Genomic DNA, 72,089 nt, shown 5'->3' on the forward strand with positions numbered 1-72,089 from the left:
GTTAGGTGACACCAGAGCAGTGATCTCTGAAGGGTGAGTTATTCCCCCACTACTGAGGCAAGACCCTGTGTATGACCCCATGTTCATGTGTCCTGAAGCTCTTCAATATAATTGCTGGGAACAGACACTATTCAAAGTCCTGCATGAATACCAAATATTCTGACCTAAAACCTGTTTGAGTGTATTTTCCTTAATATGCTGATCAGTAGGCAGCTAAATACTCATGGGGGAACTCTCCAATTTTCTGAAATTATTTTCTCTGGACTGTTCTCTCTTCTGTAGTCTTTTTTTGTGATCACAAGCCATCTTGGTTTTTCCATATACCCAACTCTGTCTCCACAAATCAGGGAGTACGTTGGAGTCTGTTTGGTTTCAGGCTCCTTGGACCAAACCTATAAACCATTTTGGCCTATATGTTTGAATGGCCACAGAGGCTTATCTTATTTGTTTCTTATCTCTCAAGGATTATTAAATTTACCTAAAGACCAGTGGCTTTAAAACTATTATTTCATATTGCCTGTCCTTGTTGTTGCTTTAAGCAGAAAGTAAATCTGACCCCATTTATTTCATCTTAAAGAGAAGTAGAACTACTACCTATAGGTTTTTGACCTTTGCAATTCTCGAAATCAGAGAGTATTAGAAACGATGGCATTTCTCTCATCTCCTCAACATTCAGCTATTATCTGTTCTAATGCATTTTGAACCATGACTTACATTTCCAAAGGACATATTTAATCCCAGTAGGATGGGTAAAAGTGATAGTTCACAGTCCTTAAGTTAACAGGTTCTTTTCCAAATATATAATTTTCATTATTAATTATTACTAATTATTATCAATGCGACTGTAATGACAGCATCATCCATCTCATTAGGCATGTCTGTAGCTGGGTCATCACTGACAACTCTTTTCCATCATCTTTATTCATTGATTACCAAGTTCAGTCAACTTACATCATAATTTTTTTTTAAATCTTTTGACTCAATATCTACAACCAAAATCTGGCATCATCTGTAGGCTGGATTGTAATATTTGTCCTCTTATCCATTCTTGTTCTTCTACCATCTGTTCCTCAGGCTATAATTAAAGGCAAATTTTTGACACAAATAATTAATCATATTAGCACCTTGTTTTAAAAATATTATTGATTTCTTATACTCAGGAAAATATTAAAATTCTCAATAAGACCCATAAAACTCTTATTTTTAAAATTAATTTAATTTTAATTTTAGTATAAAGACTCAATTAATTAACATGATATAGTCTCCTTATTATCCTTATTACTAATCACAACTGTAATTTTACATTACTTTGATTATTTGATTAATGTTTATCTTCTCCACAGTCTTATAAACAAAACATTTGTTTATATTCCAATTCCTGAAACTTATCATGGTGCTTGACACATTTTAATAATAACTAAAGATGTGTTGATTGAATTCTATAACTTACTATACTTATGCAATTATAATATAAATGTACTATTAATATAATAATAGAGCTATTTTAAATATTTCACATGCTACTGTGTTAAATATTTTACATAGATCATCTCATTTGATACTTAAATTTGCTCAGTGAACTATTTTATATATATATATAGTATATATATATAAAGAAGAAAAAGCTTCAGAGATGTTAAGGAACTTGCTCAAATAGCCAGCAGAAAGCAAGGTGGAATTTAAATGAAGAATTATCTGGTTCAAAGATGTTCAGACTCTGTTACTATACTGTATTGTCCATTTCTCCTGTAAAAAATCTGAGTAAACTAACAACAGCTTTTGCAATTAAAACATGAATCATTTACCATAGACCTCTAGCTCATTTCTGGGCAAAGTTCTTAAGTGCATTTATTCTGCTTTCATCCTGTAGGTGACAATCCACCTCATTGAAAGATGTTTAGGAATCATGCAATGTGACATTTCTGACAGTTTTCCCAAAGCACAACAAATCAGAGTATAATGAGGGAATGATGAGAACGGGGTATTTGATTAACAATTCAAAGCCAGTGCCCAGCTTCAACTATATGCGGACCTCCAGAATTTTAAATAGAAGTAAAAAGCAACTTGAAATTACTCAGTGTCAGTGTGGTATAAGGCTAAGGGATGCTATGACATGGTTCTTCCAGGTATGTCATTTATTAAATGAATGACCTTTATAGTGACAGAGGTAGTATTGCCTCTCCTCATCCACTCACAAGGTTGGGTGTATCAAATGGTAAATAAAATAATCTTTAGAAAATGTTCTACAGTTGCTGTTGTGTTCTAATTTTTATTGGAACACCCTTAGGGAAAATAGACATCCATTTCAGAAACACAGAGTAAGGTCATGTAAGAAAGAAAAAATCTCTAAAGGGCTACATCCTAATTTACTAATAATCCTAGTACCTTGCAGAAGTTTCTTCCTGCAAGTTTTTCTGATAAACGGAAGGATTTCTTTAGCTTGCCCATAATATACTGTTTCTGCCAGGATGACCATAATCTAAGTGTACTCTTGAGGTCCAAATCTGCTACTGTTAACTTCAGGAAATTCTAATTCAAGACATTGTTTGCCAACTATGTTTGTATTTTGGCTTGCTAGTGAACTTCCATGTTGCCAAAACATACTGCTAAAACCTTGACAACTCATGGATCCGAGGCTCTGCCTGCCTTCCTGCTCCTGCTCTGGGAGAAAACTCCGCTGTAACTGCCATTAATGCAGAATATTATGAAAGCTGTAACAGGTTTGTGGTGCCACTTAATTCTCCTCTGGTCTCCTTCCCACACAGGATATGCAACCAAAGAAAATAGTGAAATGGAAAATATCATGTTAACAAATGAGCAAGCTTCTGATTTCCCAGTAGAAAGATAGAGTATAATAAAAGCTAGATTAGAAAACATGGCTTCGACTTGATATTAAAGTGGGACCTCCTGCTTCTTATTTTAAAAAGAGTAATGGATTTGGATTCATTTGCTCAGATGTGCATATATATTGTGAGATAAGACTGGCTCTGCTGGGGACACCTGGGTGGCTCAGTTGGTTAAAAGTCTGCCTTCAGCTCAGGTCATGATCTCAGGATCCAGTTCTGAATCGGGCTCCCTGCTCAATGAGGAGTCTGCTTCTTCCCCTCCCTCTGCCACTCCCTTCTGCTCATGTTCTCTCTCCCTCTCAAATAAATAAATAAAATAAATAAAATCTTTGTTTGTTTGTTTGTTTGTTTGTTTGTTTTAAAAGAGAAGACAGGCTCTGCCGGGCATACCCCCAGACTGGCCAGCTGCGTGGATGACATTACTCACCTTACTTCAGAAGGGAGAGAAAGTACTTGGAGGAACAAAAGCTGACAAAATAAGTTATGCCAGGTGTGCTTTGCCACATGGAAGTAAAGAAGTTAAGGTCGGTAAAAGCATATTTTATGCATTAGCTTTACTACATATTGATAGAATTCTCACCGTTAGTGAAAGGAAGTAGAGTTGGGCTTTCATCAATAACACTAGCAACCCACATAACAGGAGGGACAAATGAGAAGATTAAAACAAGGATTACCCTCCAAATCTTATTTATGGTTAAAATGTCATCCATAGGCCAGGACTACAACATGAGGATATTGAGAGGGACACAGACATTCCCCACTACGCTATTACAGAGTTGAGTACTTGAGGATTAGGAGAAGAAATTCCTTCTCTTTGACTATACTCAATAAGGGATATTTCATTGTAAAACTTCCTGGGGAATATAAAGGTTTATAGTAAGAGGAAAACAACTCTTTGAATTCCCACACACATATACATGCAGTTGGGCTGGATATGGTTCTAGAGTCAGGTATATGTTTGCCAGAAATGGTTACTTTATTTGATAATTTGAGACCCAATGCTAGATTGAAAGCAATATAGCGTCTAGACTACCCCATCTCCTAAATAACTACTAACTCAAGTACACTTATTTTTAAATGCTTCATGAATCTATTTTTATAATCTGTCTTGCACAGGTGTGTGGGGAGATTGTGAAGTGATATGATCATTATCAAGATCTTATACATTTGCTCTCAAGCTGGAACATTCATCTTCTCCTGCTCATAGACACTGGTACACCATTGGACTCAGATTGAAATTTGTAACATTGGTTCCCATGGTTCTCAGACTTTCAGGTTTAGACTGGAACTACACTTCACTAACTTTCTTGGGCCCCCAGCTTATAGACAGTAAATCATGGGACTTCTCAGCCTTCATAATTGTGGGAATGAATCTCTCACAGTAAATATTTATCTATCATCTTTCTAACTATCATCTATCTATGTATCATCTATCGGTCTCTATATCTCTATATAACTAGGTATCTATATTATTGTTTCTGTTTCTCTAGAGAACCCTAGCTAACACATTTGGAAAACTAAAGCTTAGAGAAAAAAAAAAAAAGACTTGGCTAAAATAATATAACTAATGAGTCATCAACTCAGAACTGAAACTCTAGACCCAAGGACAATAGACACTATTTACCTTTATCAGGACATTGAAGTCTTAACTGGGCATGACAAAACCAATTCCACTTACCAACAATCTCTAATTCTAAATTTCTTTTTAACAGTTTTTAAAAAGGTCTTTTATAGTTACAACACTGTAAAATAATCATATTATATGTATGTAACACAGAGCCAGTTATAAGGACACATGTATTACTTTGAGCACTCAGGATTATGGCTGATAAGAAATATCTTTTTTTTTTTTTTTTCCATTCAAAACCTGTGTTTGGCTTTCAAGCAATGGAAGATTATACATGCCTGTTATTCTTGCTTTAGACCTGGAACTAATTTCAAGGATGTGACAAATGGATCTCACAGCTTGAAAGTTGCTATGTCTGGCATTAGACATAAAAATTTTGAAGAGAATTTATTGTCCAAGAAAATAGGAAAATTTGGACTATTGCAAACTAAGTAGAGATGTTAGGAGTAGCAGTAAATTCTCTTATTTAAAAAAGAAGAAGCAGTGGTATATTAGGACCTTATTGGTGTTATTTTTATTTTAAATATTTTATTTGGGGTTTGAGTCATATCATACTGCCTGGTACTTTTCCTTAAATGAAACATAGGTAAACACTTAGGGGCAAGTTTGGATACTGTGTATAAAGCAATAAACAAATTTTTTTCAATGGTGCAGTTGACTGTTACAGAGAACTGTAATATGTCAAACAGAAGAGAGCCTCCATTCTAAATTAAAATGTTGTCTAAGGGCGCCTGGGTGGCTCAGTCAGTTAAGCATCCAACCGTCGATTTTGGTTCAAGTCATGATCTCAGGTCATGAGACTGAGCCTTGCATCAGACTCTGTACTGAGTGTGGAGTCTGCTTAAGATTCTTTCTCTCCTTCCTCTGCCCTTCCCCCACTCAGGTGTGCTCTTTCTTTCTCCCTCTTCAAAAAAAAAAAAAAAAAATTATTAGTCAATATGTGTGGCCACTCCAGTAACTCACAAAACTATCTATGGCTATACTAGGTAACATTGATTAGTGATCAGTTTACTATAAAAGCCCTAGGAATTAGCATAGAATTAAGAAGTTTGAAGATTTAATAAGGGTGTGGCTTTACTTATATGCCTTATTGAGTGCTGGGTACTATACTAAGCACCATCTGAATTAATTCATGCAAAACTCTGGTGCCACAAAGTTTGCATATTGCATATTTGTGCTAAAAATGTGACTAATCTACTAATACCTTTCTTTGATATGAAAGCTCTTTGTCAGTAGTGAGCAAACTGAAATGGCTGTATGGGAGGCTTAGAAACAGCTGAGTGAAGGCTGCAAGTTAGTTTGTAGCAGAAAAAACCACCAATGTTAAAGTCAGAATTTCAATAGACAGACTGAGGCATAAACCTTAGCCTTTGTTTTCTTATTTCAGTACATGCTCTGCCCAACCAGCTATGGGAATTGACACTTTAATTCCAGCTAGAAGAAATACCAGGACCAAGGTGAATGCATTTATCCACATGATGAATTGCAGATATTGTTTCAAGAAACTAAGCAGAAGACACGACCGATGTAACTTGAGACAGAGAGAGAATCTTGTGAGTGGTCCTGTAGAGATTATGAATTAACAGTACTTAGAAATTAAGATTTCTGCTAAAGAATGATCATTAAACCTGCCTGAGATAAGAATTGGCTCTGGTAGACTAACACTTAGATTACTTAAAATTTTAAATGGCCCTTTTCCTCCATAAAAATCTTTAAACATATAACTTCTTTCTTGTTAATATCAATGATGTTATCCCTGAAAAAGAAAACTAGAACAATGGCTCTTAACTAAGGACAATTTCTCTCCCAAAGGACATTTGGCAATGTCTGGAGATATTTTTGGTTGTCACGCCTGAGGAGTGGGTGCTGCTGGCATCTAGTGGGTGAAGAACAAGGTTGGTGCTAAACATTCTATAGTAGACAGTACAAATCCCCCATGAAAGGATTATTTAGCCCCAGATGCCAATATTACCTAGGCACTAAAGTCAAATGTATAGTATTTACATGTCATTACTGCCATGTTCCACTTTATTTTTAAGTATCTACTGGCAGCTTTTAGGTAGATTAATAGCTAAATTGATAAAACAAGCTGCTTTGTAAACATTTTAAAAATGTTTTGTGTAAATGTTTTAATCTCTTTCTTTATACACACACATAGACACATACACACACTTCCATTCAGCAGAGTTGGAATTTGTGTTTGAATATTCATTTTATGTTCTATCAAGCCCATTAAACTATAAGCTCTTAAAAGTTTGAGCTGTCTTGTTCATATTCTCAAGTCTTAACAAAAGTCTTTTTTTCCCAAGATTAAATATGGATAAAATAGATAAATTACAAGGGTTTATGTTTTGTGGATGTTGTGTTCAGATGGAAATAAACTGATAGGAGGCTAATGAAATAAGTAATATAGCATGATGGTTTAGCTCATGATTTATACTTCCTTGGTTTAATCATATTTCCTCTACCCAACCAGCTGTGTGAGATGTTGGCCAATTTGCAAAATGCCTCTATGGCTCAGTTTGCTCACACAGAAATGAAGATAATAGTTCCTATTATCAAGGTCAATATAAGAATTAACTGAGTAATACATTTCAAAAACTCGTAACTCTACCTGGGCACATAAATTTATTTGTTGCTATCTGCTTTCATTTTTCTCCCCAAATTCTTTTACAGGGTGATAAAATTTGGCAGAGTCCAGAACATTTGTCTGAACTCAGTGTTTCTCCCTATATCTAAAAGAAAGAAAAAACATGGAACTTTATTTTTCTTTGTACGGATTGTAAATCAGAGTTCATGGTCATTGTATATTTCTTCCAGATCTGAGGCAAATAATGAAGAGATCAAGATTTCCTGAAGGTTGAGCAGGAGACGCTAGTAAATCCTCTTAGAAAGGGGCTAGGTATGTATAATTTAGCTGGGGGTTATTGTGGAAGGACCTACTAGATCCAGCTAGCTGACTAAAAGTGACATATAGATAAACTGCTCTTATAAGTTGATTTTCATTATTCTTACTGCTTGGAGAACTAAGGAATCTTGGGATGTGAAATTCTTCCAAGTATATCAGAAATGGAATAATTCTCTACCAAGCATTCTACCAGTTCCCAGAAAGGAATCCATCACATATTCTACTTATCACTTATTTGCCACTGAGAAAGGAATCATAAAATAATGCACTGAGCCTCACTGAACTCAAAAATTATGATCAGGAAGAGAAAATAATTACAGTTCATTAAGTGAAGATGTTAACATGAACAATGAAGACAAATGTTCAAGGCAGACATTCAGAACAAGTCTCTCCCTGAAGCACATTAAATTATAAAGACAAGATTCAATTGCAAGAAAATTAACAACAAACAACAAAAAAATAATGAAAAAGCTAAAAAATATTCACAAAGTTTCTCTGAAACAAAATTTTAAGGTCAGTAGATCAACTGAAAAACAGGATTTTTCCTATTAAGAACAGCAATGTTATTGAGGAAGATTAAATAAATATATATTAACAGTGTTTTTTCTTTCTGTCTGTAATATATATGGAAATGAAATTCATGAGGGAAAAATAAAAGATAAGGAGAACAGGTGAAGGAAATCTCATATGCAAATAACTGAGATGATAATTGAACATATGAGAATTGCCCTAAGCTTAAAAAATACTTTATTTTTGAAAAATTCAATAACTTCTAGAAAACTTAATTGTAAAGACTTACGCTTAGACATAATAGCAATATCCCTACTTTTCAGGGTAAATAGATATCTTAACCAAACTTCAGGCCCAAAGAAAACTTTACTTACAGATATTTTATCTACTACTCCAGAAGCCAATGACAGGAAGAATATCTACAGACTACTGAGAGAAAATGATATCAATGCCAGAATCCTCTACTAAGTCACTACATCTATGGACTATCACCATCAAAGTGCTACATATTTAGACATACAAGAATTCAGAAACTATCTATTCCTGTGTACTCCAACCAAATATCAGTTGAATCATCATAGATATCTCAAGATATGGAAAATACATTAGGTGAACAGTTGTCAGCAAAAGTCTTAAAACTACTTATGCTTAAATGAAATAAGGCAATTAATTAAGTAATAGGTAGGAGGGACAAGATGGCAGAGAAGAGAACCTGTTTCAACTGGTCCCCTAAAGTGAGCTAAATATCTACTAGAACACTGCACACCCATGAAATCAGCCTGAGATATAAGATTATACACTTCTGGATCTCAAGGGGGGCAAAAGGCAGTGGAGAGGTAAAGCAGAGTGGCAACGATCGGACTCATATCGGAGGATAAAAAGAAGGGGGTGGGAGCCACCAGAAGTGACCCATTGGAAAGTAATGCCCCAATATGAAAGTGCCCTGTGATTGGGGACCAGCAATAACTTGGAGACTGGTTAAAAACACTCAAAAAGAGCCAAGATCTTAAGGGGCAACTGGTGGAATTGGGTGGTCATGGACATGGACCTAAGCCCACAGTCGCAGGACAGATATTGCTGGTGACCACCCCGGCCAGAGAGAGCCCAGTGGAGCCTCCCGTCCGTGGTCCCTGAGCCCACGGCTTTCTGCTGCTTGCACCACCGCTCAGGCTGGGCACATCCCTGTCAGAGCCTGAAATGGCCAGGTGTGGGCACTGGCCCGAAGTCTCTGGGTGCACAGACTTCCACAACCTGCACAGTGGCAGAGTCTGAGTGCATCCAGCCCACACCTGAGAGAAACCAGTGTAGTCTCAGATCAGGGTCCCTTGGCCCACAGCCTTACATGACCTGCACCTCCACCAGGAGCAAATACATGGTGTGTGGGCATGGACCCTAGACAGCAGTCCCGGCAATGGCAGTCATCTGGGTTTGGGCTCACCCAGACCAGTAGAGCGATACTGGTTTAGTCACCAGTTTAGTCATGGGGGTGCAGAGATAAGCAAGGGCCTCAGGGGACCACTGGGACAGTGGCTGAGGGTGCGCACCACCTGTGGGAGGCTGTGGTCTTCAGTGGAGTTTGCAGAGGCAGAGTCTGTGTGTTCTGGACCACCCAGAGGGGAGTAGACTGAGGCTTCTCTCTGAGGTGAAGGTCTGGGTACAGACAGTTTGCTTTCCACTAAACCCCTGAAAAGGCTGCAAAAAGTTGCTAAAGAACAAAATTCTCCAGAGAACAATAGCCTGAAAAACCAGTTTCCACAGAACCAAGCTCCTTGATACAAGGCAGGGCAATTCAGCACAAGCAGCACTGACTGAAAAACAATGAGGCAGGCCCCTCCCCCAGAAGAAAACCCAAAAGAACAAGAGGACAACCACCACAGGTTTTACAGAAATGTAAAACCATAACATCAGGGGAAAACAATATATTAAGCTCCTGTATTACCCCCAAACTATATATTTCATAGATACAACTTTTCCTTCTATTTTTTTTTTAAATTCATTCTCATGATTCTTGTTCAACCTACTTACCATTATAACTAGAAGTTTAATACAACATATTCCATAATAACTTTGTAACTTGAACTTTTTTCATACATATAGCTGTTTCTTTTTCTTTTCTTTTCTTCTTCTTTTTTTTTTTAATACATATAAATATAAGCTTCAAGGTAATCCTTTTTCCCTATTCAATACTACCTCATATATAAACCAGTTTTAATTTCCCTGTATCTCTGGAAAGTTGAATCATTTAATAAAGATAACAAGATTCACCCAGGAAGAACTGAGATAAGCTTCCTCACCCCCATCAAGGGTTTATAACCATCTTCCCATCTTATTTTCTCTTAGTGTTTCTGTGTTTGTTTGTTTGTTTGTTTGTTTTGTTTTGTTTTTGTTTTTGTACTATATAAATCTTACTCATGGGGTTCATTTTTGCTGGGCTTTTCTTTTTCTTTCTTTTTTTTTTTTTCTTGTCTTTTACTTTTGTTGGTCTTTTTGTTTGTTCGTTTTTGTTTATGTACCTTATAAATCTTACTTTTGGGGCTCATTTTGGCTGGATTTTCTCTCTCTCTCCCTTTCTCTTTCTCTCTCTCTCTCTCTCTTTCTTTCTTTCTTTCTGGTAGTGACTTCTGATTGCTCCAAAACTTTCCAGGGTGCACCTTGCTAGATCATGGTTAATATATTCAGCTATACATCCCCTCAACCACCTCTTACCAAGATGACTAGGAGGAGGAACACCCAATAGAGGAAAAATTCAGAGACTGTACACTTTGCCACAGAACTATTGCCACTGAACTAATGGATATGAACATAAGCAGTATGTTCAAAAGGGAATTCAGGGTAACAATTATCCAGGCAACAGCTAGGTTGAAGAAGACCATTAGTGGCAACATAGAAACTCTAAGGGCAGAAGTGAGGGCTGGTCTGGCACTCCTAAAAAATGCTATCAGTGAAATCCAATCTAATTTAAATACTCTAACAGCTAGGGCAACTGAGACAGAAGATCAAATTAATGACTTAGAAGACAAACTGATAGAAAAGAAGTATCAGGAGGAGGCCTGGAACAAACAGCTTAGAAGCCATGAAAATAGAATTAAGGAAATAAATGATACTATGAAATGTTCCAATGTCAGAATTATTAGGATCCCTGAGGGGATGGAGAAAGAGAGAAGACTAGAAGATAGAGTTGAAAAAATTCTGCATGAAAATTTCTCTAGTCTGGGGAATGGAACAAGTAGTCATGTCCTAGAGGCAGAAAGGACATCCCCCAAGATCAATGAATCTAAAAAGACCTCCAGACACTTAATTGTGAAATTCATGAATCATAATTTTAGACAAGAGGTCCTAAGGACAGCTAGGAGGAAGAGATTCCTTACATACAGAAGAAGGTCAATCAGAATAACATCAGACCTGTCCACAGAAACCTGGCAGCCAGAAAGGGCTGGCAAGACATATTCAGGGCACTAAATGAGAAGACCATGTAGCCAAGAATACTTTATCCAGCAAGGCTGACATTCAAAATGGATGAAGAGATAAAGAGCTTCCAAGACTGGCAAAGTTTAAAAGAGTATGGGATCACAAAGCTGGCACTACAAGAAATATTAAGGGGAGTTCTGTAAAAGAAGATAGAATCCAAGAGTGACATAAAACAGAGATTTACAGAGACAATTTATAGAAACAAGGACTTCTCAGATAACATGATGCCAATAAAACTTATCTTTCAATAATCACTCAATATGCATGGCCTAAATGTTCCCATAAAAAGGCACAGGGTTGCAGGCTGGATAAAATGATAGGACCTGTCCATATGCTGTCTACAGGAGACAAATTTGGAACCTAAAAATACATCCAGACTGAAAGTGAAGGGATGGAGAAGCATTTTTCATGTCAACAGGCCTCAAAATAAAGCTGGGCTAGTGATTCTCATATCAGATAAATTAGATTTTAAGCTAAAGACTGTAGTTGGAGATAGAAAAGGACACTATATGATTCTTAAAGGGTCTATCCACCAAGAAGATCTAACAATTATAAATATTTATGTCCCCGACATGGGAGCAGCCAACTACATAAGCCAACTATTAATCAAAATAAAGAGTCATATTGACATGAACACATTAATTGGAGGGGATCTTAACAAGCCACTCTCAGCAATAGACAGATCACCCAAGCAGAAAATCAATAAGGAAACAAGAGCTTTGAATGAGCATTGGACCAGATGGACCTCATAGGTATATACAGAACATTCCACCTTAAAACAACAGAATACTCATTCTTCTCAAGTGCACAAGGAACTTTCTCCAGAATAGACCATATACTGGGTCATAAATCACAGCTCAACTGGTACCAAAATATTGAGATTATTCTCTGCATATTCTCAGACCACAATGCGTTGAAACTGGAACTCAACCACAAGAAAAAGTTTGGAAAGAATATAAACACTTGGAAGCTAAAGATCACCCTGCTCAGAATGTTTGGATCAACCAGGAAATCAAAGAATAACTTAAACAATTCATGGAAACCAATGAGAATGAAGACAATTCCATCCAAAACCTATGGGATAAGGCAAAGGCAGTCGTAAGGGGGAAATACATAGCCATCCAAGACTCACTAAAAAAAATGGAAAAATCCAGAATACACCAACTCTCTTTACACCTTAAAGAACTTAAAAATCAACAACAAATTAAGCCAACCCCATGCACAAGAAGGGAAATAATCAAGATTAGAATAGAGATCAATGAGATAGAAACTAGAGATACAGGGGCACCTGGGTGGCTCAGTGGGTTAAAGCCTCTGCTTTCAGCTCAGGTCATGATCCCAGGGTCCTGGGATTGAGCCCCGCATTGGGCTCTTTGCTGAGCAGGGAGCCTGCTTCCCCCCTCTCTCTGACTGTCTCTCTGCCTACTTGTGATCTCTGTCAAATAAATAAATAAAATCTTTTTAAAAAAAAGTAACTAGAGATACAGTAGAACACATCAATGAAACTAGAAGTTGGTTCTTTGAAACAATCAATAAGATCGATAAACCATTGGCCAAATTAATCCAAAAGAAAAGAGAGAAGATCCAAATTAATAAAATTATGAATGAAAAGGGAGAGATCATGACTAACACCAAGGAAATAGAAACAATCATCAGAAATTATTATCAAAAGTTATATGCCAATAAGCTAAGCAACCTAGAAGAAATGGATGCATTCCTGGAAATCTATAAACTTCCAAAACTGAATCAGGAAGAAATTGACAACCTGGATAAACCAGTATCTAGCAGCGAGATTGAAGCAGTGATCTAAAACCTTCCCCCCCAAAACAGGAGCCCAGGACCTGACAGATTTCTTGGAGAATTCTACCAAACATTCAAAGAAGAAATAATACCTATCCTCCTGAAGCTGTTTCAAAAAATAGAAACAGAAGGAAAACTTCCAGACTCTTTTTATGAAGCAGGCATTGCCCTGATCCCCAAACCAGGCAAAGACCTCACCAAAAAGGAGAATTTCAGACCAATATCCCTGATGAATATGGATGCCAAGATTCTCAACAAGATCCTAGCTAATAGAATCCAACAGTACACTAAAAAGATTATCCACCATGATGGTGGGATTTATCCCTGGGATGCAAGGGTGGTTCAACATTCCAAGTCAATCAATGTGATAGAAAAATCAGTAAGAGAAGAAAGAAGAACCACTTGACCCTCTCAATTGATGCAGAAGAAGCATTTGACAAGATACAGCATCCATTCCTGATTAAAACAATTCAAAGTATAGGGATTGAGGGAACATTCCTCAACTTCATAAAATCGATCCATGAAAAACCCACAGTGGATATCATCCTCAATGGGAAAAAACTGACAGCCCCCCCTTTGAAATCAGGAACACTTCAAGGATGCTCTCTCTTTCAACTGTTGTTCAACATAGTACTAGAAGTCCTAGCAACAGCAATCAGACAACAAAAGTAACTAAAATGTATTCTAATTGGCAAAGAAGAAGTCAAACTCTCCCTGTGCAGATGATATGATACTTTATATGGAAAACCCAAAAGACTCCACCCCCAGACTACTAGAACTCATACAGCATTTCATTTATGTGGCAGGATACAAAATCAATGCCCAGAAATCAGTTGTTTTCTTATACACTAACAGTGAAAATATAGAAAGGGACATAGAGAATTGATTCCATTTACTATAGCACCAAGAGCCATAAGATATCTGGGACTAAACCTAACCAAAGAGGTAAAGGATCTGTACTCGAGGAACTACAGAACACGCATGGAAGAAATTGAAGAAGACACAAAAAGATGGAAAAACTTTCCATGCTCATGGATTGGAAGAAAGAACATTGTTAAAATGTCTATGCTGCCCAGAGTAATCTACACTTTCAATGTCATCCTGATCAAAATTACACTGGCATTTTTCAAGGTGCTGGAACAAACAATCCTAAAATTTGTATGGAACCAGAAGAGATCCTGAGTTACTAAGGAAATATTGAAAGAGAAAAGCAAAGCTTGGGGCATCATGTTGTCTGATTTCAAGCTTTCCTACAACTCTGTGATCACCAAGACAGCATGGTACTGGCACAAAAACAGGCACATACACCAATGGAACAGAGTAGAGAATCCAGTTATGGACCCACAACTCTATGGTAACTAATCTTTGACAAGAAGGAAAAAATATCCAGTGGAAAAAAGACAGTCTCTTCAATTAATGGTGCTGGGAAAATTGGACAGCTATGTATAGAAGAATGAAACTTGACCATTCTCTTACAACACACATAAAGATGAACTCCAAATGGATAAAAGACCTCAACATAAGGCAGGAATCTATCAAAATCCTAGAGGAGAACATAGGCAGTAACCTCTTCAACATGAGCCACATCAACTTCTTTCAGGAGATTTGTCCAAATGCAAAGGAAACAAAAGCAAAAATGAACTTTTGGGACTTCATCAAGTTCAAAATCTTCTGCATGGCAAAGGAAACAGTCAACAAATCAAAGAGGCAACCCATGGAGTGGGAGAAGATATTTGCAAATGACACTACAGATAAATGGCTGATATCTAAGATCTATAAAGAACTCCTCAAGATCAACACCTCAAAAACAGATAATCACGTCAAAAAATGGACAGAAGACATGAACAGACACGTCTCCGAAGAAGATATACAAATGACTAACAGACACATGAAAAAATGTTCATCATCATTAGTCATCAGGGAGATTTAAAAATCACACTGAGATACCACCTTACATCACTTAGAATGGCCAAAATTAACGGGACAGTAAAAACAAATGTTGGAGAGGATGTGGAGAAAGGGAACCCTCTTACACTGTTGGTGAGAATGCAAGTTGGTGCAGCCACTATGGAAAACAGTGTGGAGATTCCTTAAGAAATTAAAGTAGAGCTATCCTATGACCCTGCAATTGCACTACTGGGTAAAAAGAAGGGCCATCTGTACCACAAAGTTCATAGTAGCAATGGCCAGAATTGCCAAACAGTGGAAAGAGCCAAGATGTCCTTCACAGATGAATGGATAAAGAAGATATGGTTCATATATACAATGGTGTATTATACTTCCACCAGAAAAGATGAATATTCAACTTTTGTATCAACATGGATGGGACTGGAGGAGATTATGCTGAGTGAAATAAGTCAGAGAGAGTCAATTATCATATGGTTTCACTTACTTGTGGAGCATAAGGAATAATATGGAGGACATTAGGAGAAGGAAAGGAAAAGTGAATTCGGGGAAATCGGAGGGGGAGACGAAGCATGAAAGACTGTGGACTCTGAGAAAAAAACTGAGGGTATTGGAAGGGAGGGGTTTGGGGGGGAATGGGTGAGCTTGGTGGTAGGTATTAAGGAGGGGAGGTATTGCATGGAGCACTGGGTGTGCTGCATAAACAATCAGTCTTAGAACACTGAAAAAATAAAATTAAATTTAAAAAAACTAATGATATGCTATATGTTGGCTAGTCGAACTTAATAAAGTCACCTGTAAAAATTAAGTAATACTTACTGAAACAAAAGATGAAATATTTACGAAAAATACATAATAACCCTAAAGTAAGGCGTTTTATATTTTGAAGATAAAATCAGGGAAGTAAAAGCAATCTAAATAAAGATTTCATGTTGGAAAAGGATAAAACAGGAAAGTATTTAAAATGTTTCATTCTGATGGGAATGCTATTGGTGAATAAATCATTTGGGTAAGAGTATAATTTGAAAGACTGAAGTCATATGGCTTGATTTATTATTGATAAGGAAGGGAAGGATCAGGCAAAATTGAAAAGCAGAATAGAACTTAAGGACTAGGAAAGATATAACATGAATTTGCTGAAATGTAATCAGGCTGTAGATATAACTGAGAATTTCAAAATCAAATGTCAGCTCTTATACTAAATGTGGATAGGCTAAATGCCTTGACAATATGTAGACATTGTGGATGGGTAACTGGGTGATGAACTGGAGGGCATGTGATGTAATGACCACTGGGTATTATATATAAGACTGATAACTCACACTGACTTTTACATGTGAAACCAGTAATATATGTAAATTAATTGAATGTACATTTAAAAAAAAAGTTAAAAAAAAAAAAAAAAAGCGGACATTGTTAGATTGGGTGTCCTGGGTAGTGTGCCATTTGCCTTTGTGGCCCCTGAGCAAAATTTTAAAGAGCCACAGTGAGGCAAGTCCTGATTAGAATGTGAACAGACTCCTTTTCCAGGGAGTTTCTAACTTTGTATAAGACTGCAGTCACCAGCCTATTCCTGAATTATTTGACGCCTAAAGGCCTAAAGGAAACTGGCTACTGGAACTTGATTATATCATAATATATCAGCTTGAATTTAGTCCTTGATGCCCTTTCTGAAATATAAGAAAGAACATAATTCCCTTGGCGATTTATTGGATTAAGTAAATTATGAGCCTGTGCTTAAACCCCCTGAGGGATGAATATTTAACTGCACTCGATTTTTAGCTATGGGATTTCTCCTGCCATTGGCTTTCAGGATGGTGGAAAATGGTTTCTTCATTTTTGGTTCATATTTTGTGAACGAGAGTTTCCGCAAAAAACAAAACAAAACAAATGAAAAAACTATTTGAGTCCAAACTCTAGAATTATAAAATCAGCCCATTATAAGATTGGTTTATTGAAAAAAATACAATCAGCTAAATATCATTTATAAGAAACTAAAAAACAAAAGCAAACTAAAACCATGAAACCTAAGGCTTAAACATATATATGCCAACCAAATGAAAATAAATACATTATGCACATCAATATAAATATCAGATAAATTAGAGCTAAGAGCCAAATGCATTACATGAGAGAATGAAGGACACATACACACTAATTAATTTCAAAATCCACAAAGACATTAAAGATATATGATTCAATCACAAGAAGCCACATAGATTAATAAAAAAATAGTTCCAATTGCAAAAACAACTTCAAAAAAGAAGAAATGCAGTAGCTGATTTAATATATCCTCTTTGGGACACCTTGGTGGCTCAGTCAGTTAAGCAGCTGCCTGTAGCTCAGGTAAGGAACCCAGGGTCATGGGATGGAGACCTGAATTGTGCTCCCTCCTGAGCAGGGAGTCTGCTCCTCCCTCTCCCTCTGCCCTCCAGCTCACCCCTCACCTCATGCTTGTGCTCTCTTTCTCTCTCTCTTGCTCATGCACATGCAGGAACATGCTATCTCTCTCATATAAATAAATAATATCTTCAAAAAATATATAGATACCCTTTTCACAGTGGGTCTAGGAAACAAGCCAAATATACAGAACCAAATATATAGCAATAATAGATGATTTAAACACTGTGTCATCAAAAAGCTTAAATGTTTATTTACAATCATTAGATATATGTAATTTTGTTATCTATAGAGAATTCAAATTTTTTTTCTTTAACCATACATTACTTACATAAACCTATATACTTTATTACAAAGATAATCTTATACACTTCCAAAAGGGTAGATATTTTATAAGTTTACTTAAATGAAAACTAAACAGCAATAGTAGAAACATGCTCAAAGAAAATATATGTATTCAAGAATTAATTATTCTCTGAAATAACCACAGGATACCAGAAAGTATCACAAATGGAAAGTAATTCCAAATCAACAGAATATAATGAAAAACAGAACTATTTAGTAAGCCTATGGAACTCAAAAATGCATTTAGAGAAATAGTTACCACTGTAAAACTTATTATACAATCTGATGAAAATTAGGTAAATTAAATATTTAAATCAACAAATTCAATCACAAACTATAAATAAAGGATTAGAAAATTAAGTTATTATTGATGAAATATGAAAAAAATAAAAAGGACAATGATAAAATCAAATTCATTTTTTAAAATTATTTATTTATTTATTTATTTGACAGACAGAGATCACAAGTAGGCAGAGAGGCAGGCAAAAAGAGGGAGGAGGAAGCAGACTCTCCGCGGAGCAGAGTGCCCCATGCGGGGCTCGATCCCAGGATCCCAGGATCATGACCTGAGCCAAAGGCAGAGGTTTAACCCACTGAGCCACCCAGGCGCCCCCAAATCCATTTTTTAAAAGACCAATATATCTTTGGCATGTTGTTTTGTTGTTTAAGGCTCTGTTAATTTTCTATCCACAGTCATTCTGCTCATTTTTGTTACTTACAAAATTTCATTTTTTTTTTTTTTTTTTTTACTGTCCTCTAAGTGATCAAGGTATTTAGGAGCTGGTGAAAGTTGATGAATCTAAACAAACACTAATAAACAAACTCAATCATCTTGTAAAGACCTTGGTTAGTTATGGACACAGGGCAACATTCTAGGAAATAAGTGAGGAAAAGTCAACTTTGTAGCTTTTGAAAAAAAAATTGTTTCTAACACAAGTCACTGGTTAGGGATATTTTATCTTCTGCCTAAGGATATTGTAATCCATATGAAATACCAGAAAATTTTCCAGCCATTTGGAGGATCGCATGGGAAGTCAGTGAGCTCAAAACCATCAGCATCACCTAGAAACAAGTTGGGACTACAAAATCTTGTGCTCACTCCAGTCCAGAGCTACTAAAGCAGACACTCTGTGGTGTCACAAACCCTCCAAGTGGATCTGATAAAGGTTAAAGTTTCGAATCACTGCCTTAAGAGGAAAAGCATTGTTCTAATGAGGGCTGAGGGCACATACTGAAAGAAATGGAGTCTTGATGATGTTGAACTGCTGATTTAAGGAGACCTAAGCCTTGACATCATCATTCCAGAATTTTCCTTCCTTTCTCTCTCTTCTTTTTTTTCCCCAGTAAAATGAGGTTTAATACTTTGTATGACAATGAAATTCTAAAAGCCATGATTGGTAAGACAAATATAACTTTATAAAGTGTTTTGTTTTTGTTAATCTCATAGTTATCCCTTTGAGAGTCCACTACCAAGAAAACTGCTTGACCTCAAAAGATCCAAACAAGAAAATGTTTCATAATAAGATCCTAGAGCCACAGTGATCTGTGCATGATTACTTAGCTTTTACACATCATTTATTTTTCTACTCATCTTTTCTTCTGTGTCTTCCATTTTGTAGAAAATTTTATCGCATCCATAAAGTTTTTTCACAACAATTCATAGTAAAATTCTAAGTAAAACAGGAAGAGAGGAAGAATAAACAGTGAGTAAACAAGATAAGATTAATTTTTAAAGCAAAGTAGAAAATATCAGACAACATGATGAAATATTGCAGTCCTTTACATTAAATTCAGGAATAAAATAGGAAAGCTTTTGCTCAACTACTATTATGATCAGGGAAATTTTTTACACATTTTGGAAAGAAGTACCAAGAGCATGCATTTTTTGAAGAAGATAGGATTACACACTTAAGAAAAAAAAGCAAGAGACTTTAGTTAAAAATAGTTAAATAAGAGAATTTGTAAAGATAATTGACTATAAGATAAATACAAAATAGTTTTTTTCTAACTCAAGCAAAGGCTATATATGGATGGAGATAAAGACAAACACACATGTAAATATATATTCAAAATAATGGTCAAAGATATAAGAACCCAAGGAATAAAGGTAATAAGAAATTTGTAATATTTATGGAAAGGGAACACCAATTTTTAAGGACATTGAAACTACAAGAAAAAGGGGATAGTTTTATTCTAATTCTCAATGAGAAGATTTAATTTTAATTAAATTTATTTCAAGAAGAAAATAATCCTTCAAAAATAATATATAAATGTAATGAAATTCCATTGATAATCCCTGAGGATAGTTTTCTAGATTCTAATATTAAATAAGGAAGTCTGTAATTACATAAACAATAAAATATGAAAAGAAAGAATCATGAAGGACTGATTTGACAAGATATTGAATTTTTCTATAAAACCACTGTAATTATAACATGATATTGTCACAGGAATAGTGAATTAGATCAATGTAACAGAATACATACTCCATAAAATTTAATATAAAAATGTTTGCGTTTCAATTCAGTGAGGAAAGGGGTTATAATGATCTCATCTTAATTGATAATCCATCTGAAAGAAAACACACATTTTCTGTTTTTTATTCTACTGCTATAAATGGGCAATTCCCAGTATACCAAAGATTTAAATACTAAGTAAATACATAAATTAATCAATAACAAAAATTTTAGAGAAAATATTCTAATACTTGAAAAAACATGGGATGTTGATCACCCCCCACATCAGAGAGGAACCCCATGGTAATAGAGGAAAGGTATGCATATTCAGTAGTAGAAAAAAATGTACAAGTACAACAAAATATACATTATGCTGATTCAAAAGGAAAATGTACAAGTACAACAAAATATACATTATGCTGATTCAAAAGGAAAATGAATGTTCCAAATATTTGCAACTATCTGAAGTAAAGTTACAAATTCTTGCTTTTATTATACCCTAAGAAATAACTGAGGAAAAATACAGTCTGGAGAAAAATTCGAAAAATCAAAAATAAGAAATTTACTAGGAAATTTGAGAGAAGGTTTTCATCTTTTGTATCTGTAAGGAAAATATAAATTAAAGTAACAGGTAAGACAGACAATAGGAACTTCTTACATTGTGTGGGCACTCTCATATGTTGCCATGAAGTTCTTTTTTAAAGATTTGTTTATTTATTTTAGGGAGAGAGAGTGCATGCTCGCACACGTGCTTGCACGCAGTGGAGAGCCAGAGAAAGCGGACTCTAGGCTCAGGGTAGAACCTAACTCTGGGCTTGATCTCGTGACCTGACCTGAAACCAAAAGTACGATGTTTAAGCAACTGCGCCACCCAGGCACCCCTGTTGCTGAGCAGTTCTTAACTACCATATCATACTTGGAAAATTAAAAAAATAAGCATAACGTTAGCTTATAAAAATAAAATCACTATATTGTTCGTATACACACACACATAAATATATCATACAGGACTGTTTCTGTTGGCCAACAATTGAAAATATTTACTTTCTTGAATAATAAATAATTATCTTGATGTTTTCATGCTATATTATATAGGATTGTTTCATCTTTGTTGCATAACATTTAATAGTTCTTAATTTATTCAGTTTACCACTCTTCCAAACTACTGTCATTTCAGTGTCTTCCAGCGCAGTAATACTGCAAATTTGATTACTGTGTTAATCATTACATCTTTATGACTAATAAAATTAAAGTACAATGTCTTCCCTTTCGGCAAGATGAAAATGGAATATAGCCACATTATAGTTCATCTTTAAGATGAAATATACCTTTTCATATATCACTTGAAATTCCTCCCATAATGTTGGTGCCCAAGTTGTTTCTTAGTTGAATTAGTGAATATTTTTACTGTGAATATATTTTAACAACTAATGTATATTGAGGTTATGTTTCAGCATGCTTTAAAAATTATATTAAGATTAATAAGTTATATATTGGAGGCAATATAATTATTTTGTGATTTAAATTTTAGCTATGTATTTTATAAGGAGATTAGTACAAATTAACTTTATAAATTAGTTTAATTGTATTCTAAAAATAGTTAATCCAGATTGTCACAAAACTGATTCAGCAAAGTCGAATACGTATATTTTATTCTCATTGATGTTTTTATACCATTACGTAAAAAAAAAAAATTCTCTGAGTGTAAGTGACTGATGTAATCATAGCTGTACCTCATTTGATTAGTTTAATAGTGTCTGAAATTGTGTATGTCAGAAAGCTATTGAGATAATCTCAATGTGCTTAAACTTCTGCTAATATAACCCTTTCATGTTAGCATTTTCTAATTAAACTATGTTCCCATAAATCTCTTAAAAATAACACATCAGATAAAAAAACAAATGGGCCTGTTTTATGGTGCCAACATTTTAAAACTACAAAAGACATTTGGAAGCATCTCTTTTGAAACTGTTACTTGATAAAATAAGATATTCAACTGAAGCACCAAGTGTAAAACCCTTTCTAAACTTAATAAACACTCATTAAAATTTTTGCTAAGTTTAACTAAAGAAAATTTATATATAAAGTCATATAGATAATTAATAGGAGAGCTAAGAATCTAAATTATATTTTTCTATTTAGAAGTCCAGTATGTCTGCATTTCTCAAATGTGCATGACCACAAAAATTAACAGGTACATTTGTTAAATGTGTGTTTCTAAATACTTTACCAGAGGCTTCGACTAACCCTGTAGGGTTATTATGTACCTGTTTATTATTGTGATCAAGGATTTTTGGAAAGAGCTGAACAACGGAGTTCCCATCAGTAGATTGAGATATTGCCAAACTTTAAATTTAACCTGATAGTCATACAAATCAGTTACATCTATTATGTATTATTTTCTTCTCCACTCATTCTTTCTCTATAAAGACTGAACTCAGTTACCTGCCTTTTCTTTTTCTTAAACAAGTCAAGAAATGCTATAAGCAGTAGGCTTTCCTTTCTTTTCTTTCATCTTTTTTTTTTTTTTTAAAGATTTATATATGTGTTTGAGAGAGAGAGCAGAGCAAGTTAGAACAGAAGCAGGGGGAGGGGGCAAAGGGAGAGGGAGAAGCAGGCTCCCCGCTGAACAGGGAGCCCAAAGCAGGGGTCTATCCCAGGGTCCTGAGATCATGACCTGAGCATAAAACAGATGCTTAACCAACTGTACCCAGGTTCTCCAGTAGGCTTTCCTTTCTGACCCCACCCAAAATTAATATCTGTATCTCCTTTTCTAAGATTCTTAATGCTTCAGTTAAGCAAAACCTCACTTATGCTACTTAATGGGTTGGCTGCAAATATTTTAACTAATAGACATATGAGCATTTTATTTAACCTATAGGGAATGTTTGATATAACAAAACTTTCAGTCTATTAAAGACGTAAAGTCTCTGAAAAAATAATTAAATATGCAATAAACATACATTAAATTGTCCCTCATTTATTTCCACTTATCAATGAAGACTTAGTATGATATTGATATAGGGCGAAGAAATGGTGCATCTAGAAGTGAATTCGAATTTCTCTAAAACTGGGAAAGTAGCTGAACTGAGCAATCAGGATAGGCAACAACTAAAGACAACTGAAAAACCACATTGGTACATATTAACTTTGGAGGCATAAGAAATATGTACAAGGTATTTATAGGAATTAGGCCCTCTACTGGGTGTTCTAGACAAATAGAGAATACAGTTGTTATGCAGATGATTGCAATTCAGTGAAAAATGGTTGTATTAACATTGTAAATACCTGGGGTCAAACTCATTGTTTTTAAGATTTTTTTATTAAAGATGATTTCTGTAGGCTTCAACTTTATAAACAAGGTGAAAAGATATTTGTTTTAAAGATTTGCTATGGGGCACCTGGGTGGCTCAGTCAGTTAAGTGTCTGCCTTTGGATTGGGTCATGATCCCAGGGATGGAGCCCCATGTAGGGCTCCCTGCTCAGTGGGGAGTTTGCGGCTCCCTCTCCCTCTGTCCCTCCCCACCACTTGTGCTCTCTCTCTCTCAAATAAAAAATAAAATATTTTTAAAAATGAAAAAATAAATATTTACTATGAAAATTAAACAAAACTACTCTTCTGAGTCTGAAGCTCATAATTCTAGCTCAAGCTACAACTGCCTTCAAATACATTCTTATAGACAGTCTCAAACTCAACTTGTGTCCATTATGGTATCTACATATTATATAATATATAACATAATATTGTACTTATTATATCTTTCATTGAAAGTATTCATTATAGTTACTTACACTAATTATTACAAAGATCATTTAGATTGTCCCAAATAATTAGACCACACAAAATAGGGATGACCAATTCAGTAGGGTTAGGGAAAGCTTCAAAGAGAAGACAGACAAGTCTAGTTATGACAATGGATAATTATTTGTCAGCCATAGAGTGGGAACAAGAATTCTGGTGGGATGGGGGTTAAAGGAGATAGACGCTCCCATAATTATCCTATGTGTTCTCTGTTTTTTAATCTTTGTTGTGTTTATAGACTGTGCAGTTTATTACAGTGCTTATTAAGACTTTTTTTTTAATGTTGTTTTTTGGTGTGCATGTGTGAGGTGAGTGTGTGTGTTATGTATGTGTGTGTGAAAGAAAGAGACAGTGACAGACAAAAATTTCACACTATTCCTTGATGACTAATCAACAAATGAAAGCTAATTTTTCTCTTCTATTTAAAGATGTATTCATTTATTTGAGAGAGAGAGAGAGTGGGGGGAAGGGCAGTGGAAGAGAACCCTTAAGCAGACTCCTTATTGAGTGGAGAGCCTGACATGACGCTGAATCCCAGGACACTGAGGTCGTGACCTGGACTAAAATCAAGGGCTGGACACTTAACTGACTTAGCCACCTGGGTGCCCCTTCTCCTTTTATTATTTTTCTTTTCACTTCTTTTCTTTCCTTACTTAATTTCTTCTCGTATCTTGCTATTCAATGCTCCTTTTCTTTTCAATAGCATCCCCATGGGGCTCAAAGGCACTTCTATAATCACTAAGTGGGTACTCTTGGCGTGAGATGCTAGAGTATAACGTATTATACCCTGACTGAATCTTATGGAGGACCTCAGCGCTAAAATCCTAAGGACCTGTTTTTTGTCTTTGTTTTTGTTTTTTTTAAAGATCGATTTATTTATTTGAGAGAGAGAGAGAGGCATGTGTACAAACAAGCAGGGGGAAGGGCAGAGGGAGACAGAGAATTTTAAGCAGGCTCAGGACCCTGAGGTCACAGGACCCTGAGCCAATATCAAGAGTCAGACACTCAACCAACTGAGCCACCCAGCTGTCCCCCAAGGATCAGTTTTGAATAAAACATGGCTGTTACAGATAAATGAAGGACACAGATGATAGAGAGGTAGATTTCAAAATTATTTATTCATGCCCATACTTGATTATAATAAAAGCCAGCCTATTGCAAGTTATTCAAAAAAGCACTCGATAAGGCCGTCAACACATAGAGATTTGTGTTCAAATCAATGTTCTTATGGCAACTCACATATACGATATATTGGATTAAAATGAGACACTTCACAGGGTAACAAGCACTTCGTTCTCTGAACTGCATAGTTCATATATGAAAACATATGTACTTATAATGGCATGAGATAAATATTAACAATATTTATAACTGTTCTCTCTGAATAAAAAATAAGTGTATTCTTGAAATTCAAATGGAGTTGTTGCACCAAAATGTAAAGCTTTCACTTATTTCCTGCAAAATTAAGTATGGGAAGGGACTACAACTTATTTAATGTGAAGATCATTAAAGATCTTTGCTGATCAAATGTAAGTTTGAGCTCAGAGGCTCTGAACTGTCATGGATGATGGTACTTATATATCTTCAACTATTTAAAAATAGATTATTCAAAATTATATATATCAGATATACACACACATATATACATACACACACACACATACACACACATACATGCACATATTTGTGTCTATTGAGATCTTCCAACTACTCATTTATTTGTGCAAGTGTAAAGGGACCGTTTGAGCATATACAATTTTTACAAAGCTTTTTTGTTTCTTCTGGCTTATTTTCCATTGTGGGCATCAGATGTCCTCTTCTGGATGGGGCAGATTATTCAGGCCCTCTTATTATGACTAAAGCCTACAGAGACTTCTTTACAACCTGAGACAGCCTGTGGACAGTCTTAGGAAACCTCTTATCTATCTTCGCAGTTAAGATGTATAAAAAGGCTCTGAAAAACAATCTGAAGGGGCGGGGGGTGGGAGGATGGGGGAGCCTGGTGGTGGGTGTTATGGAGGGCACGTATTGCATGGAGCACTGGGTGTGGTGCATAAACAATGAATTCTGTTACACTGAAGAGAAATTACATAGATTAAAAAAAAAAGGCTTATGCCTGTGTTTTCATTTGCTTTCTACAGTGAAACCTATGGTGGCTTTTTACTGTGTCAATTTAGCTAAATTGGAGCTCTGCTTCACAGATTTCCTTCATGAAATGCTGTCAAATTAGGTTGGCCATAAGAGAAATTTGTGTAGGAGGAGAAGCAGCCCCATTTTGTATGTATTATGTATGTATGTATGTATGCATGTATGTATTTTATGCTTTGAAGTTTGCATAGAGCTAGGGGCTACTGCTGCTTCCATACATTACTCATCTGTTGGGTTAACTAGTTGTTTGGGGCCAGGGGTCAGACCTGCAGCTCATTCTCTACCCTTTGGATCTCCTCTTTCAACTTCCCAAATCCTGAGCCAGTGGGTGTCCAGTTCCATAGTGAAGAGGGCCAGGTTCTCCTGCAAGCAATCCCTCTTATCCTAAAGGCTGGAGGAGGTAGGAGACAGATAAGGCTTCCAGTTAGTCTTTGCTCTCTCCCCAAGTATGCATTTACCTTTCCTTTCCAACCTGTAAAACCGAATTCATACCTCAAACCAGAAGCAGAGGCCATAGCCACTAGACCGCTGAACCTGCTTCCACAAATGCACAAGGTCTGATCGTTATAACACATTTCAGTCTATACCATTGAGAGTGCTTCTCCTTCTCTCATCAAACATTAGCTAACACAAAAGCTTTTATATCCAACTCTTTAGCTACCAGTCCCATGAAGATACTTGTTTTTCTTTCATCTATATTAAAAAATGAAATAATTCATTGTCCAGTTTTACATGTACAGCTATATATGTGAATAAAATGAAAGAGGGTGCACATACAGACAGGATCTCAATTAAAAAAAAAACAAAAACTTTCTGTGCTAAGAGGTACTGCTTCAAAGCTCTATGAGGAGGATTATCCTTTTTTAGAGAGGCAATCCAGGCACATGCCAGGACCAAGTTTAGAGGAAACACTCTCCACAGGACACTGGAAGAATATTGCTTTGTTTTTATGGAAGGTAAATTTCTTTGGACTTTATTATTATACTCTATATTATTGAGGAAACCACTGTTACTTTCTCATGGGAGCAAACTTATTCAGGATCTCCTAGGGTTTTGCTTTAGCACAAGGAAAAAATTGGGGGTTGACATTTGAGTCGTCAGCACCTTTCATTATTGATTACCCTAGGCTGAGTCATGAAACTGCTATCCTATAGATGATTCTGTCCCCACCCTTGGTCCACTGATGGGTGACCAAGTAATTCAAGGATCTGTCATATAAACGGAGTAGCTGCTAGCCCATGAATGTCATTGTAGGAAGTAGGAAAGTCATCCCTCAATGTTGGACAACCCCTAAATGGTGGATATTTGCACTTACATTTGCTTATGGCACAGTTATAATCTTTCTTGAAGATCATTACATTTCCTCTAACAAAGATGTTCTGCTTCAGAGACAGGTGTCCATCACTAGAAACATTTTCTAACGTTAGTGTACCTTGTTTATATGGAATTCTCCTATAGTTATCACATGTTTTATAGTTCTTTTTTTTCCCCCAAAATAGAGAATTAACATTTCATGTTGGCTTTTGCTAATATCTTACTTACTTACAATTTTTTTTCACATTTATAAAATGTATCCAAGAGGGATGCCTGAGTGGCTCAGTCATTTGGGTGTCTGCTTCGGCTCAGGTCATGATCCCACGGTCCAGGGACTGAGTCCCACACTGGACTGCCTTCTCTGCAGGGAGTCTGCTTTTCCCTCTGGCTGCCTTGCCTGTCACTCCACTTGCTTATGCTCTCTCCTCTCTCTCTCTCTCTCTCTGACAAATAAATAAATGAATAATCTTAAAAAAATAAAAAAGTATTCAAGAAATCAGTTTACTGATGCACAAGGTAATCAGCCTTAAATACTTATTTGATATTTAAAATAAAACCTATTGAAAGAAATCCAACAGAATAATGACCCTTTCCTTCCTTCTTTATTTCTCTTCTCCACTTCTCCCATCTTTCCTTCCTACCTTTCTGCTCCACTCTCTCTCTTTCTTCTGACTGTTACTAATTTCTTCTTTCTTCATAAGGAAAAAAAAATTGTCATTTCTTTTTTTGCCACAATTTTTTTAAATGAAAAACTTCTTTTGTTCTCAATTTTAAGCTAAGAAGTTCTTGTTTAAACTATCAGTATTGGTAAATTTCTGGTTTCTATCCAAATTCCTTAACTATGAAATTGACTTCCTATTGAAAAAGAAGATTATGTGAACCTTCAAAATAATGATAAAATGTGATACATCTGGCAGAGCATGCTAATTTATAATTAGTATAATAAGTAGTATCTCTCTTTTTACTTAACTTATTTCTGTTTTAGTTTCCTCACTTGTACAATGGGGATAAAATTTGAGGACACATTTAAAAAGATACCTAGGAAATTGGCACTACATAATTAGTTAATTTAAAATAAATCATGTAATTTTACTGTAGCCAAAAGATGACAATAGCTTATTTATATCTTTCTACCGTGTTTCTGACTGAATTGTAAATATTCTTTTTTTTTGAAAATTTTTTTGAATTGTAAATATTCTTATCACTGAGGTGTGTTGATTGACTTGGGAGCAAAACACTCAACAATTTAAAATTAGCCATTTATTATTTATTTAGGTTCTTTCTACTTATCATTTATTCCCAGCAGGTAGGGACTTAATAAATCAATACATTTCAAGCATATTTTACATTCCCCTTTTATATTTTTAAGTATTCATATTTTTAAAAATAATAGACATGATATATGTTGAAATATTTTTCTCCTCAAAGCTTCAAATTTATCTTAGAGTCTTATTAATACAGTGTCTATTGATAATTCAATGAAACAGATGGATCCCTTAAATTAGAAAGAATAGACTTTTGAGAATCTGCAAACATATTTCTCAATATATAAAGCAGAGCAAATATGTAACATAATTTTAGAAATAAATTTTGAAGGTAATTCTGATTTGCCTTTGCAACTAACAATTACTTAGAATCAGCCAACTCTACTTACAGTGCATTAATTTTTCCTTCATTATATAACTCATTCTATTAATGTATAAATGGAATATGCTTACGTCCTGGTTCTACTTCCTGTTTAGATAGGCCAAAATAAGGATGATGTCATACTGAGATATACATATGCTTTCTCTTCTATTCATCCTTTTTTCAAGTAACTAACAATTTATTCCATAAGCTGAGATAGTGAACTAATTTCTCTCACAGTTAACCTGTGAGTATTGTTTTCTCCGATCTCCACTGTCAGTGGCTCTCATTAATTACTGTTTGGAAAGGCATTGACTAAGAAACCAATTATTTTTCTGAGGAAAAAATTTACAACAGAAAGTAATATCTCATTTGCTGAGAACTATTCTTCATGTCATGCTCATTATCAAATAACTGGAATTTCTTAAAAGTGCTGTGTTAATTTGGTTATGGAAAGTTTTACCATATTTTAGGCCAGATGGATTTTTCTTCTCCCTTATCTATTTTTCCTCCAAATTAAATACTGTTTTCTAAATTTTTTTATTTTCTACAAACTTGTCTCATATTTATGGACTTTGTTTGAATTAATGTTGTTCATGAAATAAAATATCCCTGGAATTTGTCTTGCACTGAATAAGTTAGTTTGTTCATAATCAAAATAGACTTAATTTGTTCTTATCCCTTAGCCTTTGTTGGATGCTGGGCTTCCTTCAAATTACTTCAGTGCTGGCTTTTTTTCCATGAAATTCATGTGCCTGCTGAGGTTTCATATACTAGCAAAAAGGAAAAAAAAAAAAAAATATATATATATATATATATATATATTTAATGGATTTTCTAACATTTGCAGCTCTATGATTTTAATATGTTATATCTGCCTTGTAGGCCATGCAAAGGTATATTGGATATTGAAGAATTCAGGGATCACAGGTGTCACACTCATAAGTAATTAGAAATTTAAATAGTCATAAAGAATGATAAGAAAAATACTTAGAATCATGTATCTGTTTTGCCTACAAAAAGATATCAAAACATTATGAAAAGGTTGGCAGCAAGTTTTTTTTTTCTTTTACTATCTTTACTGAGATCAAAATAACAAGTAGCTACATATGACAGAATGATATGTGAGGTACAAGAAGACATTTCCATCCAAAATCAGGATCTTTTTGTGCATGACATTATGCTAGCTATAGCTACTCGACTTCCCAGTTTTTATTTTCATGTTAGTGACTTTTCTGAAGACATGACATTTGATTTATTTCTGTCTTATATCCTGTTTTTCTCTTTATATGTAATGCCTTTGTGGATTACTTTGCTTCTTGTACCTTAAATCCCAACTAGTCTCCAGCATTGGTGATAATGATGAAAACATTTGGATGAGTAAATTCTGTGACATTTCTCATGATGAGATTCTGGAAGGAACCAAATTTCTTCTTCAAACTCCTTTCATTAAGAAATATTTTCCAAGAGGTGCTTTGTCTTGCCCAAAGGTATGTAGGGGCTAGGAGCAGAGGCAGATGTGGAACGTAGCTGGTCCTCTACCTGTTGCAAATGTTTCTCTATTTCCCATAATTATGACCGTGTGCTTCACCCCTCTGCCAGACTTTTCTTTGGTGTTGGCAGTGGAGCTTTGCCTCACTGGCTTTCAGTCAGCTGTCAGGGAGCAGCAGCTGTCTCAAAACGTATCCGTCTCATCATTTCTGTCCTGTCAGCAGCTACCTTTCCCATTTCACTCTGTTATAATTTTTCAGGTCCTCTGCAGCATTCTGTGAAGGATGACACACAGAGATCGTTGCACACTGTGGGAGAAGTCCTGAGAGGAAAAGTTCATGGTTCAGTATGCAACCCAAAGAAATATTTGTCCCAAGCAGTCAAACAAACAGCCTGACTCAGATCTAAGGCACAGGGACTAAAAGTGAGCTCAATTGAATAGGTAAGTAACTTGGATTTTTAGAAAAGAGTTGTGACACTCCAGGCTGGAGATATTTGTGGAAAGGTACAATGCTTTGTCAGGAAGCTATTCTGGTTTGCTCTGAACCCTACTAATCACCTCTGATGTGGACTTCCCATTGACTTCAAAGGAACTTTGGCCTGGGTGGGTAAGAAGAGTACTGAGAAAAAGGAAAAAGAAGTCTGTGGTGCTTGAAAGTCACATTAATCCTCCTTGATGATTCAGTTAGCCAAGTAAAAGGACAAAACAACAAGGAGAGATGCTTTAAAATAAATGGAAATAAATGTGGGAATAAAATAGGGACATGAAACGAACAAAATGTCTCTTTGGTCAGTGGTTTCTGTTTTGTGAATTCCTGTCCTATTTTCAGAGTGTGTTACTTCTAAAGCTTAGTAAGTGTCCTTTCTTTGAGCTTCACATAATACAGAAAGGGAAGGGCAAAAGGTTTGTCCAACATAATACCTATGTGTGTTAAGTGTCACCTACTCTGAGTAGTTTTATTATATTAGAAAAATTGTTTCTTTGTTCTTCATAATAAGATTAAACAGTTCTGGGCTATGTATTTAATTTCAGCTCACTTTATTTCTTTATGAATGCTTTAGCTAATTATAGTAATAGATATCAACTGCAGATAGCCACTGAAAACATGAATAATTTTATGTCTTTTATTTTCAAATACATATATTCGAAATACATATATTTGTGTATATGTGTGTATATATATATATGCATGTATACATATACACATACATATGTACACACATAGATATATTCCAACTGAAAGAAATTTCTCTTGTCAATAATCTAATTTACAGAGGACATAGAATTTATATAAATTGAATTATACGGTAGCCAAATTGCCTTTAACATACACATACTCTTTATCTTTATTACCTTGTGCAATTTGTATTTTAAATTTAGATTATAAGGACTTGGGATTCTATGATATGTAGTAAATTACTTGATCACAATTTAATTTCCTTAGGCAAGAATCACCATCATTTTTCCACAGATCTCACACATTAAATTTTTCTTTCAAAATAAATTAGTACAATTTAGACACACTCTGAAGAAGTTTTAAAAAAGCAAGGTGTTAATCACAATTTCCTACCAATTACAATTATTATGTTATCGTAATGAACTTACTGGTTAGAATATACCAGTTTTTGAAAAACTGTATTGGAATACGTATTGCCATCCTTCAAAACTATGCTATCATTGTAAGAAAATTATCAGCATGGGATTATAACCTTCAGGTTTCTAAAATCTGCCTCTTTATTAAAACTATTCTGATAGAAAAATACACATTTTGTTTTTTCTCAACATAATGAAAAAAAGACCCTTTCATTTGTTATTTTTCCCAGCAATATTGAGGTATAATTATTGTATAACATTGTATAAGTTTAAGGAATACAACATGATAATTTGATACAGTATATATGGGGAAATAATTTCCACAGTAGAGTTGGTTAACAACTCCATCACCTCAACGTAATTATTCTGTGTGTGTGTGTGTGTGAGTGTGTGTGTGTGTGTGTGTGTGTGTGTGTGTTGGAAACATATACAATCTAATCTCTTAGCACCTTTCAGGTATATACTACATTATTGTTAACTATAGTCACCATGCTGTACATTAGATCCCCAGAACTTATTCATCTTTTTACTGGAAATTTGTATCCTTTGACCAACACTTCCCCCAATTCTCAGCCCCTAGTAATGACAATTCTATCCTGTTACTGTGAGTTTGGTCTTTTTAGATTTCACATATAAGTGAGATTATACAATATTTGTCTTTCTCTGACTGACTTATTTCACTTAGTATAATGCCCTCAATTTCCATCCATGTTGCTGCTAATAGCAGGATTTCTTTATTTCTCGGGCTGAAAAATATTCCATCAGATATATTCACACACACACACACACACACACACACACACACACACACACAGCATACCACATCTTTTTACCATTCCTCTGCAGACAGACACAGTTTGTTTTAATATCTTGCATTATAAATAATACTTCAATGAACATAGGTTACAAATACCTCTTCATGAGAATGATTCCATTTCCATTAGATATATTCCCAGAAGTGGGATTGGTAGATCATATGGTAGTTCTATTTTTAATTTTTGGAGGAAACTCCATTCCCAGCAACAGTGTGCAAAAAGTTCTCTTTTCTCCCCATTCTCATCAATACTGGTTATCTCCTATCTTTTGATAATAGCCATTTCTAATAGGTCTGAAGTGATATCTCATTGTGATTTTGATTTACATTTCCCTGATGATTAGTGATGTTGAACACTTTCTCATGTACCTATTATATATCCTATTAGCAAAAATGTCTATTCAGGTACTCTGCCTGTTTTTAAATCAGATTTTTCTTTTTTGTATTGTGTTGTATGAGGTTTCTTATGTATTTTTTTCTAAGACATTTTGGATACAATCTCTTTATCAGTAGATGGTTTGCAATTTTTTTTTACCATTTCAGAGGTCATCTTTTCATTTTGTTGATTGTTTTGCAGTGCATAAGCTTTTCAGTTGGATATAGTTCCATATATTTATTTTTGCTTTTGTTACTTGTGCTTTTGGCATCAAATCCAAAAAATATCATCACCAAGACCAATGTTAGGAGCCTTCTCCCTGTTTTTTTCTAGGGGTCTTATGGTTTCAGGTCTTATGTTTAACTTTTAATTAATCTTGAGTTTATTTTTGTGAGTGGTGTAAGATGGAGGTCAAATTTCATTATTTTGTATGTTATTCTAGTTTCCCAGCATCACTTATTGAAGACACTATCTTTTTCCCTTTGAGTGTTCTTGGTTCCCTTGTCAAATATTAATTTACTGTATACACTAGGGTTTACTTCTGAGCTCTTGATTCTGTTCCATTGATCTACTCATCTGTTTTCATGTCAGTATCACATTTTTATTTATTATTATACCTTTGTAATAGAGTTTGAAGTCAAGAAGTGTAATGCCTCCAGCTTTGTTTTTCCTGCAATAGCTTTGGCTATTTAGCGTCTTCTGTGGTTCTATATAAATTTTAGGATTAATCTTACTATTTCTTAAAAAAAATGCCATTAGAATTATGGTAGAGATTTCACTGAATCTAGAAGAGGTTTTGAGTGGTATGGACATTTTAACAATATCCCTTCATCTGATCCGTGAACACAGGACATTTTTCCATTTATTTTTGTCTTCATCAATTTCATTCATCAATATATTATTATTTCTACTATACAGATCTTTCACCTCCTGTTTACTTTTCCCTGACTTTCTGTAGGGTACTGTGAACATTTTGATTTTAGAATTCCATTTTGATTTATCTCAACTATTTTTAAGTGTATCTCTTTATATAATTTGCTTAATAGTTGTTCTGGATTTTTTTTGTACAAATACAATTTTTATTGTTATAATTTATAATTCTGTCACTAGGATCATTACTTTTCAACTTCTAGTCATGTGTAGAAAATTATATCTCCTTATTTTTTGTTTATGATAAAGTTGATTTAATATATTCTCTACATATATTTAGAACAAAATTGGATGGTGCTATTATTTTTTGCTTCAAACATAATTTAGGAGACTTGATAGAAGGAAAGTCTATTGTAATTATCCATATTTTTGCTTACTCTCTTCTTCCTTCTTTCCTGATATTCCAGGATTCTTTCTTTGATTGTTTCCTTTCTGTTTTGATAACTTCCTTTAGCCATTCTATTAGGGTGTATCTGTTAGCAATAAATTTTCTTAGTTTTCATTCATCTGGGAATGTTTTGACTTTCTTTTCATTCCCAAAAGATATTTATGCTGGACATTGGGTATTGGGTTGGTAGTATTTTCCTTCTGTACATGACACATAATGTGTCACTTTCTTTAGCCTTCATGGTTTCCAATGAGAAATCAGTATTATTTGAAATGTTGTTCCCATATAATATGATTATTTTCTCTTGCTACTTTTAAGATTTTTTCCTTTCTCAGTTTTAAGAAATTTTGACTTTGATTATGACCATGTCTTGATATGGATTTCTTCCAGCTACTGAATTTGCTGTAAACTTTGCTTCTTGTATCTGTACATTAATATCATTTGCCAAATTTGTGAACATTTCAGTTATTAGTTTTTAAAGTGCTTTTTCAGACTTACCTTTTTTCTTCCCCATCACAACTTCAATGACGTGAATTTTTAAATCTTTTTCATAGTTCCCTAGGTTCCAGAGTCTCTGGTCATTTATTTTTTAGTTCTATTTTCTTTCCGTTCATTAACTGGGAAATTGTCATCATTCTTTATTTAATTTTACTGATTCTTTCTTTTATTTTCTTCATTGTTCACATGAGCTCATATGTTTTTTAATCTCTCCTTTTTCAACTTTAACATTTTCACTGGGTTCTTCTTTATATGTTGTCTTTCTTTGCTCAACATTTTATTTATATTCTTATGTTCAATGTTTTGTTTTAAGCATGTTTCAAATTTCTCTTTGAAGAATATTTAAGGCAGGTGCTTTAAAATCTTTGTCAGATAATTCTAAAATCTCTTTCATCTTGGTGTTGACATCAATTCCCTGTCTTTTTTTTTAATTTAATTTAGTCATATCTTTCTGATTCTTGATAAGACAAGTGATTTTTTTTATTGACACTTTGACACAAAGTGCTCCTACCACCACTTTTTTGGTTCCTCAGTCAGGATCCACTGATATCTGAGGATAAGGCTCCTCATTACTACTTGGTGTGTGTAGGATTTCTGGCTCTCACTAGATCTCCAATAAAATCTCTGGCTGGGAGAGTAAGAGTGTCTCATTACTGATCCATAGTTACCACTGACACCACAGTTATAAAGTGGCCTCACTTCTGGGTGGTGATATTGAAAGCTCTGACTCTGCACAAGATCTTCTCTTACACTGCCTCAGAGGGGAGTAGGAGATACAACTTGTTATTGCCTGGTGGTGGTGTAAATCCAGACTCCCCTTGTCAGATCCACTGATACCATAGGCCTTGTGGGAATAAAAGTCCTGACTCCCTAATTGTTTTTTTCTGACACCACTCTACTGTGGACAGGAGGGTTTGGGGTGATATATTAGTCAGGATTCTCCAGAGAAATATAACCAATAGAGTGTATATACAAATATGGAGATATATATATATATCTCTCTCCATATTTCCTCAGTATATCTCATATGTATCAAATGTGTGTGTGTGTGTGTGTGTGTGTGTGTGTGTGTGTGAAGAGATTTATTATAAGACATTGGCTCATATAGTAATAAAGGTTAAGAAGTCTCAAGTTTTAGAGTCAACAAGCTGGAGACCCAAAAGAACCAATGATGTAGTTCTAATCTGAGTCCGAGGACCTGAGGACCTGAGAACCAAGAGAGTTGATGGTGTATTTACTGTTCAAAGACAGGCAGACTTGTGACCCAGGAGAAGTCCATGTTTTAGTGTGAGTCTGAAGGCAGGAAGAAACTGATGTTGCAGCTCGAAATCAGTCAGGCAGGAGACGGTCCCTCTTACAGAAGGTCGGACTTCTTATTCTGTTCAGGGTTTCCGCTGCATGAATGAGGCCATTCACATTGGGGAGAGCATCATGCTTTACACAGTCCACCAATTCAAATAGGAAGATCATCAGGAAACAACCTCACAGACCAGATACACCCAGAATAATACTTGACCAAATGTCTGGGCACCCATGGCCAGTCAAGTTGATAAAATTAGCTTTCATAGGTGCTTTGTTATAACTGGCAGGAGCTGAAGTCTAGGCTTCCCACACAGCTCTGACAACAGGCTGAAGTGGTGCCATGGTTTAAAAAATTTTTTAAAAAAATGCTTGTGGTGTTTGGCAATAAGAAAGCAATTACTGTCTGAAAGTTTTTCTGTCCTTTTAGGCTGCTCACTTCTTATTTCTTTGGCTAGAAAAAGGCCTTTGTGGAGGAACTTACTGTTTGTGACTGCCATTGTTTCCTGAGGGCTGACGTCTTTGGCTCCAAGTCTGAGATGTATGAAGCAAAAAGAAAACTGAGGGACATACCGCCATGTCATAACATGGATCTCAAACTTCCCATCTAGTCTGCATTTTTCTCTCCCCCTTCGAAAGTCTATGTTTGCTTTATACATAGTGTTGAAGTTTTTAGGATTACTTAGTTGGAAGAACAGAGAAAAGTGAATCTTCTCCATCTTCCTGAGAGCAGAGCCCATGAGGAGTAAGTCTTTAAAAGTTTCAAGATTGTGATCCACTCTACGCATCACAAGGTCAAGAAGCAGCCTGGCAATTATCACACACAAGTTTCTAAGCTAGCATTTCATCCTGAATTTTGGCTTTGTTTTTTATTACATTGACTAGACATTTGCCAAATTATCAATTCATACTGTGCTTTGTAGACATTGTCTTTAAAAAATCACTTTAAATACACAAATGCTGGTCTCCAGTATTCATGGGACATAACATTTTCTCATCTCTGTTCCTATGAGGCATACAGAAACATATTTGAAGTCAATTGCAGAAGGTTGTTCTGCTTACATGTAAAAGCCATTCAAGAAATAGACCTTTTGGGAATTGAAACGATCCAGGCTATGCTGTTTAAAGCCTTAGGGGGAATGTGTTTCTATGCTTTCATTTAAAATCCTTGAAATAAATGAAAATGTTTCATATTCACTTCTTTTGAATGTTCCCATGTTTTTACAGTGCATCATCTCTTAGCTACGATTTTCTCTGCAACAGTGCTGACTACATTTTTAAAAAGGTCAGAAGGATATAGTTATCAAATGAATAGTTTAACTGAGCCTGAAGATTTAGAACTCCATTTACAAATATTTAATTTTATATCTAGTTGTAGTTTAAATTAGGATGCACTTTATGCCAGTGCTATCCCTCAAAAGGGTGAATTTATAATAAAACATGTTTTAAATATAATATTTGAATACGTAATACATAGGGCTATTATAACATATGATGATAAGATGATTTTATAATAAATGCATGCTTATTATAAGATGACTATTTTATTTTAAATCAATGTCATATCTCATTGAACCAGCTAATGAAGAAGTTGTAAAATGCTGAATTATATTTTAATAAGTAGGAGAGTAGCAGAAGATTAATTTACTATCCTGGATATATCCAAATATCACTTACTCTTAAATGCTTACTGCTAGAGATGAGACTCATAGAATATAAACTTCTGTTTAGATCTATCATTGAGAGGAGCCTAAAATACCATTCGGTAAATATCATTAAAAGTCATTTAGAATTTATTGTATATGTTTCACTCTGAAGAAATTTCTTTCTAGCACTTGGGAAGGGAATTTGGTTTACATAGTTGCTTTTAGTTTGGCAATTCCCCTTCATATATTGGGAACTTACTCTAAATTAGACACCTCAAATCATTTAATCCTTATAATCCCGTAATATATGTATAATTTGTGGGTGAAGAAACTAAGGCTTTGAATTAAGACAAGTCTCCAAAATTCTCTTCTGTCACGGCACACAGTTGTTTCAGTTCACCTTTCACATTTTTTATCCTGAATTTTGTATTCTAAGTAATATTTCCGTTCATTGTCTGAGTTGTAATCACTTAAAATTTTTAACACAAAATGTCCAACTTTATTTTCATATTCAAAATATTCTTTTTTTCATTTTGAAAAAATCATTATTTAATTTCATGTACTCAGATTGTTCTTTGCTCCCCAATTCTCATGACTGCTCAATGTGGAACATTGTTTTCCTTAACCAATGTTTAGTAACAGTGAACTTTATCCCTCCATTATAAAAAAATGTATGTGTAATTTTAATATATGTGAAATAGCTATATAATTATAAAATATAGTTATACAGATGACAATTATATACATACATATATATATATATATATAACTTTTTAATAGTGCAGTAGAAATTAACATCATTTTTGTGAGTTCTTTGGAGGGGTCACTTGAAGAATTTATTGTACCAAAAACGGGTGATACCGGATTAGGGATTCTCACTTTGAATTCAGATCAAATATTATTTGTCTAGAACTCCAGGAGAATCACAAAGCCTTACCCAGTGAAAAATAGCTAAGTGTTTATGTACATAGTTCATTTTTCTTTGAGCGTGATTTTAGGTTGATCTTCCTATATTCCTTGATTCATCTGAAATGTAGCATAAACACATTTTCTTTCACTTGTCCACAGAGACTGTATTTAGTTTCCCTTTGATAATTTATGGAAATATTTAGATTATTAGATTTAAAATTATGTTATTAATAAACATTCAGGACCTGATAATTCATCTAGTGAGTTTCTTTCTCATCATTAAAGCCTGGTATGGTCTAGATAGACCTTCTTTTTCAAAGCTCATTTTGGTTTTCCTTGTTGTGTTTTGACAGGGCATAAATCTACACCATGCCTTTCTGTGATATAGATTTTCCAACTTTATGTTACTGCTTAAGTTCTTCTTTTGCAAATGGATAGCATCTGGAGATTCTAATATTACTGGACATTCCATTTTAATTATATTATAATTAGCTCTTCCTTTCAAATAAAGTGGTTTTTCATCATGGGCTGTTTACTGACAAGCAATTGAGTAGGAATTTCTTGGCAAGATTTTAAAATAGGGAGGATTTTGCTGGTTGTCTCTTTTTCTCTGCTGTTTTAAATTTTTATATATTTTCCATTTAATACTCTAGTCTTTCCTCCTTTACATTTAATTATACTGAAAGTTATTGATTATAATTCTTCTGATTAACAGCTGTTTACAAGATGTTGTACAGATAATTTTATACTTGTCTTAGAGTAACAAACCATAAATACTTTTCACAAATTGACACTGAAAATGTAAGAACTGCAAAATAATAATGCTGTGATATTATATTATCTAAATGTTTTCTAAAATCCAAAGCAATTAAAAAATTAAGAAAGGAGTTTATGATTAGAGATAAGTAATCCTAGTAGTTACTATCAAAAAATAGTATTGAAGATTAGGAAATGTGTAATAATAATTTCTGTTTACCTCTCAATTTCTGAATCAAAGACGTAAGACAGGAGTCAAACTTGTAGTGATAAGAAATTATGGCATAAATCTATAGCTCAATATTTTCTAATATATACCTCCCTTACCCTTTTTTTTTTTTTAATTAAGTTGCTCTAATCATCAAGGGGCATCCCCAGAGGGACAGGGAGCTGACTGAAATCAGGAGGAAAAAAAAAATGTGCATCCTAAAGATATGTGGACCTGAAAAATTCATAGAGAAAGCCCAGAAGGGTTGATTTACACAGGTTCGGTTTATCCCCCATATTCAGTCATGCACCTAATGTCTTCCGTGGGAAGCAGTGAGCCTTCCACAATATTCCCTCCGTGCTTTTCCTTCTCAGGGAATTTAGCCAATGCCTTTCCCTTCTATGGGAAATAGAGGTGTGAGCAGTAATATATTTTAGCAAATAACATTTTAGGAATGTAATTAAAGTTTAAAAGGCCATTGATTTTATTTAAGCCCTTAATATAACATCAAACATATGTGTTACCTCCTCCTAGGTAATGTAATTTGCATTTTAAGATGACTTTTTTGACAATGACTTCTTAACTGTAGGACAACAGGGGTGCTGAGAGTACTGCTGTGTACTTGCACTGTACAAAGGCATTTAGCCAGGAGTAGAATAGAGAGGTAAAATCTAGAACTTTCTATGCTCTTCAAACCCTTCACGCATTTTGAGGCTGAGCCAGACCAGAGGAAGTGCTGCTGCTTCTTTTGCATTTGCACAAAGATGGTCTATCTAAGGCAGTGGAGGCCCTGCTTGACAAAAGGGGGTTAGATAAAGATGACCACCTAATATACTGTTTTAAATATATGACTATCATTTTGAAGCAGATGGGACTTTTAGAGGCCTGTAAATCACATCTTGCAGGCCACTGTGTTACTACTTAATAGTGGCCTTGACTATAAAGAACAGTGCAACATTTTAAGGTTTAAAAATAAGGGTTTTTGTTTTTTTGTTTTTTTTTTCCTATTTGAGGCCTTGAGTTGTAAACAATCCTGAATGCAGTTGCTGTGTGCTTTAATATCGAAACACGTCATGAGTACAAGTGTCCTGGTACGTATAAAAGGGATGGCTTCCTGCTAGAATAAAAAACGTGTTCCCTTCTGAGACATCCACACTCTGGTCATGTAGCATAATTACACTCCTTAGAAACAAACTCAGAAACAAAACAATAGCTATCAGCTATCACTTTTCAATAAGTATCCAGCAAACCTTATGTATAACATTAAAAAGTGGCTTTCATTATAGTGGACTTCTATTTCTTTTTAATTGCTTCCATTTTTCTTGAGGTCATTAATATTCAAAAAATTCAATCATTGCAGTTACTTCATTTCCTTTTTGAGATTCTTAGATGAAAGAACTGATAAAGCTATAAAATATAAAGAATTATTTCCATATTGGATTAGTTTTTAAAGCAGGATTCTGAAGTATTGCTTTACATAGAATAAGCCTAGCCTCTTTTGATACCTAACAGCTGAAAAATTACTTTTGAGAAAATGTTCTTAGGTTCAAGGCTTTTTGTCTCCTCTGACAATTGCTCAAATGTCCATTTTTTACTTCATGTTTTGTTCTCTTGAGATTTTCCTTTCATTCTAATCACATGCAAAATTCTGAATATAGAAAATATGTTTTAAATTTAGAAGTTTATTTCAGAAACACTGGCCTTTCTCTCTTCAGAGGGCAGTGTTGAAAGTGCTATTTTGCATTTGTCTTTTTTATGTATTTTGCTCTGTGAACCTCTGCAATTTAAAGTACTTCAGTTTCATCTTTACAATAATAGGGATTCATTTATTTGCAAGTTCTGATAAAAAGGTATTGTTGGATATATTCTAAAAACACATATGTTAGAATGAATAATCTCATGTTTCTCAGACATTTAGAGTTACATCTAGAACAGCATTTATGCAAACCCAATGTATTTTCCCAAAGTACTATATTATCATAATTTTAAACATTTCTCTCTGTCCTTTTTCTTTGCTTGTATGTAAAAACTTTTTACTGACCTTGGGTAATATATTAAGAATTCTGTTCTCTTGTTTACATTTCATCACTTGTCATTAATATTTTCATATGCTGTTAAATGCTCTTCAGAACCAGGTATAATAATTTTCTTCTTGTCAGCAGATCAAGATACAAGAAGTTTTTTACTCTTTAATGCAATGGCACAAGTTAGTTGATTACCCATTAGGAAAATAACATTTTCTCCTCCCCAGACCAATTTTTCCAATGCTGATTCTAAACCATCCTCTTTCATATGTTTGCATGAAGGCAATCCTGATCACATATGTATCAATGATGGAGCCAAAAGTTGAATAACTCATTTTAAAGATGCTTCCAGTACCACAAGCAAGTAATCCAGTGCCCAAATTACACTTAAGAATTTTATTTTTATTTTTATTTTTTTAAATAGGCTCCACACCCAACGTGGGACTTGAACTCACAGTCCTGAGATTGAGAGTCTCATGCTGCACCAAGTCAGTTAGGTGCCCCGGGACATTTAAGAAATTTGTTTACCACCAGTGTATCCCCTGTCTATGGTTAATCTCTTTACTTCATTTGTGCTCTTAAGACTGAACCCTGTCCTATTCTCAGAGGTCTTTGAAGATGAGGAAAGAGAACTAACCACCTCACTATAATCCCTACTTCTCTCTGATTAAATATATATATATAATTCTTATATGGGGCCCAAGTTCCCAACATTATAACTCTTTAATTACACAGTAACTTTCTTTAAAAATATAATCCAGTCTCTAAGATACTACGTCTAATGGGTTTTTTAAAAGATTTTATTTATTTGACAGAGAAATAGAGAGAGTGCACAAGTAGGCAGAGCGAGAAGGAGAAGCGGGCTCCCTGTGAGCAGGGAGCCCCATGCAGGGTTCAATCCCAGAACCCTGGGATCAGGACTTGAGCCAAAGGCAGACGCTTAACAACTGAACCACCCAGGTGCCCCTTTCCAATGCGGGGCTTGATCCCAGGACCCTGAGTTCATGACCTGAGCTGAAGGCAGAAGCTCAACCCACTGAGCCACCCAGGTGCCCCTAGATTTTTATATTTGAAACCCGTAATGATTTTCCCCTTCTATCATTTAACTGGAAAGAAGTGAGCAGAACAGTGATCCCAACTTTTTCTACTTTGAAGACAATTTAGATTCACAGGACTCACTGTTGTTCTATATTGGAGGTCTTTAAACAAAATGATTTCTGTATCTTGCATTTATCAAAACCAGATTATCCCCATAGAGATCACTTCCCTGTGGCCTTTTGAATCCTTCAAATTTTCATATTCAGAGCGTCTCAATGTCTGGAGATGATGTCAACTACCTCCTCACACTCCATCTAAATTTCAGACTAAACACATCTTTATGTAAAACATTTACTCCTCTGAATCATGTTGATTGCAGCCCTATTTGTCAGAACGGGATCACATTTTCTATCCTCCAATCAGACTCCTGAGCTCTGCATATTCATAAGTTATTTCCCAATTAAAATAAAAATTAAAGTTTCATTTTTTCAAGATATTGTAATAAAAATGATTTGTAAGACTTATAAATTTTTGTATGAATAAATATTTCAATGTCTCTAGCTGGGAGTAACAAGGAGAAAAAAGAAAGGCGTTTCCTTTGCAGATAACCTTAATATGTAGACTCCCCTGCTTCAACTAACTCCTTCCAGAGAGGTCACTTTTCTACCTCCTCCAACCTGATTTAGTGGATGTTTGCAGTACAGGATTAGGGTTCTTAAAATGTCTATACTTCATCAGTTAGAAGAAATATTTTCTCACTTATTATAGTTCAAACCAATCCTCTAATATATATCTCATGCCAACACTTCACTGTTCCCCTGCCTCTCTAAACACCTCTTATGTCATTGGTACTTATTCAATTAAGTATGACTTTGAATAGAGGAAATATGGTTAATTAATTCCACTGCTTATTTTTAATAAAGATAGGCTTTTTTTTTTTTTTTGGCAGCAAAATTGACTCCAGTTTTTTTATGGGAAGCTTCCCATCTCACTCACATTCACTAACTCTTCTTCACAGGCTACTACTCTTCTCAAAACTCAGAGTACTTGGGAAGCCCAAGAATCCAAGATGGGATTTTTGGCACTAATACTTTAAAAATCCTGGGGACACATCTTGTCCTTTTCTTTGTTATTTTTGGTCACTAATGATGATTTAATCTCTTCCCTTCACCTCTATTTGAGTACATCTCTTTCTTGGACCCAATATGCTTTCCTTTCCTTTCCCTCCCTTCCCTTTCTTTCTTTTCCCTTCTTCCCTTTCCTTTTCCTTCTTTTTCTTGCCTTTCCTTCCTTCCTAAATGTTCCATGCTGCAATCTGTAACCTGCATTTTATTCTTAAAAAAAATCACCTTTACTTTAAACACCTTCCACAAAAAATATCCCATACTTCTTTGTTAGAATGGAAACTTGTCATTCTTGACACCATTGCCTGAGTAGCCTTCTTAGCTTATTCTCCTTTACTCTGGTCACTTCAGAGTTGAGAAGTCATGTCAGCACCTTCCTGTCTCTACACCCTAATTTCAAATACCATTTACCACCCATACAGGGTAGAAAGCTTCACAAATTTAAAAGCCACATTATTGAGGAATATTATCCTTTTTGTTTCTACCTCACTACCTGAGAAACTACCTCTCAGCTGTTGGATAACTTGCCTCTCCTCTATCCTGAGAACTTCATGTGTCCCAGGTAATGTTAACTTTATGAGGACACCAGAGATATCATCCTTGTCTCCTAATTTGCAAACTCTCTAAATTGTATATGCTATGAATTGAACAGTGTCCTCTCAAAAAAGATATGTTCAAGAACCTAATCCAGTACATCAGAATGTGACTTTGTTTGAAAATAAGGTTTTTACGGAAGTAATCAGGTTAGAATGAGTTTATAAAGGCAGGCCCTGGTCCAATATGGCTAGTGTCCTTTTAAGGGACATAAAAGAAAATCATGTGAAGAGACATGGGGAGAGGATGGACACATACAAGCCTGCAACAGATATTTCCCTCCTAGCCCTCAGAAGAAACCAACCCTGCCAAAACCTTGATTTTAGACTTCTGGCCCCCAGACCTGTGAAACAATATACTTCTGTTGTTTAAGCTACCCAGTTTGTGGTACTTTGTTATGACAGCCCTAAGAAACCAGACACTGTACCTATAATCAAAACTCTGCTCTTGGTACCTAATTCCCAAATCACAACTTACAATTTAACACCCATGACTCATGAACTTCATAGACACTAAAATCAATAATCCCATACCCAAATATAATCTTTTCATACCCAAAATCTTCTCACTTGGTGTATGCTTTGATTCTATTAAGACCACTAGCCTTTGACACATTACGTCAGTCAGTTCTCCTGTGTCTTCAGTGATTCTCCATCTGACTTAGGCAAAAGAGTTGATCATTTCAGCTTCAGCTGTTGTCATTGTATTGCATCATATATTACATCTTATTTCTGTACTTTCTTCTCTCCTACTATATTCGAACTGACACAGTGCTGGTGAAAAAAAAATCACGTAACTGCAAATGTGCTCCCTGTATAAATTTACAGTCCCAGACAGTTCTAGATTTTTATCCAAAAGTACTAAATCTCTATCCTTTTATTTCTACTCAACAATCACCATTCATCACTCATTTCAAGTATAACTTCAACTTTCTCTAGTCTCCTCCCACCTCTTATCCTTTTTTTACTTTCAGGAGATGACCTATCTATTTTGATTGTCAAACACCATCATACTAAGGCTCCCAACATTTCTTCTAATCTCAATGAAAGTCCAATTATTGCTCCCAGAATAATTGTAATAACTGTAGCATCACTGTAAAATAACTCCTTTGATCTGTATTTTCTATTTCTGAGTTCTACCCATTTACATTTCCATCAACTGGTCATTCTGTCATCAAAATTTTTCTTTCAGTTGGTTTCTTTACCATTAACCAACAACTATTATATAATACATCTATTCCTATCTTTTAAGTCCTCCACTTTTATCCATTTCCACTAAAACCATTTTGTTGCAGGAAATTGTTCTCTTTTGCCTGAGTTACTCCTTCATCCTCCTAAATCTTCTCCATTGGCCAGTCTTGTCAACTATTCTAATCCAATCTAAAATTCACTATATTTCTTGTAATTGCAATGATCCTAAAATATATATCAGGTCATTATTTTCCCATTATTTTAACCTATGGATGTTCATTAAATTTAGTAGAAGGCCCATTCTCCCTGGCATGTGTAACTTAAGCTTGTCATATATCTTGGTTTGCCCCAGAATCCCAATTTATACTTATTATACCAGCATAATTATAAATTATACCCCCATAACATTCAAAGCTATCCTGATTTGGATGATCAGTTTTCCTCATTGTGGAACTTCTAATCCAGTTCTTGATACACAGTCAGCTCAACTTTCCTTTTTTTGATTTCTTTTTTAGAGAACAGAATCATTAAAAAATTTAACAAATGTAAGTATTATCCAACATATGTTTTTCTTATACATAAACTAGAAGTATTTAAAAATGTCCCCAAATCAATTTCAATACACCAATGTATTGAATGCTTTTGTTTACATAATGTTGTCATTGAGATAAAATTCACATACTCATGCAGTTCACCCGTATTAAGTGCAAAATTCAATGATTTTAGTATATTCACAGGGTTCTTCATAGCTTCCTCTTCAGTTGTAGATATTATCATGCTTCCTGACCAGTATGACATCCAAGTACCTCCTAATCAAATTTTGACAGCAAACTGGTGAATTCAAGTAATTCTATGGCAATTCAGCAAATGTAAATTGGAATCTTTCTCCCATGAAGACAAATTGCAGTTGGCTATTTTGAGCTCGAGATCAAGAAAAAAAATTGTAAGATAAATAATCACTGAGTACTGGTATCTTTTAATTTGCAGTGTAGTTTTTCCCCACTGATGAAACCAAACCAGTGGCTGCTGATGCTGTAGGTGCTACTACTTTATTCAAGGCTCAGTTATATACTGCTACTTTCCATAAGCCATCTGCCTTTTTTCACAAGGGACACAGGACTGTTGTACAACAAATTTGTGAGTACTAGAACTCTAGCTTCTAACATGGCCTTAATTAAAGTGGCAATTTCTTTTTCTCCACTTGGTATCCGATATTGTTTCAAAGTAAAAACCTATGTGGACTCAGGCAAATCTGTATATTGCCATTTAGTATGTCATTAATACTGACTGAAGGGCAAACTTATATGACTTCGGTTTTATGATACTACACGGGGAAGTGTTTACCAGTCAGACATAATATCCATCCCAATAATAAATTATTGTAAAAAGTTGCAACTACTTTACATAAAAATCTGTTCAAAAATTCTAATTTTCTTCCAAAAAAAATTTTTTTACCATAATCTGATCAACAATTACATCCCTGTATCATCCCAATCTAATTATAACCCCATTAGACTTCAACAATTTTTTTAGAATCACAGTGCATTGGTATCCTAGGTCAAGGAGTCACAGAAATTTCATCTCCACTCTTGACCATTTTATTTCTACATGTCTATACAGCCTTGAGAGACTTTGGACCCTTTGGCAATCCTCATTTTCTTAATTTGCCAAACCATCAATTTCACAGTTCAAGGTCATGTTTCTCATTACTCTTTTTTGGCTCTTGGATTTTTAAATTTCTTCAAACTAAGGTAAATAGAGAGGATTTTCTTAGGGCTCTTCATATTGAGCTACCAGCAGGAGCACCCATCAGTTCACACTGCCATAATGCATGAAAGCTTTTGTTTTGACCCCCATCAGTGTCTGCTTAATTCATTCCATTCCTTTAAATAAATGTTAAGATTTCCACTTTTCTGGGAAAAGTCCCTTGACTATTCTAATTTTTTTAGCATTTCTAAGACTCTAAGAGGAAGCTGACACACCCAATATAATGACATCCTTTATCATTGGTTTATTTTGAAGCAGCTAGTTTACATGGGTGTTCATGCAAAAGGGCTCCTTAATCATGCATTTGCCATGACCTGGGTAAGGGTCACATAAAGTGGTTGGACATCTAATCATCATAAAGTCAGTCCAGAATGGTTTGTATATATACCACATCAATTGCTTCATCTAGGGAGTTCTACTTGCATATACTAGGGAGGAAGAACAATTCTCTTTCTCAAGGTAAACAAACTTTATAGCAGCCTTTATCCAATCCACCATACTAGCTGACCCCTTGGGAACAACCTGATGGGTGTTTGGATCATATATTGATAAGTAATTGTTCAGTAGTAACCTGCGGATCCTGCATCACCCGAACACACATCTCTATTCTACAGGATTCAAAACTAACAGGACTGCTTCTAAGCTAATCAATCTCTCAATGAATTTTAGTATAGGGTTTTAGAAAGCTAATAACATCAGTCTACAAAATGAGACAACTCTTTTCTACCATACACCCAGGTTTTAGTAGTATCTTGGTTCTGTCAACCTCCATGCTACCTAGACTAACTTTTTGGTGACCAGAGGTAATGCAGGTGCTGTATCTTATTCAGCATAATTTATGATAGCATTAAAAAAAAATAGAGCAAAATGCATTTAAGAAAAAGTGGGCTACAAACTGAAAACTATAAAACATCACTGGAAGAAAATTAAAGAAAACTTGAAAAAATGAACAATATGTTAATTTAAAATTTTAAAAATGTTTACAAAACGAGGGAAAGGCCTTAAGGTAAAAACAAGTGTTACTGCTGTGTTTGAAAATTATTTGAATGCTTATTAATTATTGACACTGATCACAACTATCATATATTCTTATATTGTTTGAATAGGCCTAAGAATATGATGCAATATTCTAAATCTCTCATATTTTATTTTTCTGATATATTGGTAGAACACTTTATCAAACATGCTGCCAATTGGCTTGAAAAAAAACTTTGGCCCCAGAATATTCTGGTAAGCAGAACTCAGGAACTAATTAATGACTGCATCTGCCTTAATGTTTTTTCACAATATTAGGAATTCTTTAATTTCTTAGCAACTGCTATAATGAAAGGTCAATGTCCTACTGTAACAAACCAATATAATATTCTATAAAAATATAATTATTCATATACCAGCATAACGAGAAAAATGTTTTCAGTGACAAAATTGAAAGACAAGCTAAATCAATAGTGCACAATGGAAATGAGTGGAAATTTTTAGTCTATTCATCAGATTTCTAGTGTAGTAATCTGCTTTCTATATGGTGTGACAGGCTGCTTCTTCCTCCTCTACATATGTAAATATCAGCATTTCAATCTGCTTTGGCTATCATAACAAGATAGCACAGACTACATGGCTTATACAACAGATTTATTTTCTTGTAGTTCTGCAGCCTGAAAAGTTCAAGATCAAGGTCCAGCAGCATTCAGTTTTTGGTGAGAGCTCTCTTCCTGGCTTACAGATGGTTACCTTCTTGCCATGTCCTCACATGGCTTTTTCTAGTTGAGAGAAACAGAGCAAGCTCTGTGGCATTACTACAGTAATGCTATCTGGTCAAAGCCCCGTCCTGCTGATGCCATTTAATCTTAGTTATTTCCCAAAGGTCCTATATCTAAATACAGTCATAAAAGGGCTTAGAGCTTCAAAATACAAATTTTGGGGGAATGCAATTCAGTCCATAAAAATCACACACTACCATTTTTGACTTGAGAATTTGCTGCATCTTTCAGTTACTTTCTTAAAATTTAGAGTTATCTTTAGTTAGCTCAGGAAATCATTCTGAATTCTACCTCATGATTCTTTATTCCCATTTCTGCAAGGTTTGTCCCCCCCCCAACAATGTTCATTCCTATTGGTTAATACCTGGATTTTATGTTTTTGTCTCATAATCTCATAATCTCTGGTGTCCTAATTATTAGCAAATTAGGCTGTTTTTCTGGCTTATTTTTCATTTTGATTCTGAATAATGCTTTTTGGAATGCCCATTTAATAGTGATACACAGCAGATTACTAGAAAAATCAAGATAACTCCAATAACCTGCCAGTGGTTCTGGGATACCTTATTTCAGTATGGACTCAATGCCCAGAAAACTCAACAATTTGCAAAGGAGGATAAGAAAAGAAAATATTAGTTGATTATTTAATTTCTCTTCAGTCTTTTTAACTACTTTCTCTTTTTGTTCTTTTAAATTCATATTTGCACTGCCTCTGATTTTCCCATCTCTTAACCAGACTTGCTACTGTTCTGTCTTGCTCACTTTACAGCCCATATTGAAAGAATTATCTCATTCTTTGTCCACTTCCTCACTTTCTACTGACATTTCAAACTGTTGCTAATTCATCTGGTGAATCTGCTCTTTCTATGCTTAGCTGTTGATGTTAAACACAACTCATGAACATTTTTGTCTTTTTTTTCTTGTGAGTTTACTGTTGATTACTTTTCAAATTCATTTCTCTATTGTTATTGTGAAACTCTCCTCTTTCCTTCTTACTTTTTATCTACCCTTTTCCAGAGTTCTTGGCTGAATCATTGTGTCAACTGTTAACTGTCATTCCTTCATGTTCTGTTTTTGGTCTTCTGCTGTTTTTACTCCATTGACTCTCTTCAGAAGACTTTATCTGCATCCATTTCTTTATCTATTATGTATAAACTGATGGGACCAAATCCATATATTAAATCCAATTCCTCATCTTTATGTAGGCCACCTTGATCATATTCACAACTGACTAAAACTGTTCTCAGATCCCAATCTCTTCCACCTCCCATGTTCATCATTTCATGCGAAAGGAACATTAACCTAGTATCTGTAGTCAAACATTCAGAGACAATGCTGATCATAGTTCTTTCTCTTATGATCCGAATGCTTGTTTCCCTTCATAATTCATGTTGAAACCCTAACCCCCAAAGGTGCAAAGGAGAAGCTATTAGCATATGGGGACTTTTTGGCGGTGCTTTAGTCATAAGGATGGCAACCTCATAAGTAGAATTTATTTAAATAGGACAGACTGCAGAGAGCTCTCTAGCCAATTCCACTATGAGAAACTACAAGAAGAAGTCTGACCCAGAAGAGAGCTCTCACTTGGCACTCTGATCTCTGATGTCCATCTTCCAGAATGGTAAGAAACATATTCCTGTTGTTTAAAAACTACCTAGTCTGTGGAATTTTGTTACAGAATCCCAAAAGGACTATGACACTCTCTTATAGCTCCTGAGCTAATCAATCACTAAGTTCTATTAATTCTGCTTCCCACATGAATCAGTCCAATTTAGGTAATTCTCAGTATTATTTCCATGGAGGTTGTCATAATTTCTAGTGTACTTATTCACCTTTCTGTTTCTGTTCTTGCCTACCTCTAATTTCTTCCTTACTCTGTAACTCAAACTTTCTAATCTGATTTTTTTTAATTTCTCTGATTAAAACCCTGTGTGTGATTCTAAGGACCTTCAAATCAAATCTCCTTGGTGTAACATCCAAGATGCCTTGTGATCTGCTCATATTTATTGTTCCAGACTCAGTTCCTAGTATTTAAATAGGATATTTTAAGCTCTTGCCATTTACTTGCCAGTTCCCCAGCTGGATCACAGTCTCAGGTTTTCAGAACTTTTGAAATGTACTTTTGTTTGTTGGAACACTCTCTGACACTTTCTTCTTTTTTTCTTAATATATTTCTATGAATCATTAAAGACTCCTTTTAGATATTACTACCTGTTTCCCTAAACCTAAAACTTTCCTGTATATTTAACCATCTTGATTTGTATATATCTTGCAACTAGAAATTACCATAGTTGCTTCTTTACTCATTAATAAGAATGAGGATGTATCTTGTTCATCTTTAAACCTCAACTTCTAGAACAGTGCTAGGGCAACATGGGTTGCCAGAGACATAGATATTAGCAAAACTCAGAAAATGAGCTCTAAATTTCCAAATGGGTTCAGAAGCTAAAGAATGCCCCATTGTATTTTTCCAAAGTTAGTCACAACAATATCTCTAGTTCCACATGATCTGCTAAAATGTGACTATGGAACACCTCCCATCATGTACTGTGGAGTATGTTCCCTTAAAGTGTCACCTAGAGGGCTAGGCAGCCTCTGCCTTCATGGAATGCTCATGTTTGGAAACTTGATCTGTCTTATACAAAGTCCAGTTATGGTAAGGACATAACACTTTGTGAAAGCCAAGCCACATAGAGAGTCCTTGTGATGGTACAGAGGTCCATAGACTTCTAGTCTTCCCTGCTAGACAAGTGACCAAACAATTCTTCAGGTGATTCTGGCTCCCAGACATCAAGTCATTGCTGGTCTTTGAGTTTTCCTACTATGGCAGACATTGTGTCAAGTCTACAGCATCAGAGGCAAGTAGTCCTGATGGTACCATTTATAAATTCCTGACTCACATAAACTATGAACATAATAAATGATTGTTGACTGTTCGCCACTATGTTGGAAGTGGTATGTTCCACAATAATGGACACTGATACAAGAGATATAACCAGTAAAAAGAAATTCAAAATTTTAAAAAGGCACCAATTTATTATTCAAGATTCAAAAGGTGGGTCAAAGAGAACATATTATATATATCTTTACAACCTGAAAAATCAGGATTATTGTCAAATATTATAAAATAAGTGCTGCTTTGGGCTCCTGGATGGCTCAGTTGGTTAAGTGACTGCCTTCTGCTCAGGTCATGATCCCAGACTCCTGGGACTGAGTCCTACATTGAGCTCCCAGCTCCATGGAGTGTCTGCTTCTCCCTCTGACCTTCTCATCTGTCATGCTCTCATTCTCTCTCTTGAATAAATAAATAAATAAAAATCTTAAAAAATTAAGTGTGGCTTTAATATTCTTTCACATTTTCTTGCTATTTTCTTGCTTTGCTTTCCAAAGAAATGTCATGTTGAAATTAATAAAAAATTATTTCTAAATTATCCAATATATGTATCAAGATAATATAATATGCTCAGAGAGCAGTTTATACACTTACTGATCTAACTATAAAAAACCTGCTAAGCTGCAGAAGTTTTTAACCAGTAAAAAGATAAAAAGCAACACTCAAAGATTTTGGTTTTGTTCACTAGTTAAGCTTCTATGTTTTTCTCTTAAGAGTTGTCAAAACTTCCAACTCTTTTGAAAGAGGCAGTTCAATATGCCCCCCCTTTTTAAAAGATTTTATTTATTTATTTGACAGAGATCACAAGTAGGCAGAGAGGCAGGCAGGGAGAGATGGGGGCGGGAAGCAGGCTCCCTGCTGAGCAGAGAGCCCTATGCGGGGCTCCATCCCAGAATCCTGGGATCATGACCTGAGCCAAAGGCAGAGGCTTTAACACATAGCCACCCAGGTGCCCCTCAATATGCCCTTTTATAGGGAGGGCATATAAATCTTGAATTTTGTTTTGATTTTTTTCAGTTCATTTTTCCATAAATGTATGGAGGTATTTTAATGTGAATAAAAAACAAAATCAATCAATTTTGGTGTAAGTTTATATTTTTGCCTAAACTCAGAAGTTTTGTTTGTCCAAACAAGAAGACAAAATAATAGAGGGTCACCTGAGTTTTTCAAGTAACTTGCAAAAAAAAAGAAAAATATTACAATTTATTTGACCTATAGATTTACAAAGACAAGATATTATTGCCTTTAGGAATTTAATTGCTTATCATTATAGGATAACATAATTGTGTATATAATAATAGGAATACTTGAATAGAAAATTGTTTGGAAATTATTACATTGAATAATATAAATTATACATCATATTTTAAAATAAATATATCAAGGTGTTCTTCTGGCCTTTAAATAAAAGACATCCTTTCAAAATTTAAGCTTTTAAAAATAATTTCAAGACAATATTTATTTGAAAAAAAAATGAAGGGAAAATTTGCTCATTATCCTTCTGATACAACAAAGTTTTTCTACTTTTATACTCATTTTTAGTCATTGTCCCTAAATATTCAGCAATTATAAATAACCAGAATTCTGGAAGTTGTAATTTTTAGTAAGTTTAGTTATACTTATGGCATATTATTCTATGTTAAATATATCTATTCTTATAATTATTATTTGAAAATATTTCAAGCAATACCAATATCTGGACAGATTAACTAAAATTAATAACAATTCACATACTATTGAATATTTAAGCTGATTTTTTCATTTTAAAAATATGCTAAAACATTTTTATACATATGGTTTTTGACCATTCCTTTGAACTGTTTCCTTAGAGTGCTTTCTAGAAGTGAGAGTATGTGTATCATATGTGTAAAAGCTCTTCATGACCCTTGACACATGTAAACATACTGCTTTCTAGAATGATTAATCAAGGTCACTGACATATTATGTGTTCCAGGATGACTAAAGCTTAGCTTTAAGCTCATATTTTTAAGGAATAATGTTAATTTTAAAGTATGTGAAATTATGTCTGTTCTTATTTCATTGAAAATACTTCTCATAATTTTTAAATCTAAAGACTTTAAAAGTTGACTTTTTAATATAGTCTTTATATGGGATCTCAATGGTTCCATAAATCACATAACTAAAATTTCTTGTTGTAGAGGATATCAGAACCTTATCTGAATCTTATCTTTTTCATGTAGTTGCTTATAACATCCCATATATTAGTTGATTTCATTAAATTTCAGGTCTGTTATTTATAAAATGGGAATAAAAATATTTACCATTTCCTTAGTGTCAAGAAGATAAAATAGGATAAAATTTACAAAACTCTTAACACACTACAATGCCTGAACAGAATGCATTCAAGAAATATCGCCTATTGTTATTATTATCATAATATTTCTGACTGGTAGACAATTTAGATTATAATATGCTCAAAAAATGAATGGATTATAATATGTTCGAAAAATAAACATACATGGCTTGGGTCACTATAACCTTGGTACCCAACACAGTACTTGGCATATAGTTAAGTCTTCTGTACACAATTGCTAAATAATTAAAAAAGTGGGGGTCCCTGGGTGACTCCATCAGTTATGTTCAACTCTTGATTTCAGCTCAGGTCATGATCTCAAGACTGTCGAGATTAAACCCTGGACTGGGCTCCACACTGGGAATGGAGCCTGCTTAAGCTTGTCTCTCTCTCTCTCCCTCTGCCCCTCCACCACCCCTCTGAAAAAGTGAATGCACATACGTGATAAACATTAGCACCTCATGTATACTTATTAAAGTACCTTTTAATCAGGCTTATTTTTCAGATTAATTAGTAAATTTAATATGGCCTACATAGAAAAAAATTGATCCTTAAAAGCAATTTTATGGAAATGATCTAATTCTCATTTTTAATCTACATGATTAATCTATACTTTACCAGGGATAAACTTACTATAGAAGCTTTATTAAACACAGATTGTGTACAGCTCTGTGAAGATTAGATCAGTTTGATCTTAAAATAGATAATAGATAATAATAGTTTGATCTTAAAATAGATAATAGATAATCAAAATAGTTTGATCTTAAAATCTTAAAATCTTAAAATTAGATCAGTTATCTTAAAATAACTTAGACTTTATCCCTACAATCTTAAAATTAAATTTCTGCATAAAAATCCCACAACAAAAATTGGAAGTTTTAAAAATCCATAATTTCCAAGGAGAGCATGTCTAAGTTTCTTATGTTAGCCTTTTATGGAAGGCAGTTTAACATTTATTGTTATCAAGAACTTAGTTGATAGCTATTTTATTTGGAGTAGGTTTTGGATTCAGTCCAATCTATCTACAATTTCTATAAAAGCAGTGAAAATTACTACCATTGCAATTGCTTGATTTTAGTCCCATTATAATGGGATTAACATAAAATGTCTAGAGAAACATTTCAAAGTAATAAGTAATAAGTTTTACACAGTAATACGATTTGTAGCTGTCGGTCACAAAAGAAATACCATGCCAACTAGCAATATTGCATTAGAATAGGGTTTTCTAATTTAGAACTTAAGATATTGTTAACTAAATACACTTGTCTTATCTCATTTTTAACTATTTCGGAGAAAGAAAAATGAGTAAAGAGACAACATTATAACTACTGCTCTTTATGAAACATACTATTTAAAACAGAACAAGTTCTCATTATAAGCATTTTAAATGGATGAGAAAGAAAAGTTTCTTTTCTCATATAGGTAATAAATGAACTATTTTGTAATTTTTAAAAATAAATACCATTTAGTGGCTAAAAGCAAATCATACAAAAATGTACTTAATGTAAAAATAATTTGGAGATAATTTGGAAAACAGTGCAATGATACATTTATAGGATATTTTATTCTAGGAATAAGTTGGATTTTTTTTTTAATTTTTAAGTGAAGAGTTTTAAATTATGAATACTTGGGATAGAAAATTTTATGATTTAGAGTTTAAAGCCATGAATGTGGAGGGTGAGAGGCAAAGAAGAGAGGTGAGATCAGAAGAAAAAGAAGCAAGACCATTAGAAAGAGTTTAATTATGGGCTTTGGAAGGATTCTTCCAAACAGCACACAGATCAGACCAAGAAGAGTCAGCTTTAGTTGTTTTTTTCTTGTTTATTTTCTGTGGAGGAAGGAAGAAAATCAAAGGGTTAATAATGCTTAGAGTACATGTTAACATAGCTCAGCTAAAGGTCTTACTGTACTTTGAGGATTGTCCCAGTTGAGTAGGTCAGATAATAGGAAGAGACAAATGACTGATGGTGATAGGAAGAAAATCAGGTAAGTCCAAGGCCTATTGAGAAGAGCCAAAATCAGTGCCAGAGAATTGCTTCTTGTAGTACTAGATGGGAAAGGAACCTGAAGTTACCTATGGCTAAATACCTTAGAAAATAAAACTCTTAAAAACCGAAGCTAGAGTTATCTAATTGTAAAAGAATAAGTTTTTTTTTTTTTTTTTTTTTACTTTGAAAAAAAATTCAGGTATAGTGATATTGGACAGAGCCTGGGATTACAAGTTGTTTAATTTGAAATAATTTTAATAACGGAAAAATAGAAAGGAATCTTGGGGTAAAATGGCATTAAAAAAGTAATTTTTTTCTTAAAAAATTCTAGAAAGAAATAAAGATGAAGATTTGCTCATGAGGGGAACAGAATTTTCTAAGCACAAAAACTCTTGAAGATAATGAAATGAAAATTTGGTAAATATATATTAAAAAGGCAAATGATGCATATCATTCTGTGATGAGATTACTTGATACTTGATTTTTGCTGAATATTGAAACACTTTCTACATGATTTTATTTCATTTCTTATAAAGAATTGAGATATCATTTATATTCACAGGCCTCTGTCATTATATAGTATGAAACAAACAGCATCATCTATGCACTCTTTTTGCCAAAATGGTTAATCTAAATTCAATAAAGTCCACACCTAATGTCTAATTTGGAGAAAATATAGAGGTTACAGAAGCAAATTAAAGGTCAAAGGATGAACAGGTTAATATTGATGTCATGACAAAAAATAAAAGAGAGAGAGAAAGGTTCATGATTAAAAGATACTGAAGAGACATAATAAGCAAATACAATCCATTGTTCTTGAATACATACTGACTTAAACAAAAAATTATAAAACACATTCTGAGGACAATTGACCAAATATGAATATTTTCTGGGACTATTATAGCTAATTTCTTTATCAGTAATGATATTATGTGAATTCATGGAATATACTTTAAAACATAAAACCATCTCCTTAAAATCATTGATCAAAAACTAAGGAAATTATCACAAAAAGTAAGAGAAAAAAATCATCTAGAAAAGAAACTTCTGGATTTGTAATGGGCTTTCTCAGTCACATATAGAAATATCAGAGATTGTCAGCACCCCCATTTATACTATGACCTCACAGTTTTAGTGTGCTCTAGACAACTTCTGTGACTATTTGTATCTTTGCGGATTTTTTTTTAAAAGGAGAGGGTCTCTCTTTTTACAGACCAGAAGTGCTACGGAATTAATAACTCCTATAAGTTGCTTTCAAAATGTCAATAATAAAAATTAATACATTAATAACACAGCTTCCCTGACCCACAAGACAAATAGTGTTGTGGGTTTTATATCAATTCCCAAAAGTTTCCTGTAAGATTGCATTTCCATTGCCCACTGCAGTAACTGGCTTAATAATACACTTTGTCTGTCTTCCTTTTTTCATATATTAATCTCCATTCCCTTGTAGGATTGCATTTGAGTCATTGTATCTAGGTCTGAATCTGTGGAAATCCAGAAAATATTTGGTACCAGACCTGGTCCTGATTCTCAGCCTGATACCAAATTCTCAGGATAGGATTTTGAATTGGATCCTGGGCTGGCCAGATGGCAAGGATAATTATGCTGCTGGTAAATGGGATGGTGAGACTGTATCAGCCATGGAATATTGTAACATCACAATTACTAGGACTCTCAACTATGGAGATTTGGGCTGTGACACATATACAAAATGCCTGGCTAACCTAATGTGTCTAGAACTTGAGAGATATGGTAGCAATAGTAATGATAAGGCCTGAAAAAGTGGTTGGTTATATACTGTTCAACACCATAAATGTGCTGAAGAAAGAGGATGGCAAGATTAAGCTAGCCAGTCTTCAACTCAGAAACATGATGAGAAAGTCAGAGGCCCCCATGGCAGCATTTAAAAAGAAATTTACTTCCAAAACTGGAGCTCAGTTTGGGCAGAAAGTCAAACCCAAGATCTGATTGTGATGGTTATCAAGAAAAGGCTTTATTCACAGTTGCAGCATGTCTGAGACTAAAGTCTAGACACGGTCAGGGAGAATGTGGGGTCTTGGGACCTGGGGTGGGAATATTTGAGTACATGCACTTGAAGACTTTAAAAATACTCAGATTCTCTTCAGTCTATTGGGCTATTGGAAGTGGCCCCCTCATTTTCACTAGAAGAAATAATGACTATTTCTATCCTGTTGACTATGTAGAGTCTTGCCTGAGGAAGGAGACTTCCTCAAAGATATCCATACTTCCTCTCATGGCTTCTAAGTGAATAAGCAGTAAAGAGTCTAAGAAGGAAAATCATAGAAGTACTCTCCCTCCTTTGGAAGAAAAAAAAAATTACTTATGGACATAACCGAGGAATCTAACCCATAAGTATGGCAGGAACTTCAAGAAAATATCCTGGAGTGGATTTTGAAGTTGCTGAACTTGGGGTGGTGTGATAGAATATCAGGCCAGATAAGGGAGATTTCTTTGATATGTTGTTATTCACAAGTGTGTCAGGATTTATGTCCTGGCAAGGATGTCTGGACCCAATCTTGAGGTATTATTGGGATGTCTATGTGAAGTTAAAAAAAAAAAAAATGACGACCTAGAGCAAATTAAATTCAATTAATAATTAAATTATTAATTAAATAATTGCCTTGGCAGAATGAGAAAGCATTCAAAGGACTCAGAAAGGTGGGCTCACTGGGATGGACTTGTTTCAGAAGAGTAGAGAAACCACCAACTATGTTCTCCAAGAGGTTCCAGAAAAATCTCCCTTCACTAAACCAAAAAGAAAATGTTGGTAATGTGGTCACTGTCATTACTGAGAAGGTCAGTGGTGGCTGACCTCTGTATGCAAGGGTTGGTATCGCTTCATCTCCAGAGGCAGGGTAGATGTAATTAAGAAAATCCACAGCAAAAACACAATAGTGGCTTGGGCAACTGACCTCCATAGCTCTATGGTGATGGCAGTAGTTTTCTTATCTGGGTCACTTCTCAGATTTAACTCATGGCTAGAAAGGAAGTTTGGGACCCCTGAGGAAGGATTTTGCAAAGCCAAAGCATGTGTACGCAGTAGCAGTTCTCTTACAGAGGACACAAAATACTGTCATATTTTCCCCCACGCAGCTAGAGTGGGAACACATGGAGTCCAAAAGTAAAGTCCTGGCTGAGATCTGTCTCAGAGTGGTTCAAAGGGGTCCAAGTATGCACTCTGTGTTCCTTTACCTGATCCTGAAGGGTGAAATAGGGTTAAATGTACTATAATAGCTTTCAGAACCGTGAAACTTGCTGTGCACCCTATTCGAGATCTATATTGTAGAAAAGTACGGGTGGAAACTCCCAAAACAAGACCTTGACCAAAAGAGAAATTGGAAGCTGCACATCTTAAGGAAATTGGCAGACATCTGTGCCTCAATTGAAGACTTGAAGTAGGTAACATGAAGGTCCCCATCATTACATGCCCAAGTTTTGATTATTATTACATTTTTTAGTTATACATGTGGGAGTCATTTAATTGTTAATAAGCTCTCGCAACTTTGTAGAGTAAAATAAAAATTTAAATGGCTTTATATGCTTATTTTATGTTACTGAGGAATAATGAGATTCTTACTTGCAGGCATTATTTTTAAATGCTGTTGAAGTGAAAATACAAAATCTATGAATTCAAGAGTTAAGTACCATTTTTGAAGATGGAAAATATTTTTCCATTTGTTGTATTTAAATATATAAGGAAGTTGAACATGCATTTGAAAATGTCTTTGTAAGGAGTTGCCCTACAATAGAGTGTAAAAATGATCAGCCTTTTCTTCTGAAGACCCAGAAATTCCTTATCTGTAGGTGACCTAAAAGCCAACTATTTTTATATACAAGAACCAGTGCAAATGACTAACAGAGGACCATTGTGTCGGGCTGTACTTTTACGACTGCATTTTAACTTCTTGCAGAGTTCTTTAAGAATGTACTATAATGTGCTTTGCCCACATAGAGGAAAAATGCTTACTTCTATTCTTAGATGAATGTTTCATAAAAGCTCTTTTTTTTTTTTCTTGGAACAGCTTGTGGTGGCTGTACTCCAAATTAATTGTGGGTTTAATGGTCAACAGGGCTAAAATATGTCATATACTGTTTTCAGAAATTTCCCTTTGTTCTTTAGATTAATTGATATTTTAAAAATATCTAATATAAACAAAAACTTATAAAATAGGAGCACCAGTTTATCAGGTGAGTAAATGTTTACCATGTTGGAGACGTGGTTGGTTGCTTCACACTCCTCTTCCTGTTTTCTAACAGAATCTTATATTGTTCAGGTAACCATCTCTCCATCACAGAACCTTGGGCAGTGGAGGAAGCTAAGCGACTACCAGCAATAGAAGAGGGTCCAATATTTTATTTTTTTTTAATTTTTTTTATTTTTTATTTATTTAAGGGCCCAGTAATTTCAAAGTTCATTCATCTTCCAGGATAACTTCTTTTATTTATTTATTTATTTATTTATTTATTTTTATTTATCTATCTTTAAGGATTTGTATTTATTTATTTGTTTGTTAGAGAGAGAGAGCACAAGCAGGATGAGTAGCAGGCAGAGGGAGAAGCAGACTCCTGCTGAGCAGGAAGCCTGATGCGGGACTCCATCCCAGGACCCTGGGATCATGACCTGAGCTGAAGGCAGATGTTCAACCAACTGAGCTATACAGGAGTCCCCCAAGGTAACTTCTGCTCAGAGCTTCTGGCAATAGTTTTCTTGTCTCTAGAGAAACTGTAGGAAGAGATGGTCTCCCACCCCACCTGACCCTAAATGGTGAAATCCAGAAGAACTTTTGCTATTTTGGAACAATCTCAAAGACTGTCAATACCTAGGATGACAGACAGAAGATATGGAAAGGAGAATCAACCTTAATCAAATTAAGTTTGCCATCTTTTCAAGGCATGTGAGGCAATGTATTTTTTATAAAAGAAGGTAGTTTATAGCTAAACGAGCCGTACATGTGAAATAACCACATGTTCTGTACTACCATTTCTTGTATTGCTCTTCTTTCTCTTTCATATCTTCCAGGGGCTCATGCGTTCACTTCCAAAATCAGTGGTGTTTTGGTGGCATTTCACATTATTTAAGGAATCAAAATTCAAATCAGAAATCTTAGAATCCAATGCTATCTAGAACTATTTTTCTCTTTGAAAAATAGTGAGATACAGTTCAATAGTAATTATAATGACTGATTATCAGTCTTATAATGTGATACAAAATGTGCTAGGTAGTTTTCACGTGTGATTTTTATTTGACTCTCACAACCTCATAAGATTGGTGTTATTTCCTTTATGCAGATGAAGATGCCCAAATCCATAGAGTTTAAGAAACTGGTTCAAAGTTAACTAGAGTATTAAATGGAAGAATTGGGGTTTGAACACAATATCTGTCACTCTGAAGCCTTTAGAATTTCCTCAATGTCAGACTTTAGTAAAACAGAGGACAGCTCAAGTTAGTTGTCATCTGGAATTCCAATTATTGTTTTGGAGTCAAGAAAAGTTTTCTTTTTTTTTTTTTTTAATTTTACTTTTATTTGTGTTGGAGGCCACGGCACGGTTGGAGTCGTGGATCAAACCAGGCCCTGACTTGTGTCTCCCTTTAAGTCCAAATACCTTAATAAAGGGTTATGGGCAAGAAAGTTTGAGTAGCACTGAGAAAGTGTCTGTGCTATGCATCATGCGCTCGCCTACGTGACTTCCCACACGTTCCCCAAACAGAAAGGAACAATGTGGTCAGGGTCCCGAATTCTTAGTTGGTCCTTGTTGTTCCTGTACTGCCCATAACCCACTCCCTGGTTGATTGTAACTTCTTGTATCAATAGTAGCTAATGGCATTAGCCGTGATTACGTGGCATCACGAGATTTGTTTGTAGTAAGAACTTGCGGTTATCTGACTAGGTACTGATGTATTACTCCTCCTATTGTGGTCTGCCTTATAAATGCTTGTAAGATGTGGAATAAAATTGGCACTGTTGGACATCCTCCTCAGTGCTCCTCCTGCCCCCATCTCTTTGTCTCTTAATTTCTTTTCACCATCTTACCCTCACGTTCCTGGTCGATTTGTCGCACCGGCCGTGACATACTTGTTTGACACAGTGAGAGAGGGGACACAATTGGGGAGTGGGAGAGGGAGAAGCAGGCTTCCCGCTGAGCAGGGAGACCAATGTGGGACTCTTTCCCAGGACTCCGGGATCATGACCTGAGCCAAAGGCAGACGCTTAACAACTGAGCCATGCAGGCACTCCAGAAAGACTTTCTACTACTCATTTGAGGAAGTGGAGTGCACTAACCAAGTGTAGCAAAAATGATAGCATGATATTATCCATATTTTTTTGCAATCAGGTCAAGAAACTAATAAGTTTCAACATTTCAGTGGCTTATATCATTTATTTCATGCTTACACTAGCTTTTTTTTTCTTTATAACTTTTAGTATTTTTTTAATTTAATTTTATTTTTTCAGTGTTCCAAGATTCATTGTTTATGCATCGCACCCAGTGCACCATGCAATACGTGCCCTCCATACTACCCACCACTAGGCTCACCTAATCTCTCACCCTCTCCCTTCCAAAACCCTCAGTTTGTTTCTCAGAGTCCACAGTCTTTCATGGTTGGTCTCCCCCTCAGATTTCCCCCAATTCACTTTTCCTTTCCTTCTCCTAATTTCCTCCATGTTATTCCTTATGCTACACAAGTAAGTGAAACCTTACGATAATTGACTCTCTCTGCTTGACTTATTTCACTCAACATAATCTCCAGTTCTGTCCACATTGATGCAAAAGTTGGGTATTCATCCTTTCTGATGGAGGCATAATATTCTGTTGTATATATGGACCATATCCTCTTTATCCTTTCAACACCAGTTTTTTTTTTTTTTCTTTAAATTTAGAAGTGTAGATTGGCTGAGGCAGCTCTCTTCTCAGCTGCAAATTGGATTCAAATGTTCTCTACCTACCTCACTTTTGAGCCTGATTCCAATCTCGGGCATTCATGCTTTTCAGGCAGGTGGCAGAAGCACAGGCCGGCAAGGAAATCTTCATGCCTCTTAAACCCTCTGGTGAGAAAAGGTACACTGGTGTATGCAGTTGGCCAAAGTGAATCACATGGAAGCTAACAATGGAGCAGGGGCTTGTACTACCTTTATGGTGGTGGCAGGGGTTAAGGGAAGAGTGAGTATTTGCAGAGCAATAATGTAATCTACCCTACATGCCAGCATATTTTACATATTAGCTACTATGTCTAAAAACTAATGACTCACATTTTAATTATTCTAGTTTCTTATAATTAGCACATTGAATAACTTATGTCTGGACAAAACACATGAAAAAAATCTTCATAGGGTATAAAATGATACCCACATCCCTATTTTTCTGAAGGAAACACTGAATTTTGTTCATAGTTACTTAACTTATCACATTTACGCAACTATCTAGTCAATTTAGAAATCTGATGTAGTACATACTAATTACCAGTCATAAAAGGTAAGACAAGTGGGCCCTTACACATCCCCTTTTCTCCCTTCCTTTGCTGTTGAATTTGAACAATAACCACCACAGCAAACCAATTACATATTATATACATGTAATTATCTGATTTCAGTAACTCACAATTATGCCACTTAAGTGTAGTTTTGAGTCCAGTTCATTCTTCTTACATAAAGAGTTCTCTGGTTAGAAAAGTTAGTGTGGCTGCTCAGTTCCATTATCTTGGTGGCTTTTTCTCCTCCTTTACTGCTTTTTTAAAAAAATATTTTATTTATTTATTTGATAGACAGAGATCACAAGTAGTCAGAGAGGCAGGCAGAGAGAGAGGGGGAAGCAGGCTCCCTGCTGAGCAGAGAGCCTGATGTGGGGCTCGATCCCAGGACCCTGAGACCATGACCTGAGCCGAAGGCAGAGGCTTCAACCCACTGAACCACCCAGGTGCCCCCCTTTACTGCTTTGTATCTGGAGCTCGCTTCTGTCATTTGTTGTGACTGAGCAAAGTCAGAGGATTTCATCTTTTTTTAAGGCTCTTCCATCCCTCTCCACATGTCCTGGCATGTCACCACACTGGCACTCTCGTGGCAAATGAGAGCCCAGGGTCCCCTTCTTATGCAAGCATAGGGGTGTAAGGTGAAGTTATCCCTCAGTTAAACCTCACAATGAGCAATATCCAGGAACTCTGAAGCACATTTCCAAGAGGTTCATTTTCTCAGGAAACATCTGTCACAGCTTCTAGCATGATAAAAAATGAGTACCGTGTACTCGAGGCAGAAGAAATCAACAGAAGATATATTAACATTTCTATGTTACTAGTAATTCATGCTGAGTGTTTTTTTTTGTTTTGTTTTGTTTTTGTTTGTTTATTTGTTTTTTAGTGGTAGTATAGATAAAGATGCTTTTTGCTATAGTCTTGGACCAAACTGATTAAGTAAGAAAGGTCAAGGGGAAAAATACATAAAAGAAATTATTGTAGCCTACTAATTTGCACATGATTTCACCTGAAATTCTAGAAGAATAATTGCAGAGCAACTATTTTTTTCCAATTTTTCTTAAAAAAAAATCAACAGGAAAATATAATATGTGTGGTCTCATTTGCAAATAGATGAAATGTTGGTGAGTTTTGTGATAAATTTCTTGATAAAGCTTGCTGAATAATTCCGTTTTTAACATCTGGCTCATTAGATACAAAAAACCATATGATGGAATATAATTAGTGGATTATCCCACATAAGCCAATTAGATTCATTGTGCATAGTATGTAATGAAATAATTGTAATTTGTTTTCAAATTCTATCCTAAAGTTTGTGCCATAGAGAAATTTTTAAAAACAATGACAATTAAGTATAAGATTTTCAGATGGATAAATATTAAACAATTTTTGTCAATATTCCTTGATAGAATTTTTATGAAAAATAGAAAAGATCTGTTTATTCACAGTCATGTTCCCACTAAATTCATTAAGCAACTTCTCTTAATTAATACTTCATAGATCTGAGAATTCCCTTAATAAAAAACATTAATATATCAGACACTAAAATTATCTTGTATTTTTCACAAGATTAAGCATTACAAATATTTGTTTATTTTATTCATCTTTCCCAAATTTTTAAATATTTTTTGTATGATTAAACAATATATCAGTGATATCTTGCCTTTTCTTTTCTCTACCTTTGTCCCACTAGGAATTTTAAATGGCCCAGAGTTACAACAAGAAAGTCCTAACTGAGATGTAGAAGGAAAGTGATGTGAAGTGGTGTGCAGTTGTCTTTGTCAGGAGGTGAATGATTTTCCACACCCTGTGGGAGATCTTATCAAGTACTGGACACATACCTACATATTAAAACTATTAACAATGGAGAGAATTTATTTGGGGGTGGTTGTGGCATAACAGGGATAGATTTAAAAAGAATAAACATCTTCACGTGATCCATAAAATATCTCTACACAGAAAAAAAAAAATAATGGAGGTATGGTCTTTTTTCTTAGGATAAAAAACTATTCCTAAATCTAAAGGCAGATATAAAACAAGATTTCCATGGTAGCAGGTGAGAGCTTTTAGTTGGGATTTTAGGTTTCAAACTAATAGCCAATAGAATAAAGCCTTGTTAATTGATGAATTGATGATCTGACTTCTCAGTGGTCTGTTCAGGTTCATGAATTCCCCTCAACATTACTCCCAAGAGTGTTGCTAAACACTACTCTCCACTGTAGAACTTACCTTATTGGGAAGCCCATGAATTATAGAGAGAAGAAGACATATTACAAACAATTTAATTGAAGTTCTAGCAAATATACTTTTTGAGAGATATAGTAGTCTACTATATCCATCCCACACAGTATTTCAGTGTATATCTAATTATCACTAAGATTATTATTTCCTAGTTTCTACTAATAATATAGATTTTGATGTATTTCATACCATATTTTTAGGTCAACACTATATTAAATATCTTTCTGCCACATTTTGTGCTTTTCTTCTGTGATGTCCCTTGTTTTTCTATGTATCAGGTAACACACATGATGGTACTATCAAGATTAAGGACAGTAATTCGTGTTGTGGGGAACTTCTTGTGCACTGTAGAATGATTCACAAAATCTCTGCTTTCTACCCACGAGAAGCCAGTAACAACCCCATCAGTAGTGACAAAGGAACTTGTCTCTCTAGACATTGCAAATATCTTCTGCTGGGGAAGGGCCAAAATGTCCCTTGCTGAGAACTACTGGTTACATACAGATTTTCAAGTTTGCCCTGATTTAGATAATTTCCTTCTTTTCCCTACCTTCATGGAACAAGTACCTCAATTGGTCACATAATCTATGCACATAAAATCCTTGATTCTGAAGTGACAGGACCAAGTGAAAGGGAGGACAACCACTTTTTTGTGGACAGGCCTTTGTTCTTACCATTAAATTCATTTTTGCATGTTTTGAATAAACACATTATATTACAAAGCCTAATCATGTAAGCTTCCATTGGGATAAAAGCCAAGTCAGTAATGAGTTACATCTTTCATTATTATAGCTAAGAAACTCAAGAAAAGTGGAGAAAATTATTCTACCATGTTCAGAAAGTTCATAATCTTAGGCCTCAGTGCAAAGCTTCTTACAGGCATTGCATTCTATTGATTTCAAAGAATTTAATCCCTACCAAGTATCAGGTTTCAGGCTTCGTAAGTGTCATAAGTGCACTCCCATCTTTACAGGTGTTCTCAGAATTAATTGCTATTTTATAGGTAATTACCATTTATGCAACTAGATTAAGAAAGTTGGTAATTTAAAAGATGACTAGAATTGAGGAGTGACAATATCAAGACTGACACTACCATCATCCTTCTTAAATTTTCTCAAACCTCTTGAAGGGATGGGGAAAACAGGTGGAAAGAGAAGTTACTAAAATTACAGTCTGGTTTCAAAGAGCCTCAGCTTTAAGATAAAGGTGCAGTAAGCCTTTTACTTTGTAATTTTCTGATATTTGAGCACCAACATATGCTGGAACTGCTTCTTTTCAAACAAATGTGTGGTAGATATCAGTATTGTGATTTTATTTCTTTGAGGAGTTAATTGATGGGCACTATATACACTAATAGATCCCTGTCCTTTATTGCCTGTGTGCTGGCTTCTGTCTGATGGGGCGCCCCATTGTCTCATCCACCTGTTCTAAATTGACAGCCAAATGCTCTTTTCCCTGGGGCTTCTTTTCAAAATATTTGCTTAGAGGAAAGGTGATGCCTACTCCCAGTTTTGACATTCTAGTAATATCCTTACTGAGATCTGGGGCCGTTACAATGTCCTTTTAGAGGTGATTGAAGTCGCTATACTATTATATCCAGGAGCTTTCTGTTAATATACCCACGTGGAATATAGAATGTGGCAAGGTATTCACTGATGAGAAGATTAATAAAGAATTTTAACATTTATATATAATGTATACATGATACATACTATATTATTGATAGATTTAACAGAAAAGTCTGTGAAATTATAGCAATTAAAATTTCAGAGTCCTTGGCTTTCTTAAAAAGTAGATTCTCTCTATAAATCTAGATATATAGGTACAGTCCTGTCTAAATAAATAAAAAGGGGATTTTACTTTTTAAATTTCAATGAACAAGACTCCATTCTAACTGTTTATGTCTAATTTGTACGGAATTTTGCATCTACTTCTTATCAAGCTGAACATATTTTTTTCTTTTTGAAAATTAAGAGAGGAATAACACTGAAGCAACAGTTCTATGGACCTAGCAATATTTTACACTCTTCCCGGAAATATATGAATATGAATTCATGTGTATTTGTTGTTGTTTCAGCCATATTTAAAATACTATTTTAGCAATTGTAATAATTCCTTGCTTTCATCAAACTCCTTTCAAACTTACTTTGCCCTGTATTTTGTAGGCTACCAGTTTTGTGACAGCCTTGCTTGTAAAAGCAAGGCTGGTTTTACACGGAATTGAAATGTAGAGCCCAATGCAAAGATGATTAAGTAAATAGGGAATTTGCCAAATATGTTAGAGTATCATCCTCACTGATGAGCAGGGTGCCAGAAATCACAACTTTAGTTATCGATCTGGTTTAAAGTTCAGTCTATTGAAAATAGCTTTGAAATACAAAGATATAATTAAAAGGGCTATATATTAACTTACTAGTCTCCATTCTTGAATAAGCAAAAATAAGGGATCAGACTCTCGAGCTAATAATCTCCCTAAGTTATGGGAGAGGGACATTTTGATGTTAATTTAAAATTGCTTGAAAATAAGAAAGGATAGGTATTGAGGTGGAATACCAAGGACAAATAAAAAGCAGAATGAGGTCTTTGTTGGTAGTTTTAATGAAAAGAAAGTCAATGTTGACTAAGCAAAATGATTTTTTATTTACTACCTGATATAGGACACAGTTAAATCTCCTTCATTTGGAATACAAGGTCCTCTATAACACCAATCTTTCTGGCTTTCCATTGTAGAAGGGCACCAGGGAACCTATCTGTCACTTTATTTTTTATATCCCTCCCCCAACTTCAATTAAAAGGGAGTTAATTCCTGTGCTAGGCATAAATATTTCCATGGTAAAATGCACAGTAATTATCTTCTTTTTATTGGTATTCTAATTATATTTCCTTTATTCATATTGAAGAACAAAGGAAATAATAGGATTTCATGATTTTGACAAGTGATCTTATATAATGTCAATTTTAAAAATTATGACATTTTATTTCTCTCCCTGGCTCAAGCTGTGATATAGCTGCACACGTAAGTACAAATAAGAATATAGTTATTTCTTCATATTTATGAAATTATACTTATTTAATATTTCTCACTTATGGAATTGCTTTCTTGGCCTTTCCCATATTTAAAGAGTCAGGTATTTTTACTCTGTACTTTGGAAAAGAATATAAAAGGAAAAATAAGCTAAAAGATGAATCACTTTTAAGACTTTAATTTTCAAAACTCTGTATCCAGAAGGGAATAAAAAAATACAAAACTTTTGAGAAAAAAATTAAGAGCAAGGATTCTGTTACTCCTGGCAACCAACTCCTCATATTCTCCTCCCACATACCCTGAGGAGAATAAGATTCCCTGAGCAGAAAAAAAAAGTAGAGTGAAGCAAGTGGTATTGTTAGAGAAAGGGGCTCTATGCCCTTTTCTTTGGCCAAACCCCAGGTAAATTTTTGATTTTCAAGAATAAAGGAGACCTGTTTCTCATTTCCTGTGAAGAACCCTTGGGAGATAGTAGGAATGCAACTATCAGAAAAGTATATATGTGATGTCTCTAGCCATGTAAGACCTAAAAAAAATCAGACTGTCCCAAAACTTTGCCAGAAGGTAGTTTTAAAATAGTAATTTGGGAGCACCTGGGTGGCTCTGCTTTCGGCTCAGGTCATGATCCCAGGGTCCTGGTCTGGAGCCGCACATCAGGATCCCTGCTCAGTGGGGAACCTGCTTCCCCCTCTCTCTCTGCCTGCCTCTCTGCCTACTTGTGATCTCTGTCTGTCAAATAAATAAACAAAAATCTTAAAAAAAATAAAATAGTAATTTTTATGCCAGTAATGAAAACCAGTAAGACCAGTGGCCAGGGGCCCCTAGGTCCCTCAGACAGTTGGGTATTTGCCCTAGGCTCAGGTCATAATCTCCAAGCCCTGGGATTGAGACTCAAGTCAGACTTCCAGCTCAGCAGCGAGTCAGCGTCTTCCTCTCCCTCTGCCTCCCCCTTGCTTGTGTGCTCGTTCTCTCTCTCTCTCAAATGAATAAATAAATTAAAAAAAAAAAAAAGACCAGTGTTCATCTCAGGAGATACTAACGTAGACACTATTAATTGGACAATTATCTGTTGAATCTCTCTTATGTGCCATTTTTTTTTTTTTTTTTTTTTATAGATAGTGAGGCACAGCAGTGATCAATGCACTCAAATCTTGCCTTTGCAGAAATTACATTCTAGTGGTAGCTGGGTGGGATTTAGAATGAGATATTCCTCCCTCACTCCTCAGGGTAATGTAAACCTTGTAGAACTTGAACTGAGCCATCAGGGAAACAAAAGTCTATGTATGTGAACACAGAGAATGGATTATGATAAAAATGACACCACCCAAGCAGATGTATGACAATTAAATTGTTCTAGAAAATCAAGTTATCAAATAATCAAGTAATCAGATTACAACTCATTGAATACCTGAGTTTGTGCACTGAGGATTATATCTAGTCCTGATTATAGACACTATTGTGCTAAAAAACTGTATGAATTAGACATTTCTGTTATACATTATTTTATGATACTGATGTGATCATTTATTAAACACATTCAAGAAACACAATGCACAATGTAGAAAGTAGAGTGCAATCTTCCAATATTCAAAAACTTCTTTAGCATTTTCAAAAAATATATAAAAAATTTATTTGTATTCAAAGTGAAAAGTCACAGAATCAGCTCTTCAGAATCCCCCAAACCAAAAGGTATTATGTATTACATTAAGATGTTTTAAAGCGTAGTAACTTCTTCATATATCATATTTAGATTAGCATAATTTCATAATTTGGAAGCATTTTCTGAAAAATAATTCTTATTATTGTGAATTGAGATTCTCAATTCTCAAAAAAAAACTCAATATGAGATTGAATTTTATTTTCACCATAGAAATGATGTTAGTTAGTGATGCTTTATCAAGAGTCTTACATATAATGTATAGGAATGACAAATTACTTCTTTTAATTGAGATGTACCTTATATACCATGAAACTATTTATTTTAAAGTGTATGATTCACCAATTTTTTTTTTAAGATTGTATTTATTTATTTGACAGAGAGAGACACAGTGAAAGAGGGAAGACAAGCAGGGGGAGTGAGAGGGGGAGAAGCAGGCTTCCCACCCACCGAGCAGGGAGCCCAATGTGGGGCTCAATCCCAGGACCCTGAAGGCAGACGCTTAACGACTGAGCCACCCAGGTGCCCCATGTTTCACTAATTTTTAGTGTGTTTGACAGGTTATACAACTATCCCCTTTGTCTAACTCTGGGATATTTTATCACTACTACAAAAAGAAACTCTGGACCAAGTAGTAGTCACTTCCCATTCTGCCCTATGCTCATCCCCAGCAACCACTAATCTATTTTCTGTCCCAATAGACTTGTCTACTCTGGATATTCATTACAAATTGAATCACAAAATATGTAGGTCTTTGTGACTGGCTTCTTTCATTTAGCATAATGTTTTCTAGATTCATCCCTATTGTGGTACATATGAATACTGCATTTCTTTTTATTGCATTAAGTATATTCATTCCATTGTATTATACCACAATTTATTTTTCTATTTATCAGCTGATGAGGGTTTGCATTGTTTTCACTTTTTGGC

The sequence above is a fragment of the Lontra canadensis genome, unplaced genomic scaffold (assembly GCF_010015895.1).
Source record: "Lontra canadensis isolate GAN:19392208 unplaced genomic scaffold, GSC_riverotter_1.0 scaffold1, whole genome shotgun sequence".
In the NCBI taxonomy this organism is placed as follows: domain Eukaryota; kingdom Metazoa; phylum Chordata; class Mammalia; order Carnivora; family Mustelidae; genus Lontra; species Lontra canadensis.